A 72,089-nucleotide genomic window follows, 5' to 3' on the forward strand; every position below is an offset into this window, starting at 1 on the left:
ATCATTCATCAACAGTTAGTATATTACTATGACCAGTAAAGAGGAAATCAAACTGTGAAAGCATGCTTGAATGATGACTTGAAGAGGCTGAAGTCTAAACTCATTCAAGCTGTCTTCTTCATCTTCTAATCTTTTTACTTTTTTACCTCTGAAACTCTCGACTCCAAAGTCTATTTGATCAACTATGACACACTTTTAATACACGTATCATATTCGTATTTAATATTATAAGACATTTAATCATTGACAAGGAAACTTTATTCCAATTCATTGAAATTCAATCTGGTCATTAATGTGTTTTTTTTACTATACATAATAGAGTCTATGTACAATTCTTGATTTGAGCATCTCAGAAATTGTCAAGATTTGATTACTGAGTTTCCTGTATGAAACTGGGTTTGGAAGTACAGAGGCGCTACAAAGAAGGAAGGAGCCAAAGATTGAAGAGTGTTGAAGCAAAGGACAGGAACCAAGACAAGAAAGCCATGGCTGCAGAAAATTGATATCGACTACATAACTTCGACCAGCAATATGGCGTCCCAACATTCACCAAGAGACTCGTAACGCTAGCAGTTGAGCAGGCTGCGGCAAGTGAGAGAAATGACAAGGCCTGCAATCAGATAAAACATAAATTTTCCCGTCAAGCTGTGGAAAAAAAGATAACATCATGGTGATGATAACAAAGCAAAGGAAACCTTGCTATATACCCAGTCTCCGACAATGACGATCAGCAGTACTCGTGGTTGTCGCGGTAAGCATTTGATAAACACGGAATATGCATCGATTAATGCCAATGACACACTCCATGGCGTTACCAAGGCCATCACCGTCACAAGGTAGCTGAAAAAAGTTGAAAGAAAAGAGGAAAGTAAGTAATCATCCCCAACATTTAGTCTTAGCAGTACCTTCAGGTACCATTCAACAGCGTAACACAAAAGCTTTACATTGTAGTTTCATCCTTACAACAGCGTAATTGGATGTGAGAAGCTTGGAGTACATAAGTTACCGTACAAGTTCATCTTAAAATTGATATATGAAGAGTTCTGAACATTTACAAAAGTTAAGACGGATGAGATGGACAGTGCTGTACTATCTGGTTTTGTTTATATGAACATGAGAAATCAAGAACCAAAAGTCAAGGAAAAAACATTAGAAGATACAGTACAAGATCCATTAAGGTTCATGATAACTAGTTTTAGAATCAACTTAGAGAAATTTCCATTGAAATAGAAGAAATAACATACAATTCACCCCTTTTTTAAACTCAGAAACAATAAACTATATTATAATCCTTACTGAAGTTTGATAGTTAAGCAAGTGAAAGCATTTGATAATTCCAAAGCCCAGAACCCAAAAGATCACATAAAAGAATTGCATACAGTTCATTTGACTGTATCTTGCTTCCTCAATAAAAATGGAAAAGCAAAGAAATTTTGATCAGTCCTCTTATAAAAATTTTAACTCCTAACATAGTACTAGATTCATCAAGATGATGATCATGACAGTTTTCCCAGAGACTTCCACTTTAACACCAGAAATCAAGAACAATAAATTGAATTCCAACAAAATAACAGAAATAAGGGCATGGGTATTGACAATTAAAGGGTAAAGAGAAAACCAAAATCAAAATTTGACCCAACAAAATAGAAGAAATGAAGCTTTTGGGAATCACCTGAAAGAAGTATAGTTATAGAATTCAACATCCAAACACATGAAAAGAAGTGAAGCAGAGGAGAAAATGGTTTGTCCCAAACGAAGAGCCAAGCTAGCGCTAGTTCCCAATGCCCCTGGCACTTGCTCCATCATCTTTCAAGTCAGCTTATCTCTCCGTTTCTTCATCTTTAAATTCCCAGACAAGAAAGAAGAAAACAGAGTTCCAAAGAAAGTGAAAGAAGTGGTCTCCGGAATTCCGAAAAATTATGCTTGCAAAAATGGTTCTACCTTTGGGTTTTGTTTCTATGATGAAGACCTTGAAGAGAGAAAGAAGAAAAGGAAGAAAGTGTTTTTTTTTTTTTTTTAATTCTGAAAATAGGAGTTATATTGTCTTGACATAGTTTCATTCATGTCATGTTCCTACTGCTACTATTAGTTTTCTTCTTTTTGACGTAAAAATCAACTATTAAATGCGGTTTTTTGGTACGAACAAGGCTTTTAACACCTCAATGCTGAGGTTGAACCCTCATCTTGCTTAAAATACATATATTTTTCGAATTTTTTTATTCCCATCTTTTAGTTTACTTAATTAAAATATTAAAAATAATACAAATTTTTAATTTTTTATAATTGATATAAATTAATATTTAAAATAATGATTTGATATTATGATTTTAGCTTTATTCTTAAAAAAAAGTCATAATATAATTTAAAGATTAAAAGAGAAAAAAAACTATATAAATTATGTTATTAAACATAAAATTACATAAAAAAAAAAGAAAGCTGTATAAAAATATCCTCATTTAAAAAGAAAAAGGAAATATACAAATGGTAACTAAATTACAAGATTAATCTTTCTTAAGAAAGAAATATTTGATATATATTATATATGAAATTCAATTTTCAATAACTAAATGGATATGTAAAAATTTAAATTAACCAACTCCATGTACATATTTATATTTTTTAATATTGAATATATTAAGAAAAAAAGATTAAATTGTAGCATAGGACTAAAATAATTGAATGTGAGATGAATAATTTGAAGCATCCAAACTGATACATTCAAAAAGTTTAATTAATTAGTAATAATGATGTGGAAATTCATGTTAAAAGTATTAAGAAAGAAGAAGGTGGTGCCAGTTTCCATGGATGTCTACAACTTTGATCCTTTTTTAATAGACAACAAATCTTAGCTAAATAAATAACAACCTCAAACCCACTTTTTCTCTCATAGCCCACATTCAACCGGTTGCCGATCACTGCCTTTTATCCTTTCAACCCGCCTTTAACCGTCTCTTCTTTTCCTCTGCATCCTCCTATTTCCGTTACTCAAATTATTAACCATATTGTGTATTTTTTTTTCTAAAAAAAATTAATCTATAAATTAATATTTAAACTATACCCTCTTTTATTTTATTTATATTATTTCTCTCTTTTTGTATTTTTTTATTTTTTCCCTTTTATGATGTTTGGCAGTGTCAACAGTGCTCGAAATTGACCCTCTCAAAGTCAAAACGCTAGAGATTAATTTTGTTTTCGAACTTCATCGTCTACTTGCTCAACTTGACGGGATCGAAAAAGTTCTTTCATTAATCAAAACAATTATTTTCAAAACTGAATCGACCGATTGGACCAAGAACTAATTGGAGTATCAATACAGAGATTAAGGTTGAATAGATTGACTTGCAAACCCATATAAATCCATTGGGCCGAGCTAAAAAAACTCGTTGAATCGATTTTCTCTATTTTTTAATATTTTTATTTTTATAAATTTTTAATAATTTTTTAATATATAAAGAAAATAATATTTTTTGTCTTGCTTTCTTTTCTCTCTTTTTTTTTCTTTTTTTTTTTTGCTATATGGTAATTTTCAATTGGTTATCTCTTTTTTTAATAGACTTGAGGATTTTATTAACAAAAGTACTAACTTGGGGGGGAAAAAGTAGTTTAGGTATCGCTTATGACTGAAAAATATTTAGGTACTAAAATAGAAAAAATGGCAAGGATTTGCAGGTTAAGCCTTCTTTTAAAAAAAATAAACTTAACGATTTGACTAACAAATGTACCAACTGTTGAACCGCAACACCAGCTGATTTGCTTCTTTGTTTAGTTGTTATTGAGTCAAATAATTGCTGAGATATTTTGCTGATTTTTAGTTTTTGAATTGTTCACGTATGAGTCAGTATTAATCCTATTTTTTAGTAGTTAATTAAGTCTTTGTTAGTTGTAATATATGCTTAAAATATGGCAGTATTATTACTTGTGTTTTGATATAAAACGTATTTGGTTCAATAATAAATAAAAATTTCTTCCATTTTTCTATGTTCTCTCTACTTAAAAATATTGTTGTGAATTATGAATTGTGCCATTCATTTCCTATTCTAGTTTACAATTTGGTATCAAAGCTGGTTTGATTAAAAGGCATGCATATTAATTTTCTGATAGTTGCTCTTGTTGTTGGTGAGATGGCTGATCTACAAGTCATTGGTGGAATAAAAAAAGGTGAGCAATTAAAATTATAATTCACGGTCGATATGCATGATGTTGTATTTGCAAGGCCAAGATCTATGGGAGGTAGTTAATGGGAATGAAAGTACACAACCAGAAGAGAACGAAAATGGTGTTCTAAGGAAATGGAAGATTAAGGCAGGTAAAGCCATGTTTGCCTTAAAGACAACAGAGGAAGAAGATGTGTTGGAACACATTCGGAATGCAAAGGCCCTAAAAGAAGCTTGGGATACATTTTTTGATCTATTTTCGAAGAAAAATGAGACAAGACTTCAACTTTTACAGAGTGAATTACTGTAATAGCCTGATTTTTCAGTGGTGTCGGAAATAGTGGTTTGAGGCTACCAAATCTGGCAAGTAAGTTCGTAAATATTATTATTTAATATTTAGGAGTCAAATATGGTTTTAAAAGGGTTTTTGAATTAGTAATTTGTGTTTTATAATGATTTATTGGGTCAAGTGGTTTTAGAAAGTAAGGTATCGGAACTTCGTTTCTATAGTAATTAAGATGATATTAAAGTTTTATTGAAAAATTTTAATGTTTCGATAGTCAATTAATGAAAACGAACTAAATTGAAAAGGTATAAAACTTGTTAAATATAATAATTAAGTGATTAAATGGCTTAATTAATAAATAAAGAAGGACCTAAGTAATAATTGTACCTAAATTTAATGGATGAGGTGGCATAAGAGAATAATAATAAAATAAATCCAATGGCAAAAGTGTAATTTTGGTGAAATTAAAATAAAACAAATTTGAAAGTTTTCTAGACATTTTCTTCTTCAATTTTCGGTTCAAAACATACATAGAAGAGAGCTTAAGCTGGTTATTCAATTTTTGCTTCATGTGAGTTTAATTCTCATCCGTTGCTTGTAATTTTTATGTTTTTGAAATTGTTACAATTAGGTCCAACTAAACATTACCTTAGTTTTTTTTTATTTTATTAAAAATTTTGAATGTTTCCATTGATGAATATATATGATTTTAATTATTAAATGATTAATTTTAGATGTTGGTTGATATTTAAAAGCATTTTGTTATGTAATTTTGATGAATTTTTCGATTAGGGACTAATTTGTTAAATTAATCAAAGTACAAGAATTTAATGTGAAATTGTTGCATAAATGGGACGTTTTGAATATCATGAACATTTTGATAGCTTGGGTTTGTATTAAAAATGGTTAATTTGCATGTTTTGGGCTTAAGAACTAAATTGAATAAAAGTAAAACTTTAGGGGTAATTTTGTAAAAATTTTCAAAAATGACCAAATTGCATGAAATGAATTGTTTTATTGTCTAATTTAATATATGGAATGAAATTATTAATTTAGATCAAGGTCGAGTAAAAAATCAAAGAAAATGAAAAAATTACCAAAATACCCCTAAATCTTGGTATTTCTGCAATTTAACCAGGTAAGTTTGTATGAAGTGTATTCTGTATAATTTTGATTAAAGTGAATGTTAATTGGTGACTGGTATTTTGTTTATATGTTCTATTGTTGGAATTGAATTATTGTTGGAAATATATTATCGAATTTAATACTTAGTTTGGATTGAATGCGGGATTTGAGTACATTCGTAAATTGGTGTATGGTGGTATTGGAGGGAAACATCGGCATATTACCCAAGTAAACCGAGGTTCAGCATATGTTGCGAACTCTCGTGTCTTACTTTCTGTATGGAGTGATTTGGGTGGATCAGCTCTTACGAGCTTTTGTTCAGCTCTCACGAGCTTCTATTAAGCTGTTACAAGCTTCTATTTCGCTCTTATGAGCTTCTGTTTAGCTCTTATGAGTTTCTGTTGGCATGTTCGGGAAGACCAGCTCTTATGAGCTTCTGTTAACGATATACTTTTATTTGTAAGTCGTTCTTCGATTTGGAAAAATCTTGTTAAAGTGATTTATTTAATGAATTTGAAAGTTATCCAATGATATTCTAAATGATGATACATGATATATTGATATATAATGATATATTGAAATGGATGATATATGTATATAAAGAAACGGTAAGAGAATGATATGTATCATGACATGAACATATACGAATATCTTTGATATGTTGATACATGGAAATTATGTAAGTTGAGACGAGTAATAAACTTAAGTGTGACATGTTGAGATAATAAGATTATCGGTGTTGCATTTATATGAAATATGTTCAACTATGCTAACAAGTGTTGTTGTTTGGTGCTTAGGCAAATGCCAAGTTGTTGGTTGAATGGTAATATGTTTAATTATAAGTTGTATTGAAATGGTAAGTGTTCAAATGAAAATATGCTCGAGATCATGAAAGAGTGGTAAGGTTTAAAGTTATTTAAAATATTACTATGCTAGGGATGATATGTATAGATTTCATATTTGAAATGAATTGATATGATTAAAGTTCATACGAGCTAACTAAGCATTCAATGCTTACGTAGTTGTTTTCCTTTACTTTCAGATTATCAGAAGCATGATTGTGTTGGAAGCTTTTCGGAGTTATATGACACTATCCATTAGTTCTATCGGTACTTTTGGATGTTTTAATTTTGGTTATAATGGTATGTATAAGAATTTTTTTTAATGTTGGCCTATATGTAATTTGTTGAGATTAGTCACTTATTTTGGCTTGTTCTAGATGCCTAATTATAGCTTGTTGATATGCATAATGTTGTTGTTAGGTTGACACCAAATTGGGTGAGATATATGGGTTGTAAATTGGCCTATTTCCGTCCACACGGGCAGAGAAACTGGCATGTGTCTCAGTCGTGTGTGACACATGACCAGGTGACACGGTCGTGTGTCCCCTGTGTCTTTTAAAGAGTGCAAGTCAGTATATTCACACGGCCTAGCACACGAGTGTGTGACTTGGCCGTGTGGCTTAAGTCAGAGAGTTAGACAAGCATAGACATAGGCTGAGACACGGTCTTGTGTCCCTATTTCGAATGTCCACACGGCCTGAGACACGGGCATGACTCAAAGCTACCAATGCCCATATTAATAACACTATAATTTTTCCGAAGCATAAGGATGATGATGTATTACTTCAAAATGTCTACCATGTTCCAAGTATGAAGAAGAATTTACTTACGATAGCACAATTAACATCTATGGGTCATTTTGTCTTATTTGGCCCATAAGATATGAAGGTATATCGAGATCTTAAGATTTCAAAAATGTCAATAATTGAGGGGGAGAGATCATAATTAATTTATATGATGTCAACGGAGGCTGCAAATGTAGATAAGACTAGGAAGAACGAGATAGCAAATTTGTGGCACATGCAATTGGGTCATGTAAGCTATTCAAAGCTTGATGTGATGATGAAGAAATCAATGTTGAGGGGTCTTCCACAACTTGAAATTAGAACTGATTCGATTTGCGTTGGCTGTCAATATGGAAAAGCTCATCAATTGCCATATGCAGACTCTAAGTTTCAAGCAAAAGAACCATTAGAGTTGGTGCATTCTGATGTGTTTGGACATGTCAAACAAGCATCAAATGGTGGAATGAAGTATATGGTGACCTTCATTGATGACTTTTCAAGTTATGTGTGGATTTATTTTGTAAAGGAAAAAATCTGACACGTATTTAAAATTTAAGGAGTTCAAAGAGACGACTAAAGCAGAGGTTGAAAAAAAATTCGTTGCTTACGAATAGATAATGGTGGAAAATATAACTCGAATGAATTTTCTCAGTATCTTCGAGATTATCGAATACATCATCAACTTATATATGCCAATACGCCATAACAAAACAGCGTGGCTAAGAGAAAGAACAGACACTTGGCTAAAATTTGTTGGAGTATGCTTCACGCAAAGAATGTACATGGTAGTTATTAGGCAGAAGCAATGAAGACAGCAGCATTTGTTATCAATTGTCTCCTTCAACAAAGGTCATGTTTTCTATCACCTTTTGAAAAATTATGGAATAGAAAACCTTCGGTTAGTTATTTTCAAGTTTTCGGATGTGTGTGCTATGTGTTCATACTTGACCATTTGCGTAGTAAAATGGACAAGAAAGCTATAAAATGTATTTTTGTAAAATATGACAACCAAAGAAAAGGTTAGAAATGTTGCAATCTTGTAAGTGGAAAATGCCACACATCTCGATATGTAGTATTCAATGAGGCTTCTTCTTGATGGACTTTGGAAAATAATGAACTATTGAATTCAGAAATTGTTAATAATGCACAACCTTCCATGCGAACCCACATCGTGCAGTCTCAAAGACGGGTGTGAACACCTTACATGCGAACTGAAAGTGCGAATCATGTAGAGTACGGGTCAATACCCAATCAAATAGTGTGTTGGTAATAGTGAGAATCGTAACAAATATCAAAAAGTCAAGTTACCTAAGCAAATATTTAACAAAAGGTTCTTACGTTTTGAATGGCCCAGATTTTGTTCTTTTTTCTAGGTTGTTTTTCCAGGTTATTGCTTCTTTTTATGTTTCTCATTGGAAAGCTAATGGAAGCTATTGTGGTTTACTATATTGATTCATTATTTATTACCTCAAGTTAGGCAAATTATATAATTGTAAGAAAAAAAACTATTATAGGAGCCTTTGAGTTAAGTTATTTTTGTTAAATAAGCTCCTACAGTTTTGTTGAATAAATTAATCTTATACTTTGATTTGAATTTATTTATTATCCAATATTAGAGGTGAGAGATGGAGGTCACACAGTTTGAACCCGTGTCAATTGGATATCTAACCAAAAATTTAATCGTCACTTCATACAAATCAAGATGCTTAACCAAGATTTGTATTTAATTTAGTTTTTATTTCAAATGAAATATTGATATATGTTAAGAGTTTTAGGTATAAATCAAAGGTTAAGTACTTATTTGAATGGAGTTAATGTAAAAAATAAATGTCGGCAATGACAATATATCGCAAAGAAAATAGAAATAGAAAAATAAAGAACACAGAGATTTTACATGGAAACCCTTTCAAGAAAAAACCACGGGCAGAGGAGAAGAAAATCCACTATGTCGAATTCGAATTTTTTTTACAATAAGAGTAGACTATGTCTATTTATAAGCTTGTAAAACCTTATTCTAATAGGAGTGAAACTCCTTATTCTAATCAATATCAAATAGATGGAGTTTAATAAGATTTAAAAAACTCTATTCTAAAATAAAATAAAAGAAGTATAATTCTATAGGGATTTTACTTTTATTTTATTTTACCACTGTATTTTATTTAAATAAGGATTCAGGTCACTTAATTCTAACAATCTCCACCTTGACACAAATTCTTAATGAACAAGTTTTTCATCGCGAACTCTCAACGAACAAGTTCTCCACCTTTTCCATAAAACCCCTTAAGGGTTTAACTTCAACAATGAACATCAACCAAGTCTAAGCAATGCTCAAACTTGGTTATAGGAAGTAACTTAGTCATCATATCTACAAGATTTTCATGAGTACTAATTTTGCTCACAACAACATCACCACGAGCAATAATATCACGAACAAAATGATACCGAACATCAATGTGTTTTGTTCTCTCATGAAACATTTGATCTTTTGTAAGGAAGATAGCACTCTGACCGTCGCAAAATACTATATTAATTTGAAGGTCTTCATTGAGTTCACTAAAGAGTCCCTTCAACCAAATAGCTTCTTTACAAGCCTCAGTAATCGCCATGTACTCAGCTTCAGTGGTAGACAAAGCAACTATAGTTTGCAAAGTGGCTTTCCAACTGATTGCACAACCTCCGATTGTAAAGACATAATCTGTGAGAGATCTTTTTCTATCAAGGTCTCCAACAAAATCAGCATCAACATATCCAATGACTCCATCTCTAGTTCTTCCAAACTGTAAGGAAACATCAGTAGTACCTCGTAAGTATCTTAAAATTCATTGAACTGCTTTCCAATATTCTTTACCGAGATTCGCCATGTATCTGCTAACTGCACTGACTACATATGATAAATCTAGACGTGAACAAACCATAGCATACATGAGAGATCCCACTGCACTAGAGTATAGAACATGTGACATGTACTCAATCTCATCATCTGATTGTGGAGATAAAGCCGATGAAAGTCTGAAATGGGCTGCTAAAGGAGTACTAACAGGCTTAGCATTTTGCATATTGAATCTGCATACCAAGTATCTTCTTTGCTGGTCCCAAATCTTTCATCTCAAATTCTTCACTTAGTTGGGCTTTGACCTTTCTTATCTCTTATTTATCTTTCGCTGCTATCAACATGTCATCAACATAAAGGAGTAGATACATAGAAGAACCATCACTATTTTTCTTAAAGTAAACACAACTATCAAAGCTACTTCTTTTAAAATCATGAGAAGTCATAAAAGAATCAAACCTTTTGTACCACTGTCTTGGTGACTGTTTCAAACCATAAAAGGACTTTTTTAGCAAGCAAACATAGTCCTCTTTTTCTGAGACTATAAAACCCTCTAGTTGTTGCATGTAAATATCCTCCTCAAGTTCTCCATGCAAAAATGCAATTTTTACATCTAACTGCTCAAGCTCCAAATCATGTATGGCCACAATACCAAGCAAAGCTCGAATCGAACTATGCTTCACAACTGGAGAGAATACATCTGTAAAGTCTACTCTTGGAATTTGACTATAACCCTTTGCAACAAGCCTTGCTTTATATCTGGGTTCTTCAACTCTTTGAGTCCCTTCTTTCTTCTTAAACACCCATTTACAATGAACAACCTTTTTACCTTTAGGAAGTTTCACAAGATCCTATGTTTTATTTTTGTGGAGTGATTTCATCTCCTCTTGCATAGCAAACATCCTCTTTTCTGAATCTTCACAACTAATCGCCTCAGAATAATTAGATGGCTCTTGGTTTGCATCTATATCTTCAGCCACATTTAAAGCATAAGCAACTAGATCAGCCTCGGCATACTTCTTTGGAGGTTTAATTTCTCTTCTAGTTCTGTTTCTGGCGATAGAGTATTGTGGTGAAGAAGCAACTCTATTTTGAATTTTTGTATTGGCTTCAGTAGTCGACTCTGTTGTAGATTCTGTATTAATCTGATGCTCCACCTACTTTTGATTTTCTTTATTGAGAGAGTCTTTAAGAGATAAGTTAGGTAGCATAGCAGTTTCATCAAAAACAACATCTCTGTTAATCATAACTTTTCTATTTTCAGGACACCATAACTTATACCCTTTTACACCAACTTTATAACCAAGAAAAATACATTTAATGGATCTCAGTTCCAATTTTCCATTATCAACATGAGCACACGCAGGACAACCAAAAATCTTTAAATCAGAATAGTCAGCAGGATTACCAGACCATACATCTTGTGGAGTCTTTTTCTCAATGGCAATGGATGGAGATCGGTTGATCAAAAAACATGCAGTAGAGGCTACTTCGGCCCAAAATAACTTCGCCGTTTTGCTGTGGAGTATGATGAACTGTCAAGTGTCTTACAATCCCTTCTGACTTACACAGTTTATTAAATTCATCAGAACAGAACTCTAAGCCATTGACTATGCAGAGGTTTTTTATTTGCTTTCTCGTCTATTTTTCAAGCATGGTTTTCCAAGACTTAAATGCAGAAAATACATCGTTTTTCTACTTCAGGAAGAACGCCCACACTTTTCTAGAAAAATCATCAATAAAAGTTAGCATATAATTAGCTCTACCTTTCGAAGGTACTCTGGATGCCCCCCACAGATCAGAATGAATATACTCCAACGTTCCCTTCGTGTTACGAATTCCTCTAGTGAATCGAACTCTGTTTTGCTTCCCAAAAATACAATGCTCACAGAACTTCTTGCAAATTCCTTACCCATCAAGAAGTCCTCTTTTGCTCAATTTTGTTATGTCATTCTCACTCATATGCCCTAGGCACATATGCCAAAGTTTAGTAATATCATCATCTGACAGGGAAGAGGATGCGACAGCTGCATCACCAGTAATAGTAGAACCCTGCAAAACATATAACTTAGCAGTCTTTCTCTACCCTTTCATCACAATGAGGGAACCTTTAGAAATATTCAAAACACCATTTTCAGCTGTGTATTTGTACCCTTTTGAATCAAGAGTACTCAATGAAATTAAATTTCTCTTCAATTCTAGAACATGCCGTACGTCACTAAGTGTTCTGACAATTCCATTAAACATCTTAACTTTAATTGTTCCAACACCTGCAATTCTACATGAAGCATTATTTCTCATCAAAACAACACCTTCAGACACTGTTTCGTAAGTTATAAACCAATCCCTATTTGGACTCATGTGGAAGGTGCAGCCCAAGTCAAGTATCCACTTATCGCTCACTTTAAAATTGTTGACAGAAGCGACTAGAAGTTCACCATCGCTGTAGTCTTCTACAACATCAGCCTTACTAGAATTTTCTGGTTGTTTTCCATTTTGATTCGCAGTCTTCCTTTTGATCTTGTTTTGTAGCTTATAGCACTCAGATTTAATGTGCCATTTCTTCTTGCAGAAGTTACAAGTTTTACCTCTGTTTGAAGACTTTGATCTACCTTTAGATTTACCGCAAGGATTCAGTTTATGTGTCCTTCCACGATCATTATCAGCATCCCGATCTTGTCTCACACAAATAATAAGACCCTCTTCTTGAGAGTCAGTTTTAACCACAAGATGCTTCATCTTATCATACGAGGTTAAAGAATCATAAACCTCATCAACTGTGAGAGACTCGCAGTTATATAAAATTGTATCTCTAAAGGTCGAATAAGATGGGGGCAACGAACAAAGTAGAATCAACCCTAGATTTTCCTTATCATACTGAACCTTCATGGCCTCCAAATTTGAGAGAATTTCTTTAAACACTGTCAAGTGTTCGTGCACAGGCGCACTTTCCTTCAAACGATGAGTATAAAGACGTTGTTTCATATGTAGCTTACTAGTTAGAGTTTTTGACATACATATTTGTTCCAGCCTCTTCCATAATCCAGCGGCGGTCGTCCCCTTCATCACATCTTGTAAAATTTCGTTAGACAAATGCAGATGTAACTGTGTTAACGCCTTTCGATCCTTGTGCTTCTTCTCTTCCTCCGTTAATGTTGAAGGCATCTTATCTACCCCTAGCAGGGCTTCCTCTAAGTCCATCTGTGCAAGAACTGCCTGCATCTTTATCTGCCACAACGCAAATCTGGTGTTGCGATCCAACAGCGGAATTTCGTACTTCAAAGATGTCATTACCGTGATTGAGATGAACAACCCGGAAGCTCGGATACCAATTTGTAAAAAATAAATGTCGGTAATGACAATATATCGCAAAGAAAAGAGAAATAGAAAAATAAAGAACACAGATATTTTACATGGAAACCCTTTTGGGGGGAAACCACGGGCAGAGAAGAAGAAAATCTACTATGTCGAATTCGAATTTTTTTTACAATAGGAGTAGACTATGTCTATTTATAAGCTTGTAAAACCTTATTCTAATCAATATCAAATAGATGGAGTTTAATAAGATTTTTAAAAAACCTTATTCTAAAATAAAATAAAAGAAGTATAATTCTATAGGGATTTTACTTTTATTTTATTTTACCACTGTATTTTATTTAAATAAGGATTCGGGTCACTTAATTCTAACAGTTAAAGATTAAGTACTTATTCAAATATGGAAAAAAAACAGGGTTTGCCTTCGGTTCCATCATTCATGTATTGTTTGTGAAGAAAGAAAATCAATGGTTTAGCAAATTTTCACATGGAATTTTGATCACTTTCACAAGTTGGTTCTTCAACTCTAGTTATTACTTGATAAAAGATGACTATAAGTTTAGTAATTTGGTGAGCAACCCACTCTGCTTTGGAGTATGAAGCAAGGGGATAGAATCTATACTTAGCTATGAAGCACGGACACTTCCGACATAAGGGTAGTATTCAAATATTGAACAAGTCTCCGATAAGGATATGAATATAAAGATGTGTATGTGTTTAATAATTTGGCGAGTAATCCAATTTTGGAATTGGGGCTGCTCAGCTATGGAGCAAGAATACTTGTATTAAGAGAGTGTTAATGTAACACCCCTTACCCGAGACCGTCAACGGAATCGAGTACGAGATGTCATCCAATTTAACTTACCAATTCGAAGCATAAAAATTTGCTTTTAAAATTAAATTCACTGTTCACAACAAAACTGTCCACATGCGTGACTGTCACTAATTTAACTATAACTTGAGTTACGAGACTCAAAATTTAAATCTGTAAATTTTCCCTGAAACTGAACTCATATTCATACTTACCATAAAATTTTCAGAATTTTTTACTTATCCAATTAGTACATTTTATTCATTAAAGTATCCCCTGTTTCACAGCTCGACATTGGTGCTAAAAATAAATTATCTCATTGCACAGGATTCATATAAGGTTATTGTTTGTTTCTTTTGAAAATATACTCACTAAGAAATCTATACATATAAATTATGACCCATAATTATTTCTGTACAATTTATAATGATTTTCCAAAGTCAGAATAGGGGACTTCAAAAACCATTCTGACCCTCTCTAACTAAATTTCAAATATCTCAAAATACAGAATTCCTTTGCCTACACCGTTTCTTTCATATAAAAATAGACTTGATAATATTTAATTCCATATATAATTCACTCTCTAATTCCATTTCTACTATTTATGGTGATTTTTCACATTCACGTCACTGCTGCTGTCAAAGAAACTGCTTCTTTGTATTAGCTACCATTTACACATACATAATGCCAAAACATAATCTTTACTAACCATTTCAATAGCTAATCTTAGCCATATCATATGAACATACTCAAAATGATTAAGACTCTATACATGCCATAGTTTAAACATTTTGAAAAGCACATAATACCGAGATGATTATGATAGTGTGATACGAGCTCCGACGATCCCCAATTCGACCAAGTTCAAATCACTATAAAACAAAGGAAAAGAAGAAAATGTGTAAGCTACAAATAGCTTAGTAAGTTACATGAAAATAATAAGTACTCATTTAATAATTAACACTTTTAACATATAACTAATCAAAACATTTCTTAGCAATTTCAATCACTTACAAATGCACAATCTTACCAATTCACTTGCATATACATTTTCACACTTAACTTTTATCACATATACTCATTCTTTCAATTGTACCTGCATACACACTTCATTTCATATTCACTTTAACTCATTATTAATCCCGTTGAACACTCGGAATATACACAGATACGTAGAGATTTAGCACATAAGTGCAACACTGATATGTAGCCGAAGCTACCACTATTATGTAGCCGAAGCTACCACTGAAATGTAGCTGAAGCTACCACTGTTATGTAGCCGAAGCTACCACTGATCAATAACACTGGAAATGTCCACGGGCCTGCTCACACAAGCTGTCAGGTGTCTGCAACACATGTTAGATCACCCAGCACCCGGGACTCACTGTAACACTGTAACACTGGTCTCTAGTGACATGTCACTTGTATCCAATTCTATTCCTAAGTTCAACCGGGAATTTATACTTAACACTTTATTTTCAACACTTTATCACTTGAATAATTCATGAACAACTTTCCTTCCACATTCAATATTAATTCACATATCAAATATAATTCACAATTTATACAAATATAACTATTATTTACATATAACTTACCTCGGATGCAAAACAACTATTTTTGTAATTTAGTCGATAACTTTCTCTTTTCCCCGATCACTTGCACTATTTCTTCTTTCTTGATCTATATTAACACAATTTAATACATTTTATCAATATTCCATTCAAATACAATTCATACACAATATTTTGGCAAATTTACATTTTTCCCATAACTTTTCAAAAATTCCACTTTTGTCCCAAAGCTCGTGAAAATAAAATTCACTAAATTTTTAAATTTCAAACTTCACTAAATCATATTTCATACTCATAACAGCCATCAATTTCACAAAATCACAACTTTATGCACACTTTACCATCTTTCACAATTTAGCCCTTTTTCAACATTTTCATCAAAATTCATCTAGTAAAACTTGTAATTAACACTTCAAACATTCATTATCTAACATCACTAATCAATTTACAATTATATCATGAATGGGTCAATTTTTAAACTTTAATTTCATTTAAATTAAATAGTAGAAACATGAATTCAAGCTTCAATAAGCATAAAAATACGAAAATAATTAAAAAGGGGCAAGAAATCACTTACAATTGAGCTTAGAAAAATCAAAAACCCTAACTATTGAAGCATGAAAGTTTCGGCAGCAAGCTCTTCAATTTTGAAGAAGGTGGACACTTATTTTCACTTTATTTTGTCTTTTTCTCAATTTGGATAAAAATGCCCTTGACCCATTAATTAGATATTTTTCTAGAATTACCCTTTTGTGTTCATATCACTAATTTATGGTCTAATTGCCACATAAACACTTCCAATTTCATGCAATAATTCAATTAAGTCATTTAATCACTAATTAGACACACTTTGCATTTTTCTCAATTTAGTCCTAAAAATTCAATTAGGCACTAAATCATTAAAATTTTCTATTCATATTTTCACACAATATTTCAATCAATCAGTAACTAATAAAAATTTATAAAATTAAACTATTTCACTTCGGATTTGTGGTTAGGAAACCACTATTCCGATTAGGCCCTATTTCGGGCTATCACAGTTAAAGTGTTGGACATATGTTCAATATAGACACGATTTTTACAAGGTAAAAATACTCGTCGGACATGCAAAGGCAGGTCGAACAACATTATTAATACAGAAGATAATGATCTCAGTGTGCTTATCATTGGATTAAAAGAAATTTTAGCAACATGCGGCCTTAAATTACAAAGAATAATCACTCTATAAGTCAAGTTGAGCATACCAGATACCAATGATCTTCACATCCTTAGGAGTTTTGGCATCCAAGTCAATGTCAGATGGCTGAAGGCTCTCAAACACACCGATCACTTCACCAGTCTCAGGCTTGCTTTTTGTAACACTCAATGTGATTTTCCCCGATGAACTGATGGCACTCTTGTTGTTTTACTTGGCCAATTCTTCCTCATCGCCTCTTCTACCAGCAGGCAAGGCCACTGCATTGTCGTAACCAGTCGAACCACCTTTTCCTTTTGGGTCCAAGAAAGATGAACCATGGTAGGACAGTACTAAAAAGAAAAATGAAACTTTTAAAATATATATTTTTTATTTTTAAAAGAGTTAATATATTTTAAATTTAAGTTTATTATTTATTTGTACCAAAAAATATTTTTAAAAAATATTTTAAATTTGTTGAATTATGAATTGTTATATAATTAGTTTTGAAACTCATACCACCAATATTTAAAAAAAAAATTACCACATTAATCAAAATTCTATTTTTTACAAAGATCACATGTTTATGATACACCGAAACTGAACTGAACAGAATACAAATCACATTAATCAAATTAGAGTAGGTAAATTCATCCCAAGAAAAATAAAAAATGGTAATATTTTATTTGATTTAAACTTAGCTTTAATTAGCTGACATTAATCTTAACTCAAATTTTGGTGAAAGTTGGAGTGGATGAATATGTTTTATATAATATATTAATCAAATAATGTGTTGTTTTATTATATTTTTATTTTAATGTTTGCATGAATATCCTCACATCCACAATGTATTTAGGCTATACATCTTTTTATACAGGCAGCCCATAAACTATGTCTTTTTTTTTCACATTTTTGTACTAGTCAACTATATTATTTTCTTTACGAGGTTGATATCTTTTATTAATTAAAAGAGTTAAATTTATTTTTTTTAAATAAACAATTTAAAAATAACCTATATCAATATCAATTTTTAAACTAGTCAAACCACAAATTTTTAATTTAATCGATCAAATAAATTATTAAAAAATTCATAAAAGTAAAAATATGTATTTAAAAAATAGAAAACCCTGGTTCAACCATTTATATCAAGTCAACACCCCGATTGGACTTTTGCTATTAAATAATATTAAAAAAAATAAAATTAATCCTTACTATTTGCATTTTGGTCGGCGGAGATATTTATCATCGAGATAAATTAATTGTCGGATTATTGCTAACATGATCAAATTTTTTAGAAAATATATAAAAAAAATTCAAACAAAAATAAAAAATTTAGAGAGAAATTTAGAAAAATAATAAAATTTGATGTGAAAAATGGATTGGGAGTTTATACTTTTTCTTTTTTCTGACCGATGGGACTTTAACGGTCAAATTTTTAAACGATCGTTGGAGGTGACCGTTGGGAGAAAACACGATTAAAAGTGCGTCCTCGTCAGCACTTTTTAGTAAAACGTTTCTTCATCAGCGCACTTTTACCAAATACAAAGAAAAAAAGATGACACAGAAACGTTTTTCTAGATTATTCTCTAAAAACACGTCCATATTAACACATTTTTAAATTTTCAGTCTATACCTATTATTATTTTTAAAAACTACCTATTTTCGTAAATAATTTCAGAAATAAACTTTTCATTGATACTAAACTCGACAAAAACACTTTTATTAATCAAAACCAAAAACAAGAAAATTTAACTTTTGCTCAACAATATTTTTTAATCTAAAAACCAAAAGTACATGTTACAAATTACAATTAATTCAAAAATTAACCCAATTAATTTTATTTCTCCTCGAAAATGTTAATTTAAACTTATTAAAAATTTAATAAGTAAATGAAAAATCTCAACTTATTGACTATTTTATCTATAAAAGCCCATTTTTAACTTTATTTACGAAAATAAGCTAATTTTTTTTATTATTTACAGGATAGGGCCAAAAATGACAAAACACATCCACGTAGGAGTATTTTTGGGTGAAATTTCAGCAAAACACACCCTTGGGGAGCAATTTTGTCATGTCAGCACAAAATGCGCTGACATGAAAGCGTTTTACCCCATGTCAGTAAAAACGCGCTAACGTGGGCGCACTTTTACTCGTTCTCAGATTAAATTTTCAAAAAAGGTCAGTTTTTAAAATAATTATAAAAATAAACCAATTTTTTTAAAAATTTATGAGAATAAACCTTAATAAAGACTCAAAGTAGCAACACCAATTTTTTTTATTTTAAAGTATCACCAATTTTTATATAGATCCAAAATTTCATTTCCTGTTCTTTAAATAGTTTGAGATATGAGACATGCGCATATATAGATTCATGAAGAAGTTTACAGCTAATTCCTAAACAATGTGTGATTCCTTCTTCTTTTAATTAACAAGATAAGATTAAATGTTACATTATATTTTATAATAATATGGGATTCCTTTCTCTTTAAAAAATGATGTTGCCACATCAGTATATTTTTACTGACACGGGATAAATCGCTTCCCCGTTAGCACGTTTTGTGTTCACATGAAAAAATTGCTTCTAAAAACATTTTACTAAAATTTCATTCAAAAATTGATCAATTTACATCAATAAAGTTGAAAACAGGCCTTTATAGGGAAAGTAGTCCAACTTATTCCTTCAAAAAATTAAGATAAAAATTACACACCCCTAAAGTAGATCAAAGGTAAGACAAAGATTCACAGGTAATCCTCATCAAACCTTTCTGTTTCTTTATAAAAAATCTTTACCCAATATAAAACCGTTGTACTGGCATTCAGAATGAGTAGGAGGTGATTGATCATCACAAAAGGTCAGATTTTTTGTTACTTCTTCCTCATTATGCCTCGCACAAAAAAAACAATCATTTTTATTTTTTTGAATTTAAGAAAAAGAATATGGATTTCTCTCAGACAAATGCCTCGATTTGTCGTCACGATTTGAAAGAATGGAAGTCGGACTCGTCATCGTATTCCGTCATCACCGAGAAACCCTTTCTATTCCACCACTTGCAATCTTCCATGGTTAAAAATAATAAAAACAAGAGGAAGGGGGGGAGGAGGGGAGGGGAAGCCTATTTCGTTTCAGATTCCTGAGGAAAAGGAGGCTTTGACATGGAAGCGCTTCTGGATTTATTATATAAGAGAGAAGTGAGTTAGGGTTAGGGTTTCCACTTCTTTGAAGTTTTTCATACCCATTGGGCTTATTTCTTGCCCTGATGTAGGCTGTGAGGCACTGGCCCAATCCAAGTTCATTAGTCAAAGAAAAATATATGTTGTTAGGTATTGTACTTTGACAAAATTCGAGATTTATTGCGTCCTCCAACTGTTTTGAGTTAAACGCCGTAGTCTAAGCATTAAAATTACAAGTAATTTGGCATGTTGGTGTGTTATATAAAAGTACAAAAAATAATTGACCTTTCAAAATTATTTTTACTATAATAAAATAATAATATTAATCCAAAATAATTTTTAATTGCTAAATAGATTCCAGCAGCCCTTTCCAGGACGAGTTTAACAATCATCTTTTGTTGTCGAGTGGCACGATTTTAACTTAAATCATTTTAAACATATTTATTATTTGAGTTTAACATTTTTTCAATATGAAATTTTTGTTTAAAGTGGTACGTATATTTGGTAAATGTTGCAGTAGTTTTAATTTTTTAGTGTTTAATTTAGATTTTAGGTAAATTTGGTGATAGTTTATAACTAATATTATTATATTTGAATTTTTCATGATTTTGTTAATAGATTAAATTTAGTGTTAATTGTAAATTTGTTTAATTTATCAAATACAGTCTCATTGAAGTGTTTTAATTCCTAACATTGTTAGCTAATTATAAATTTTCATCAAATCAACTCTAAAACCCAAATTAAACATTAAGGGGCATTTGGTGCTTTCCTAAGTTAAGATTTCAATGGAATGTGCTAAAAAAGTTATTTTACAACGTTTGGTATACATCAAAAAAATACAAATTAAAATCTTGAAAAAGTTAAACAAACATGTTTGGTACATTCAATACTTTCTAGAATCTTTTTATTTTGGTTTTTGCTTAATTTTTTTGTTTATTGTGTTTTATTTACTTTATGGGTTTTCTTTTAGGCTGTGTTTTGTTATTTTTGAATCTTTACCTGTATTGTTAAGTTTTGTTTGGTTTTTGGATTAATGAGAAAGCAAAAAGCACAATTTGTTTATAAAAAAAAAACAAAATAATAATATTAATGTATTTTAATATTTTTCAAAAAAATTATTATTAATAAATATTTGAGTTAAATATTTAATAATAAATTTCAATAATATTTATTATTAACAAATATTTAAACTAATCCACAATTTTTTCACGTTTTGATCTAATCCAAGATTGCATATTAATTCAAGATTGTGAATATGTACAATTTGTAATTTTTCCTCATTACATTGTAGGTGTAAATTGAAGTATATTCATATATTACTTGCTCATGGGCCGGGCCGGGTCGGGTTTGGGTCAGATTCAAGTAAATATTTAGGCCCATTTAATAGGCCCGGGCTCAGCTCGACCCTAAAAATGAGTCTAAAATTTTGCCCAAGCCCAACCCGGATAAAAATGCTAAAACTCGAGCCCGCCCGTATTAATTTTTTATATTTTTATATAATTTTTAAATATATATATAATACATCAAAAATACTAAAAATATCAAAATAAATATTTCTCAACAAATTAAAAATAAATTTTAAAAAATATGTAGACTTAAATAACACTAAGATAAATGCAACTTAACAAACAAATGCCTCTAAAATAATAATAAAATTAACAAATGCCTAGAGGTGCTAACCCAGCTCGGCCCAAAATATGGGCCTGAAATTTTGTCTAGGCCCGGCCCGAGAAAAAATCCCTAAGCCCGAGCCCGGCCCCGCCCGGCTCATTTTTTAATAAACACTAAAAAATTATTTTAAAAATAAAAAAGTATTTTAAAATTATTTTAAAATAAAAAAATAAAAAATATATATTTATTATATATTCGGGCCGGGCCAAAAAAGTGGTGCCCGAGGCCCCGCCCATTTTCTAAACAGGACTTATTTTTTTGCCCAAACCCAATTTCGGGCCTATATTTTTACCCGAACCCTCCCATATTTCGGGCGGGCAGTCGGGGCTCATGAGCACCTCTATCAAATGCCTTTAAAATAATAACAAAATTAACAATAAAATGAGTTTTACACAATATCCAAACAATAACAACAAAATAGTAGCAACATAATAGTAAAATGATAGCAAAATAGGGAGAAAACAACAAGAAAATAACATTAAAAAAAAAGTAGATTTTTTTGTCCTTTAGTGAATTCGGGCCGGGCTCGGGTAAAAAATGTCTTACCCGAGGCCCGACCCGTTTTTAAACCGAGCCTTATTTTTTTGTCCTAGCCCATTTTTCGGGCCTATATTTTTACCCAAACCCTCCCACATTTCAGGTAGACTTTCGGGCCGGCCCGGGTGACCCGACCCATGATCAAGTCTAATTATTTATATGGACTGAAATTATCTTGATAATAAAATTTTAAATTATTGGTTTGATTGATGTATGACATTTTTTTAATAACATTTAAATTTTTCATTTTTAACACAGGAATTTTTATATAAATTTTGTTAGGATCTTCCTTATGAAAAAATTGGGCAAAGAATTTATTTAAAGATTTAATTTTAGAGTCGATGATGTCAATGTGGTTACTGGCGCAATATGATATCATATATGAATAGGATTGTTTTTTTTTACAAAATTAGTTAATCGTACAAGCTGTCTTCAGCTTTTTGTGCTAGAAAATGTAATTTACTTGTAAGAAAATAAAATGTAGATTTTTATCTACTAATTAAAATTATAATAATGAATCCAAGCTATAGAAACTAAAATACGACAAAACAAGCAACACAACATTTTTCTTTTTTCTTTGGAATAAATTTTGGTTGGTTGCATGGTAGTTGATACCATTTTAGTACTGCCCGTATCGGCCAGAGCGTTCCATTTCTTTAGTAAATTGGAATAACAAATGTTGAGTTTCATTCCCGTGCAAAATTTGGTCGGTATTGCTTGTACTAGTTGATACAAAAAAATTAAAGGTAAATTACACTAAAAGTCACTCAACTTTGGGATAGCTAACAAAACAATCACATTGGTTTCATTTGAATCACTCAACTTTAGAAAAATGACAAAACAATCCTTTTTAGTGTTTTCAGTTACAGACGTAACGGCAAAGTGACATGGTAGATTACGCCTTGCTTGGTGTCATTAATCGTCCAGCTAACCGATTAGCACTAATTTAAACAACCCTATCAGTAGCAATTTAGGGTTTATGCAGAAGAAGATGAGGAGGATAAACAGCCCTATCAACACCAATGTAAACCTTTTATTCTTTCTCTCAATCTCTTTAAATTCATTTCCAACCTTAAAATTTTGTAAACACTCTCCACCTCCTCTCTTACCTCTCTCATTTGCTTATCTTCATAACTTTTTTTCCAAATCCTTTTACTTTCTTAGTTCTCTACCATGTCTTCTCAAGGGCACGTTTGGTTCGCTGTATTGGATTAGAGGTGTAATGGAATAGAGGTGTAATAGCAAATCAACTGTTTGGTTGAATGTAATGGAATAGAGGCGTAATAGTAATTGTGTTTGGTTGAATGGAATAGAGGTGTAATAGCATAATGGAAAAAAACTAAAATGACTAGAATACCCTTAGCATAAATTTATAATGGTAAATGATTATTGTTATTGTTATTTAAATTTTAATAAGATTATTATTATCAATAATAAATAATTTAATCATATTTAAACATAATTATTATTAAATATATTATAATTAAAATATATAATTTAATAAAATTCTTAATAATCAATATTCTTATATGAATTTACTCAAATCATAATATATGATACTATAAAAGATAATTTGAAATGATTAATATTAAATATATTTTAATTAAAATATATGATTTAATAAAATTTAAAATAATTATAACTAATAAATTATCTTATATGAATTTGTATAATTTAAAATAATTATTATTACATATAATTTAATAATAATATATAATTTCATAAAATTATAGATAATAATTTTTCTTATATGAATTTATACAATTTAAAATAATTAATATTAAATATAATTTAATAATGATATATAATTTTATAAAATTCTTAATAATAAAATGTTCTTATATGAATTTACTAAAATCAAAATATAACTTGAGAATTATATTCTGCATAAACATAATTAACTTATATTAAGAAAAGGTTAGATGAAAATGAAATTCTACATCATAATCCATATGTTATATAGTTTTACAACATCAAAAAGTTTGAACATTGATTTTTAATGGTGAGAAAGAAATCTTCTGACCCATTCTAATCGCGCAACAGAAGGTAAACTAAAGAAAACGATCATTTGAGTTGGATGATCTGGAATTTTACTCAAAGCTTCATACCGCTGATCGTCGGATAAACCTTCAATTTCTCATAAGGTTGAATATAAATTTGAAACTTTCTCTTCCATCTTTTGATATTCTTCTGACTTCTGTTGAACTACCACCTCGGAGGCAATACTCCTACTGATTTGATTGCCAACGGCCTTGATGTTTTCGGCCAACAAAGTGGCAGCCTCATCAAATGAAGAATACACATTATCACGAGCATCAGATTTCTTCTTTCTCTTGTTTGAAGATGAGGAACCCCTTTGGTCTCTATCTCCTCGCGGATCCGTACTAGAAACATTCATGTTGTCTAAAGAGACGTCAGCTTCGCAGTTATAGAATGTGTTTCTCTCTTCATTCATATCTGTAGTAGGTACATCCTCAGCATGTATTTCTTCAAGAACATCAGCAGCTGTTTGAGCGTCTTTCCCAGTCGCTCGATCTCTTGCGTATATGGCAGTAAGCTGGTTGTAGTAAGGGAAAGAACGATGTCTGAACTGAGCGGCTTCTTTGTGACTCTAAAAAAATGAGGAAATCATATTAGATATAAGTTTTGTAAAAAAACAAATAAATACTTGAAATACATTTTACCTTTACATAGGATTCCCAAACTGCATCTTCAGCAACAACGAGCTGCCTATGCTCGTCCCAACCAAAACCGCTATTGTTTTGGCCATTAAGCATGTCATAGACGATTGACCATTCCCTTTTTAGGCACCTAATCCGAGATTCAATATTTGGTTTCGCCTTCAACATTGCTCTTGGTAAAGCCTTTTCTAGCATTTTTTCCAACTCGTTCAAATAACCGGCTTTGAACCCAGTATCAGCATTAAATGTTCCTACATTGTGCAAATCCACCATGCAAGAAACCAAGGCTGCATCTTCTTCTGGAACCCATTTTCTTTTGCTTCCTTGAGAAGTTTGAGAAGAAGCATGTGATTGTGGAACACTTGACATAATTATCTTAAGAAAAAAAAACAAATTAACATTATTTACTATTTTTAATATCATGAATCAAAAGGTGAATAGTTTATAATATTATATCGTTAGTTCAATATCATGAATCAAAAGCTCAATACTAAATTTAAAATTATAACACATGCTGAATGAAAAGATAATTAAATTATAATTCAACAAAGTTTAGTACAATACAGAATTTTAATCAAACACCACCAAAGTTTCATAAACTAGATACATAAAATAACATCAACAAATCAATTCAAACTCAATTTGTCCCTAAACCTAACTAATTTCTAGATGCTTGCCATTCATCGAACATTTGGTTGGCTAGTTCCATCCTCCAAGTAGCCCAAGCATCCGATGGATGAATATTTGTGATATTCGGTTCATCATTATCCACCACATTAGTAGGTAATCCTTTTCCCACCTCCGCTTCAATGGGATCAATACTTATATGGGTTTGAATAAAATTATGGAGCAAACAACATGCAATAATAATTCTATTGTGCACCCTTACAGGATAAAACGATGGACTCCTAAGTATTCCCCATCTAAGTTTTAATAAGCCAAAGCATCTTTCAATAATATTACGTGCTGAGACATGTTTCATATTAAAAAACTCTTGCGGAGAACTTGGCTGATAACCCTAACGCCATCCGTTCAGATGATATCGCTGTCTTTTAAATGGTGCAAGAAATCCCTCACAATTTGTGTATCCAACATCAACTAGATAATAACAACCTATAAAATAATTTTTTTAAATGATTAATTCAGCACACAAAGTTTGATCTTAATGAATAATTCAAATTCCTCTAACTATACACTTTACCATGAGGAACTTTTACTCCATGTCTTCTACTAATGGCATCTCGAAGCACCCATCCATCGGCAACTGAACCTTCCCAACTAGGAAGAACATAAACAAATTGCATCTCAGGTGTACAAACACCTAGCATATTTGTTGCTATGTCACCTTTTCGCGTTCGATATCTAGGTTTATCAACTGTTGGCACCCTAATCTTGATGTGGGTTCCATCAAGAGCACCTAAGCAATTCTATATCACATGATATAAAACCTTGAGTTAGAATACTAATTTAAATCTAAGTCAACTAAATGTTGTACAAGCTATATATAAAACTCAGTCTAATACCTTAAACCATTTCCACCTTGTGTCAGAAGAATCGGCTGTAATTGGCTCCGGCTTTTTAAATAACACATCTTGTAAGCGTATGACAGCATTTAAAACACTATGAAATGCTCTGCTAACAGTTTCCCGGACCTTCTAAAGTGATGCTTGATAACTCGATTTTTCAGGTGATGGGATATGATATGTAAAAACATTGCTACTTGCTCATCAACAAGCATGTTTCTTGACTACTTCAATCCCCCTATCGATTCTAACATCTCACATAGTTTAAAAAAGGCAGTTCTATTCATCCTAACTTGTTCAATACAAGTCTCATCACTAGCATATACAAGCCTTTTCACATAATCCCGTTTTGCATAAAAATCTAAGGTATAGGACCTAATCCTTGGTCTATAAGTCTGTAGGCTAAGGCTGGCACCCATTCTAAATAAGAACCGAATCGCAATTCTACAGATTTCCAACCATAGTGTCAATGCAATACCAATTCTTTTACGCCTCTCACGTTGTGCAATTAAAGGCAGATTGGCCATTACTACAACATATTAAAATTAGAAGACACTATCAAAGAATTGAAGTTGCAATTACACATTATCAAATAAAAATTAATTGTTACAAATTTTTATTCAAGGGAAGCTAGATCCCTGCTTGCCCTCCCTTATATTAACAAAATCAATCCCCTAAATGACATAATTTCCTCAGTAAATTTCTAAAAATGAAACTAAAAAAAGAAAAAGGAAACACTAGAACTAAAATTACTAAAACTACAATCAATAAAACATCGACACTTGAAAACAAACTGAACCATTATTAGTGCCACTGCTATCAAAGAAAGTAGAACCAATTTTATTTATAAACATGCTTTCGCTTAATAGTACTTTACAAAATTAGTTGATTGTATCAATCATACATATTTATTTATATTTTATATTTTTATTTAAAAATAATTTATAATTTTCTATGAGGGAAAATTATAAGAAGTTTGTGTAATCCAAGCAATAAACTATGATCTTGCGGAACGTACGAGAAAGAATACAACTTTTGCATATAGCCCAGATGGTGACGATGATATGTTAGTATCGTAATATATTTGACTCATTAAATGCTAAAAGTTTAGGCCATATGCAACAGTGGAGTGCATATGAATTCAGCAAGTTAAATAATAAACAAAAGTCATCACTTTCACAAGGCATAAGCAATTGCTTACTTGCAGTTGCGGGTTGAGTCCTAGGGCGAGTTCGAGAGCGACTGCCGTTTGTATTACTTAGAGAGGAAAGTTCCTCAAGCAATTCTCGCTCCTTAGCATTGCATGCAAGGAAGAATTACAGTATGAAGTTATTAGAAATAACTAATATCCGAGACATTGAAGGAACGGGTTGGTCAATAACAGGTCAGGTCAGGCAAGGCCATACCATTATAAAATAGTCTAATTTACCAAACTGAAGATAACTCATATGGTCTAGAAAGAAAATATAAAAGAGAATCAAATGATATATTTAATTCAGAATGCAGTTCAGCTATCCTATTTCCACATAATTAAATGCTAATAAAATTTATCTTATACCTAATTATATTCGGTATGTTAACTTTGATTGTGAATAAATGGTCACCACGTATAGATGGTTTGTTCAGCTTTGGTGCGCCTTTCCTTGCAAGTACTAATACATCCCCTGGTTGAGTCATTGGTGGGATCTGTAGGTCAGTCACCCCTTCCATTGTTTTAACCTGTTTAAGTGAAAGGAATCAAATACTTGATGAAGTACGAGATGTTGGTTAAGGGAAAATAAGAATAAAGTTACACCAAGTATGTTCCTGGGACTCAAGTGTGTCAGATACAGGCATGTCTCCGACATGGGTATGTTTAAAATTTTTAAAAAATTTACATGTATTTGGCGGGTCATAAAATGCCATATGGTTGTCTCGTTGATTGAACATAAGACACCAAAAATACAAATTTGTATCTTTATTTGGATCATGTTAAAAAACAGAAAAGTAGTAGATATAGCTCAGAAAACACTTCACGGTGCAGGGCAGTGATCCGCAAAAACTCTCTGGCATAAAATGGCATATGGCTGTGATGCGGAACCTAGATGAGTTACTTGAGCATGCATCAGGCTGTCTCCCTGATTGAAGCTATGTGCAGTGCATTTTAGGATGACACCTTGAGAATGTGATTTCATAAGGGAGATATGAATGGGCTTACAAGTAATGTAATAAAATGCACATGCTTTTTCATTCAAACTTTATGCATTTCTTAAATTTATAAGAATTAATATGAAAACTAAAGCATAAAAAATTTAATGCATGAATGTAAGATAACACAAAAAATAGTGAAGAACTACCTTGACAACAGACCCTAATATGGCATCAAGGTAACTAATGGAAACTGTTGACAAAAGATTTATGCCATCTCTTTGAATTCCTGGGACTTCTTGAACATCTAGATATGCATAGAGATCTCCTGGAGGGCCCCTGTTAAAACCAGAGCATTTTCTATACTCAACAACAAGAAAATATCTAAGACCTAAGACTACAGCCTCCTTTATCCTACTTCTGCAGCTAAAAGTTCCTAGTTACTCAACAGTAAGTTCTGGGTATGTTTGTTGACTTTATCACTCCTTTAGTTCTGGGGTTCTTGATTTTTATTTTTGTATGTGAACTCCTTGACTTTTAATTATACAGTAATTACTGACTTTTTACTTTGGGATTGATTTAAATCTTCTAATTTCAATTTTGAAGTGTTTATAATTGAACCAACTGCCAAACTTGCTAAGCCTTTTATGGGAAACCAGGAGGGTTATGTACTGGTTAGGTTCTGAAACATATTGGAAAATAAGTATAGATAGAAGAAGGTAGGGTTTTTATGTGCAATAGTGCGTTCACTGAATTGATTTTATTTGTGTCAAGTTGACAATGTTTTTCTACCCTGAACTGTTGTAAGGTTGAAGAGTAATGTTTTTATGCTTGTTTATCTCTATAGGGCTCATTATTTGTTATTTGTTTCATTCTCCTTTTATTCATACGCTTTTATGGTTATAATATTGATCACACACAACACGAAAGAGCTTATATTTGCACTCTTTTGATTTTCAAAAGGAATTTCCAGTAATAATAATAATAAAGAAAAACTAATCAATTGAAAAAAAATCTCCAATGCTCTTCAACAGAAAGGAGACTATCAATTTTCTCAACTTTAAAAAGAATTAAAAGAAACAATTCCTCACCCAAAAACAAAATAACTATGGAAAACTAACCTGTAAATGACCAAATCCGGGCACAGTGCGATGAAGAATAACCTGTAATCAGAAAAGGGGAAACCGATTAGATGTAGAATCAGCAGAGTGAAACAAATCTGAAGGGGATTAACTTACCAACAAGGAAAAACTACTCAGTTATGCCAATAATATCATAAAAGAAGAAAACTTGAAGAACCCATTAACTTACCAACAAGGAAATCAGAAAGTACAGTTCGAAAGCTTGAAGAAGCTGCAGCTAAGGCTTCAGCAACAAGGAAATCTGAAGGGGATTAACTTACCAACAAGGAAATCGGCAGAGGCTAGAAGGAACAGAAGAGAAACAAAGGGGAAGCCGATGTGAGGGTATAACAGGGATGGTAAATCGATGCGGCGCCTAATCTGGGCAAAATGGACGGATTACAAATCGGTGAAATCCACCGATTAAATCAGTAATGGATTACAATGGTATTAGCAATACCATGAACCAAACATAGGAATGAGGGGGGATTGGGTGGGGCCAACCAAACATAGTGTAAGTCAAGGAAATCTCTTCTCCTCACCTATTTTTGTAAAAATTTCAATAAAAGAAAGATAATTTTTTCTCTTTGTTTTGGGTTTCAAATTAAAATACGAAAAAGTCGAACACCAAAAAAAGGTTTATTTTGATCTTGAATGTAATAGGTTTTTGTGTTTGTGCACTGTTAAGAGTTTGGATTTCCTTGCTTTTGTTTGGCCTACGTTTTTGGTTTTAATATGTGTGCTCCCCTTTTTCCTTTCTTGTTTGCAGGATTTGGTTCTGTGTTCTTTTTTTTTTAATGTTGAAACCATTTTCTGGTTTTTTCCCCTTTCTGTTTCCATCACTCTCGATCCCATTTGGCTTTTAGAGATTGAGCAAGAGATTGAATAGTTTCCATTTTCCCTTCTTCTCCATTTCTTTTATTCTTCTTTTTACCTTTAACCAATCATCTTTTTTTTATTGATAACATGTTAAATTTGCATGCTTTTTGTGTTTAAATCGGTTAATTCTTGAATTGATCCCTGCAGGATTAATGATTTTATGTTTTAATCTTGTTAGGGATGCAATTGGGATGCTATGAGTTAAAAACAAGTAGAAAATGACTAATTTACAGCACCATCAATAAAGTGGGGCCAAATAAAAAATGTGAAAATAGCCAATGACTCATCATATTATGTTGACTTTGTAAAAGCTAAAATTAGAAAAAAATCTGATTTTATTTTTTTTATTAAATTTTAATTATGTATTAAGTGGTTAAGCCAAATTTAGTAAATAATATGTATATAAATAGGACTTTTAAGGTAGCTTGAAAAACACTTGACACTTGATTTCATTTGGAGTAAATAAGAATTAATTTATTTTCCTTTCCAAATTCTTGCATCAATGGCTACTGCAATTCCATTTTCATTTACTTGTTCTTTGCAAAATTTGTTTAATTGTTTTTCAAGTCCTTTCCTTTCCTAATTCCCACCATTTTCATTTTCATTCAAATGTACTCCATAGCCAACCAAAGTATGATTAATTTCATACTTCACTAAATACCAACTTAGTTTTGGGCCGATATTCTTTTCAGTTAAGAACCATGAGATACGTATCCATACTAAAAATCTTTCCAATCGGTATTCACATTTTTCATAAGTATTGGGATTGACAATTCATCCCTTAAAGTTAACGTAATTTCAAGTCAAAAAGCGCGTTGGGTTGAAGTCATGTTTGCGGACAGTTGGGGAAACGAGTTGGCTGTGCTGTATTCGAATCTCCGAGAACAAATTGAGGAAAAAGTGATCAGGTTTAAATGACCTACGCGGTTGAGGTCGTTAATCCGAGTTGGGTTCTTTAGAATGCAATGCTACTGGAATCTTGAATCAGGAATGCGTGTATCTCAATTAGATAACCGGTAATGGTTGGTTTGCAGGTCGTACCAGGCCAACTACGAGAGGAAGAATTGGTGGTTAGGACGTTCTTAACTGCTATAACCAGCTTATTGTTTGGAGGAGAAAATTAATTTTCGAGGATCGATTCAAAATCTGGAATCCACCGAGTCTAGGGCTAAGGCTTATTATCTCTGATTACAAAATTTGAATTTAATTTCCAATTTAATTTAATTTTCAATTTATTTAATTAATTATTTATGTTGTTTCAATTATTTAATATTTAAACATTTCAAAACTCCTTAATTTATTTGTTTATTTTTCAGCAGGTCCGTTTGGAGTCGTGGACACGGCTATTGCCACGATTATCGACACGACAAAAATTCTGATAATAAGTCAAACGCGAAAGTTGATTATAATACCAATTCCTATGGACTCGACCCTACTACCACTCTTTATTACTATCTAGAGTCATTTTACTTGTAGGAATTATTTTTAGTGGTTTCGACGCTCATCATTGACCCTTTGGCTACTTGTCCAATGTGGCAAGTTAACTAACCACATCAGCTAGTTAACTTATCACATCAGCGATTTCGTTAAGAAAGTAACATAAAATGTTAATTAGTGATTGATTTGTCACTTTTTAACAACATTAGTGACAGTTTTGTCATTTTTCTAAAGTTTAGTGACTGAAAGGAAATCAAGGTGATTGTTTTGTTAGTTATCTCAAAATTGAGTTACTGTTAGTGTAATTTACCCAAAAATTAATATTAAAATATATTATAAATTTAAAATTAAACTTTTATTATTTAATTTGAATTTATTGAATTATAAATTGATAGGTACATAGATGAGATGATCTAATTGTTTAATTTATGTAATAATTTTTTTACTTGTTTATTTTGAGATTGTTTAACAACATTTTATATAATTAATGAGCTTTTTTCTTTTTGGTATCTTAAATTGTATACTCTATCATTTGTCTGACTTGTTTTAAACATATTTTGATTAAGAAAATATTCATAAATTGGTACTTAAATTTCATCTTGGTGTTTTTTTTATCACAAGTGATACTAAAAATATATATTTTTAAGTTACCAATGTTTTTTTCTTCACTTTTTTTATAATATATATGAAAATGAATGGTTGAATTAGACATTAATTTGATTTACATTACTTACTGGGAAACTTAAAAACAAAGTTAATCACAAACATCTTAACTTCTTTCGGGAGAGTAGTTTTGAACAAAAGAAGAAGAATTATAAAAATAAAAAGAAATGGAATGAATTAAAAATATTTTTTAAAGTGAAATTTGGATACCAAAATAGGTAAATGGGAAAAAAGAATACAATTTCTATGTTAAGCCCACCATTATATGCCTTGGCATTGGCTGATACACACATCCTCATCCTCTGCATGTTCACTCATTCTTTAAAAAAATCTTTACCCAAAATAAAATCGTTGTATGAATATTTTTTAGCGGCATTCAGAATGAGTAGGAGGTGATTGATCATCACAATAAGTCAGATTTTTTGTTACTTCTTCCTCATTATGCCTCGCACACAAAAAAAAATCATTCTTATTTTTTAGAATTAAAAAAGAGAGAGGTAAAAACACAAAGAATATGGATTTCTCTCAGACAAATGCCTCGATTTGTCGTCACGATTTGAAAGAATGGAAATCGGACTCGTCATCGCATTCCATCATCACCGAGAAACCCTTCCTGTTCCACCACTTGCAATCTTTCACGGTTAAAAATAATAAAAACAAGAGGAAGGGAAGGGAGGGGAAACCTATTTCGTGTCAGATTTAAAGAGGAAAAGAATGAGGCTGGATTTATTATATAGGGGAGAAGTGATTTAGGGTTAGGGTTTCCACTTCCCTAAAGTATTTCATAACCATTGGGCTCAATGGCCCAATCCAGTGAGAAATATTTTTAAAAAAGATTGACAAAATTTGAGATTTAGTCCTTATATTTTTAAAAATTAAAACTTAAGTCCTTCAACTGTATTGATTTAAACATCGTAGTCTAATCATTAAAACCATAATTTGTCAAAATTTATTAATGACGTGACGATTTTGTCCAATTCAATCGGCTACGTGTATACTTTGATGACTTAATTTCAAAGCAAAAAGTTTAATTTCCCCTCTTAATATTGAAAAGAAAAAAAATAAGAAAATAAGATTTAAGGGTTTTGTAGCCTAAAACATGAGGATCAGAACACTCCCATTCCCCTCTCTCCCAACTGATTTTTTTAATTGATGACCCATGAATCTGTTTCAACATTTTAGAGAGTCTAAGGCCTTGTCAGTCTGTCAGAGAATCAAAACTCATTATAATCAAAGCAAAAGTAATCACTTTACCAATTGCTATAAACAATTCCTGATTTCAACTCTGCTTGCAAGACGGGAAAAAAGTATCGATAAGAATGATAAGGAGCACTACATATGAGGCCTCATTCTCGCTGAGATGCATTACCCAACAAGCTGTTTGCTGAAGGTGAACTTTCTCCACTTAACCAATACTCTTGGACTGAAACAGGGGAACTATGATCTTCTTCCCTTTGCTTCGCAACCAATCTCTGGCTTCCCATCTTTGTACTTAAACATTTTTCACTCTCATTATCTGACGATGAATAAGAGGAAGTCGATGGTGACATGCTGGAAACCCAAGCGCTAAGCCGGATGTGTTCTACCTCTTCGGCCACTTCCGACATGCTAGGCCTCATGTCACCATGAAAAGCAAGGCATCTGAATGCTAGCTCAGCCACATTATGGATTGATGACATTGTCCAAGCATCCTTGTGTGGGTCAAGATAGGGATCGATTATCTCATCGATGCAGCCCTTTCCTATCCGATCACTCGCAAGTGCAGCCAGGTTTACCTCGCTATGCTGCCGGGCGAAATCGACCACTTTCAATGCAGTTATTATCTCCACGAGAACAACCCCGAAACTATAAACATCACTTTTATCCGAAAGATGGAAGTACTGATGGTATTGCGGATCGAGATAACCTGGTGTTCCTTGGGGAGCAGTCGAGATGTGGGATGATTCTGTCATCCCCAGCCTTGAAAGACCAAAATCAGCCACCTTTGATCTATAGTTATAATCCAATAGTATGTTGCTAGACTTTATATCTCTATGAAAAATTGGGGGATTCACAGAGTGAAGATATGCAATAGCTTTGGCAGTTTCAGCAGCAATGGTAAGTCTTACTGTCCATGGAAGTCCTTCACCCCTCTCTCGTTGCAGATGCTGCAATAAAGTTCCATTTGGCATAAATTCATAAACCAGGATCGGTTCGCCTTCCTCAATGCAGCAACCTAAGAGACGAACAAGATTCGGGTGACTGACCGATGAAAGGAGCTTGATCTCATTCATTACTTGATCAATGCTAGCAGGGTCTCTAAACCTGAACCTTTTTATGGCAACCCAATCAACATTTTGGAGTTTCCCTGAATAAACTGCACCATAGGCTCCAATCCCTAGTCTTTGTTTATCAGAGAAACCATTTGTAGCTTTTTCAATTTCTCTATAGGCATAGAAAGGAACACTAGAATTGCCGGCTGCTTCACATATAAGCCGCTTTGCATTCATCCGTTTGTTTATCGAATTAGTTCGCCTTCGAACACAGCAACATAAAAGAGCCACCCCACCCATCAACGAAGCCCCAACCGCGAGCCCTAACAACACAAACACAGCAACAGGGTTCATATGTTACTCGAATATGGCGCAAGTATTTGGAAAGCCCTTAAAAGGATTTAATCGAAAATCCTTGTCCAGGTATGTATAGGATATAAATGTCATACATAGATGCTTAATAACATTGACAGAAACTATAAGAATGATGATAACAGTACTTGTTACTCGATTACCTCCAATAAGAACAACAACTCTTGCAGCTCCCCCGCATTTGCCAGACATGTATTTTGAAGCATTGCATTTAAAAACTGTTAAATTGTAGCATTCGGAAAAAAGGGAGTTACTGAGTTTATCCAATTACAATTATTGAATATAATCAAAGCAAAAGACCATGCGTTTAAGCATTTCATATGCTATTGTTCTCACAGTAATTACATCACATTTATGGTTTAAACTATAGGCTAATATATAATTGTCTTGATATGAATATTCAATAATTATTTAATTTTTTTATCTTGATAGTTAATAAACTGATATTCATGAAAAATACGTGTCGGACGTTGGACAATGTTGTGAATTACTTGGGAATGAGTGCATAAAACTTGTCTCGAGACCACAAATTTACATGCCAAAATCTAGTTTAAAGATAATTTGTATAATATGTCCCGACCCCAAAATTAAATTGTAAGTAAAAATATAATTTTATCATTTTAATAGTTTATATATTTATAATTTTTATCATTTTTAGGGGTCAATGTGTAATTTTATTTTTATTAATTTAAAATTTTAAAAGATTTAAATAAAAAATTTTCTATTTTAGGGAGGTCGCCCTCCTGCCAGCCCCTAACTACGTTCCTGTGTCATGGGTTGCACAAATCTAAGTATGTGACACCAAAAGATTTTATAATTTCTCTTTAAATTTTATGAATGATAAATGTTTTGAACCAAAAGTAAATAACATTAATAATAAAATATGAATAAATTTCATTACTTTTTATTACTGGTAAGGCATACACAAATATAATTTTTTATTATTTTTAGTAAATATTAGTTCACTACTCCGATTCATTTCCCATAAGTATATAATCAATTATATTAGTTAAATTAATTAAAATTAATTTTATTTATAAAAATATCAATAGGACATGTGGCAAAATTTTAATTTTGTTTGTGGAGTTAAAAATTTTCACCGCCTATATCAAATAATTACCCTTGTATTAAATAAAATGACAAATGGTTGTGTTAGGGATAAATTATTTTAGATCAAATTATGATTATGGTATTTCTATTATGCTTAAATTTAGATTTTTAGTATCTATTCCTTAATTTGATATAATTTGGTTACTCTGTATAATGTCATTAGTTAGTTGAAATAGTTGATACCCTTAATTATTTGATCAAAATGTTGAGGTCAATTTTTTTCTTAAAAATACCCATTCTGTGATTTTAGAAGAAATTCACGTAATTATTTTAATCGATATAGCTAAAGATCTTAATTATTTGGGCTAACTAATGTCTTTAATCAAACTATGCCGAATTAAAATATAAATACTAAATCTCAAATGTGAGCATAATAGAGATATAAAATACTACAGTTTGACCATTATTTTATAATGACTAAAAAAAGAGTCATATTATTAGTTAGTCCAAATATAACACTCTTAATAATTTTAATAGTTGATACAAGTATTTTTAATGACACTTATTCCAATTCATTATGCGAAAATAAATTGTTTTGATAGAACACTATTTTAAAAAAACGACTAAAAAATTAATTATTAGTTCAACAATCTAATATCACCGTAAAAAGAGAGAATTAAACTAAAATATAAAGATTAAATTTTAAATGTAAGTATAAACGAGGGACCAGAACTGAAAATTTACCATTATAGTTATAATAGCAAAAAAGAAAATGTAAGTTCCTTCTACGATATATTAATATTTTTATAGAGGAGGATATTGTAATTTTTTTAATAGCAGTAAAGTTTAAAATTTTATCCCCCGTAGAATATTGCCAAAAAATAATAAATAAGAAGAAAAAAAATGATTGACCCGGTTGGGTTGACTTACCTCTCCGGCTGCCATCGCCAGCTCGGAAGCCATCTCCTTCAAACCCGCCTTTGCAAAAGCACTTAAACCCCACCGTCGTATTACCCGTCTTGACAGGCTCATAATTAGCATTTCTATCACAATCAGGCTGCCCTTTCATCCACCATTCCAAGTTAACTCGATCGAGTTCCAAAGAAATCGATGAGTTCCTCGCCGAGTCAACCACAAATGAAGTCGAGGAAAGCACGAAACGGCACTGCGTTCCATTAACTTCCTCGAAACTCAACAACTTCTCACCAGGATTGCCGGCGAAGCAACTTATGTTGCCGCCCTTAGAAACACAAGGGTTGAGATTGAATGATGGTTCTAAAAACTTGGGCCTTATTTCACATGGAGCTTCTATGGGTTTTGAACAGCTTTGGAGCCGAAGATTGTTGGAAGTTGAAACGGCGTAGTTTTCGCCGAACAAAGCATTGATCGAAGAAACCTGTCGGTCGCATTTGGTGGGCAGGCCGACGATGATGTATGTGGAAGTCACGTTGAGGACATGAAAGCCTCCGATCATAACACCGCTTCGGGTGCATCTGAGTCGGATGGGGCAACCCGGTGAGAATCCGAATGGATACGGCAAGGGTGTTGTGAAATTGTTGGTTACGCAAGAGCCATGGCACTTATTCTTCTCTGAATGAACAGATTTTGCTCGGGAGCTAAGAAAAAGAACTATTACTGTTATTGAAAACCATAATTTTGCTGGACACAATATCATTTGGTTTCTCCAAGAAGAAAACAGAGCAATCATCAGCTACCAGAAGACGAAGAAGAAGATAAGCAAAAGAAACAAGAATTAAAAAAAAAACAGAGCTTGATTAAAAGAAACAGAGTAGAAAGAAGTAAATATAGGGTAGCTGGAAAAATTTTAAGTAGAATTAGGAAAACAGAGTAATCAAAGGCGTTGGGGAGGCATCGAATCTCAATAAATGCGACATAGAAAGAAAGGTCAATGCATTGGTTAATTGGGGAAGGAACATCTTTATTAGAATTTCTTAATGGGCGTGAATTAGGGTGAGTTCGGATGGGTGGTGCGTTTAGTTGTGGTTAGTGTAAAAATAGTGATAGCATAGTAGTGAGATTAGATATTGTAGCGATACTGTAGGGTGAGACAAAAAATAAGCTAAACGCACCAAACCTAATCGCCCATCCAAATCTGCCCTTAATTGAGAATATTTATGAGCTTTACCTCTGAATTCTTTTCCTTGTTCTTGCTGTTCTTCAATGGTTGCAGGCATCCATAGACTCGGCTCTTTTCATGTTTTTATTTTTTATTTTATTATATTTGGGATTGAATAGATAGATTCCCACTCATTTATTTGACTAAAGTTATTAATAAAATATACAATAAATTGAACTTTACAAATTTTAATTGAATAAATGTATCATAAAATTTGATCGTGGAATACAAGTTGTAAGTTTTTTTTATAAATAATTTGAGAATTCATTTATCTATAAATGTGTAGTGTTGTGGTCTGGAACACACGTGGAAGGAGAGATTTTGGTATGTCGTAAAAGAAAATGTAATAAATAAATACGTTAAATATTGTATAATAATCAAATCAACATTTTTATTAATTTATAAAAGGGTAAATTACCCCAACAGTTAACTTTGGGGTAGCTGACAAAACAATCATTCAGGTTTTAATTCAGTCACTCAATTTTTAAAAAATAATAAAACAATCGCTACTAACCATTTTTCGTTATAGACATGACGGAGCTACCATTTTCCATTACAAACTTAACGGAGCTGCCATTTTCCATCCCCAATCACTGCTCTCCCATCCTTCTCCCTCTTCCCCACCCTCCCTCCCTCCCCCTACTCTAATTCTCTCTCCCTCTCCCCCTCTTCCCTCCCATCCCTCATTCTACTCTGATTCTTTCCCTCTCCCCATCGTCCTTTTGCTAACCCTCTTTCCCTACTCTGATTCTTTCCCTTTTTTCCATTTTACAACCTTTCAAATATGTTTGGAGCACACGTTTTTAGTATAATCCTTTTTTATTTCTTGCCCATTCGTTTTGTTGTTCTTGTCATTAGGGATATAAATCTCGGTGATCTCTTATTTGTTCTTCAAATTACTGGTTTTTAAGAAAGCTAATTAATATAACATCCCTACTACTTTTGGTTGAACCTCGTAACAATTGAAGCTCTGTTAAAGATGAACAGGAAGAAGGTAATGCAAAGCTTAGCTTCAGCTATGCTTTTTATAGTTTGTCTATAAACCAAAAGGTGAGCCTAAATTAACTATTGTGCAGCAACCAGTGTTTAAGTTGTCTAAACCAATTCATATGTTGCATGATAAGACCAACCCTTGCAGACTAAACTTGTTGTGCATAGAAACATTTAGAGATATATCAAAAGCATCACAAATTAGAAAAGAACAAATGCAACTCAAAAACATTACTTGCATCAATAAAAATCCATACTTGATGATTTAAAACCCTCAAGCAACAACCTTCGAATCAAATCCTTAAAACATACAAACAAAACTCACTTATGCCTATCTATCTCTATATTTGATGATCAAAACAAAAGGATGAGCCAATTTGACCCATTTTAAAACTCTTTTTGTCAAAACCATATCAGTCACTTTTTTTTTTCTAAAAGAGCATCCCTTAGTGAGTGTAACACACCTAACCCCTCTCCCTCGTTAGATTAGGGTCACGTGCATTACTAACAAATTAAAACAAATAATCAATCATAATTAAACATGCAAGCTAACCATTAACATTATAATATACAAGGGCAGGTCACGACAATCTAATACTTTCATACTAGAATCTTATAAAATCGAATAACGAATCATTCTATGCAATGCTTAACTTGGTTTTCCACTATTTACACTCTTATCACTATTTATCCCTTCTTAAATCCTAAAAGTTGGTTACATAACAAGACTATTCCAATTATTAGCACCAGAGTATTGGTCTATACTCCGACTATTTTTTTTACCTTCAATGATGTTAGTAGAATGCACTTAATTAAGGTTTGCTAATTCATTCCAATTCAGAGTAAAAGTTACTCTTACAACCCCTATTTCGAGTCTATGGGACCCTAAAAATAGTTTAAATGCAGGCATGGACTAATTTGAAACAATTCTAAAAGTTTAGGGCCATTTTTGAAAATTTTTAAAAATAGGGGACACATGGTCGTGTGGCCAAGCCGTGTGGAATGCCCCAGGCTGTGTGGCTTTCGAAGTTGGGACACATAGCTGTGTCCCAACCTGTGTTTCTGCCCGTGTAACACACTGAACTTGGGTCACACGGTCGTGTCCCAGGCCGTGTGTTAGCCTGTGTGGAAACTACATCTATACTATTTTTCAACACAGCTGTGTGTTACTTGTGTGTGGCACACGACCGTGTGGCAGACCGTGTGCACCAAAATGTACCTTAAAACTTAAGTTTACCATTTCCTAGTTGCTTGGCCAATAAGCAACTCAATTACCAATCATTTAACCTATTCAAAACTAAATTAAACATGTTCAAAACAACTATCTTAAGTGTCTAACCAATGTACCCTCATTGGTACCACAATTTATATCATCAAACACACTAGCAAAGCAATCAACCATTCAAGTTTTCCTTCATGCCAAATTTCACCATAATTGGACTAACACTTAGCTACTTAAGCTACTAAACTTTAAACTAACACATACCAAAATATTGAGCTAAGCTATTATACCAACATAGCCTCATTCACTACCATATTTACATATGATCATCATTTCACTAGAAACCAAAATAACATCACATTAACAACCCAACTATCAACCAAAGACTTCCTAGGTGCAAGTCATTACAAAATATAACATCATCACACTTGAGCTCGAAATTCGTTGTTGGATGCTGAGTCGGCGATAAGTTGGAAAGTACCTAGCCTGCACACGGAAACAAAATCGAACGCCGAGTATATCTCAGTGGCATTTCTATAATCTGAACAATTTAACTTAATATGAGTAATCAAAATGTGAGAATGCAACAAGAATATTATGCATTTATGTTTCAAATCAATAATACAAATTTTATCATTCTTTATTACATCTTCTAAAGTCCACATGTTCAAGTATATATATCAAGGCATTTCATATAACATTTGAATAATTCAACTCATGCAATGGCATGTTTCATCTTTTTGATCAATACTTGAATTCATTTCAAGTATCACATTTCATATTACATTTCTCATCTCATATTCACTTCTCATCTTTTCCATTTCAATATTTTCTCATCTCATATTCATTTCTCATCTTTTCCATTTCAATATCAATCATAAAGTTTTTTTTATTTAATTTCCTTCTATTAACACGACTCGGACTCAGATGAATACACAGATCCAACCAACACACCAGTTTGGTACCCAGTGCCTCATCAAATAAATCCGAAGTAAACAAATGTGCCTAGTGCTATATAATTTGACACCCAGTGTCTCATTAGTTAAACCGAAGAAAATTGGCACCCAGTGCCTCATCGACTCGAGGTTGAATAAATCCCTGAACTCTTTCTATCCTGTGGCATGCCATCTATATCCAAATCAACCCGATACAGTTAATAAGGTTTCATTTCACTTTTCAATACAACCAATGTCTCAATTTCACATATATATATACACATTATTACATATAAACATATATTCAATTCAATATTCATATATTCAAAAATTCATAATATACCAAATCAATCCATTTCAATCGACTATGAATTCAATTCAATTTCAAAGTACAAAAGCACTCACCTCAAATGCTTACCGTATGCAACAATTCAAAATGCAATAATTTATAACTTAGTTCAGATTACAAAAACACAAACCGTGAATTTCGAGCTATTTAACGTCGATTTTATCCTTTCCCTTTTTACTTGAGGATTCCGGTACGACGTTAGCTACGGAATAAAACAATTAAAATACATTAATATTACACAATTCAATTTCACATTAAATTTCAATTTTCACACTATATTTTGCTTATTCTTCAATTTAGTCCTTAAATCGAGACTAGTTTTTAACCTTCACATTTAATTTTATATTTTTATACTAATTTCACTCTAAACTAAATTTAGCTTCCTCTTCTCCAATTTGACCGCTTAATTTTAAATTTTTCTCAATTTAGTCCCTATTGCTCAAAATCAACAATTTATTTCCATAATTTAGTCCTTTTCTATTTCTAAGGCTGTGTTCTTTATTGCTTTTCAGATGAGCTTTTGCATGTAAAAGTACTTTTCCCTGAAAAGAAATAAAGAACAAACTTTAATGGTGAAATTTTTTAATTTATTTTAAGTGCTTTTTCACAGATGAAAAATTAAAAATTTTTAGCTTTTTCAGTCCAAAAGTGCTTTTGGGCTGGTATTTTACTTTTTGGCCAAAAAAAGTGCTGAAATCATTCTTTGTTCCTCTTCTCCACTGAAGAAGTCTCTGGTTCTTTGTTCCTCTTCTCCACCACTGGTGAGTTTATCTTTTTCTTCTCTTCTTCTGTATATTTTTGTTTGTCTTTCTTATGGGATTGATTTTTATCATTATTTCTTCTATATACTTTCTCCTCTTCTCCATTCTCAAATGATCAGCTTTTTTAGTACCCTGAAACTTAGGGTACACTGTAATGAACTTTGAAAAAGCATCATTGAAGCTTGGAATTAAATCTCGTGAACAAAAAATACGGTCTACAACAAGAAAAGTAGCATTCAAGAACTCATTTTGAGCACGAAGTCTAGCTAATGATCTTGACCGTCCATTGGAACCATCTTGATTTAATGATGATGGATCAATGTTTTGTGATTTTGAAAGTGACCCATCTTCAGATGCTTCTTCAAGTGCTTCTTTAACCTTATTTTCTTGTAATTGACGAATGACTGAAAAACTGGAACCACCACCATTGTTTCTTCTTTTGGTCTTCTTCTTCTTCTTCTTCTTCTTCTTCTTCTTCTTCTTCTCTGCTATTAAAGCTGCATAATGAGATATTGGTTTCCGTAGTGAAAATGCATGAATGGTTGCTTCTTTTTTTTCACAAGAACCAAACTTTTCTTAGGCAGTTTAATTCAAAGATCCAAACATTCAAATGGGGTTTATGTTTTTTGGTTTTCAAGATTAAAGCTTTAACTTTTTTTAAAGCCCTTTACTTTATTGCCTAAAAACATTCAAAAAAACAAAGATTGTTGAACACACAGAGCTTTAATAAGATCAAAAGGAATAAAAAGTAAATATAAGAATTAAACAAATAAAAAAAAGCTTTAGCTTTCATCAAAAAATTAATCTTTAGAATAAGAACCCTTAACTTTCAATTCAAATTCAACTTAACCCCCCCAAAGATACAAAACCCAGATTCGAAGACATCAAAGGAGAAAACACAATGAAGAAGAATGAGAAGAAAATGGGGTTTTTTCTTTTTCAATAAAATTTTTTATAAAGGAAAAAGGTGAATCCTTTGAGACCAATCAATTCCTACATTTACTAATGGCAATTAATACAAACATGTGTGCATTGAATGTTGTTTGCAGCTACCTTTCTTCCTTTGCCCACCATTATTATTACAACCTTGTTTTTTGTGTGTACCATATAGATTTATCCTTAAGTTGTTTCCATGCACTGCCCTGCTTTGTTTCCTTTCTACCAATTGATTTCATGATATAAATGTAATATATAAATTAGTATATCTGAGTGAACTCATTTGATTTATTTATTTGGTGTTTTCAATTTTCCATAAATATCACTAGTTGCATTTGTCTCCAAGTACACTTTAGGTTTTTTCAATTATAAATTCTTTATTCTATGGATGAGAATGAATTTTTGAGTGAATTTATTGATAAAATCAGTAGTTAGTACAATATCTTTTGTAAATGATTGATTTGGTTTAATTTATTTCCCCTTGACCTTTTTGTGATTCAAGTGACAACTTTGCTCCTGCAGTTCTGTCTTTGGTTTTAAGGTTTCATTTGTGAATGTTATTTGAATCAATTTAATATAGTAGTATGGTATTTTTGTGTTCTGTTGCAAGTTCTTTTCACCTACAATAAACTACTTGACTTCAAAAGGGCACAATCTTTACCTACCTTTGGTTCTTGGACTTGACAAAGTAAATCCCAGGTTTGTGAGCTTATTACGTTTCTTTCATTGCTTCTGTGTTGGATTCTAAATATCATAATATAAAATGCTACATAAACTTAGTACCCACTGCGAAGAAGGGGTCGAGTTTGGATCTTGGAAAGAGATTTATAAAAAAACAATATTATTGGTTGTTGGAACCAAGATGGAATGGTTGGTTGGATCAATTAGATTAAGAACAAATGATTAGTATCTCAATCCGATCAAAGATGAACTGGTTTTGAATTGACTTTTGAGGGAATCACTCAGAATTGATTAAATTGAGTTAAAAATTTGATTGAGACAGTGATTGAATTAATTTTTTTAAATTTTTGTGAAATTTTATGAACTTATTTAATTAAAATTAGACTAATAGATATAATCGGTCAAACCGAGAATAATATTGTAATAAGAACTTTTAATACTAAAAGTTATCAAAAGATTAGGGAACAAACCAACATTCTTTTGTAAAAAAACTTTTCAAAAAAATAATTTAAAAAATTAGTGAAACACATTCAAAAAAGCCTTTCCAAACAAAAATTATGACGAAAATTAAATATCAACGAAAATTCGTTGGAATTAATTATCTGTTTGATATTAAAGTCAAAATTAAATAATAAAAATATCCTTGTAATATAGTAATACTATTGCCTAATAATTTTATTATTTATTATCTAATTCTAATTTTAGTCCCTTATGGTTTTCTTTTAAGAATTTAAATTATGATCATATTGATTAACATATAGAATAATTACAGGTAAAATTAAACACTACAAAACACAAATCGGACATAATTTGCCTAAATTAGAATACTTCGAATGAGACCCATGTATATAGAGATTTAATGTGGCAAGATTGAAATCAGAATAAATTTAAACAATATCTACACATAATTTACATAAGGTGACACTCGAACTTGAACACTAAAAATTCGAAATCTTAATTTTTGTTTACTGTAACAAGGCATCATTAACTTTATTCTCCTTTTGTTAAAATTTTAGAATTCCACATGGATTAATCTACTTCTATAATATATTTTAAATAGTTAATTGATACAAAAATAGATGTTTCCTTTAGAATAATAACATACATATCTTTTACTGTTATTTGTTCATGTATATAATTAGAATTATGTTGAGTTTACATATTATCTTGAGGTGCTTATGGTTGGGTTGAGGGTTAAACATGATATTAACATACTTTATGTTTGTTTAAGTTCGGCTTGACTCGAAATATGGATTTAAAATTTTGATGCACATGTATACAAATATACTTATGTGACATTTGATTTTCTTGATTGCTTTACTGGCTGAAACGAATCTGTTTGTATACACAATAGATGAGTACTTCGGCGGTTGAAGTTAGTGGTGAAAAAGTGAAAGCAATGTGGGATAAGAGGTTGACAGAAATATTTTGTGATATTTGTATTAAAGATATATTGAAAGGCAATAGGCCAGTACTCATTTCATAAAAGATGGATGGTTGAAAATAATGACCAACTTTGATAAAGAAACGGGCAAGGGTTTTTCACAAAGACAACTTAAAATAGGTGGGATGCCTTAAAAAAAGAATGGAAAGCTTGGAAGAAACTTAAAGGCAAAGATACTGGTCTAGGGTGGAATCCTATAAAAAGAACCGTTGATGCACCGGATGATTGGTGGGAGAGTAGACTATATGTACATTCATAGTTCTGAATACTTTTTGTTTTTTTTCTTATTTATGAGGTTATTGATAATTACTGTTATTAAACTATCATTTTATATGTAGGTTGTGCCTGAAGCTCAAAAATTTAGAACATCGGGCATTGATCCTGAATTCGAAGGGAAGTTGGACCAAATATTCATGGGGATAGTTGCAACAGGTGATAAAGTATGGGCACATTCTTCTGGTATACTCCGTAGTGATTTTTTTGAGGATGTTAACAACGAAATACCTGAAGAGAATGAAGAAGATATGAGAAATGATGTTCACATTTTAAATGATGTTCACATTTCAAATGATGTTCAGATTGATGGAAACAGTCAAAAAAGAAAAAACCCTAAGATATCGAGTTCACATTTTAAAATTGAAAGAAAGAAATCCTCAAAGCAAATTGGAGGGGCTGCAAGATTGTCCAGTCAAATAGACAAATTATGCAATGCAACATCTAGTTTGACTCCTGTTATGGATCCATATGGTATTCCACAAGCAGTCAAAGTGCTTGACAGCATGTTGGAAGAAGTTCCAGAAACTAGTCTGCTATACTTTTTCGCACTTAAATTATTGCTCAATAAGGACAAGCGAATTATGTTTTTATCAATTAATCCCAATATTAGATCTTTGTGGCTTAAGGCGGAAATAGAGGATAGTTGAAAATTTTCTGATCTTCTAGGGTTTAGAGATATCTATTATGTGACTAAACAAACAATGCTAAACTAGTTTTATCAATAGTTATTTATGTTTGGTTTTTGGATATTGAATTTATGTTTTACTTATTTATGTGTAATCTAGTTTTATCAATGGTTGTTTATGTTTGGTTTTTGGATATTGAATTTATGTTCTACTTATTTATGTGTAATCTAGTTTTATTAATAGTTGTTTATGTTTAGTCTTTGGATATTGAATTTATGTTCTACTTATTTATACTAAATTAGTTTTTATCAATAGTTGTTTATATATGATTTTGGATATAAAATTTATTCATAGGTGATGAGTATAGTTGAGGATTAAAGCAGTGATGAAAGGGAAAAGAAAGAGATTTTACAACGCATGGAATGTTTTAATCGATTATTTGTTGTTGCATCTTCTTCCGTGCAATTATATTACGAGAAGTATATATTGAGGCAACCATGCATAGATTCTAAACAGTCAGGTGAGACATGGATCCGAGAGATTCTTAACGGTCAGGAATCACGTTGTATGATTAATTTTAAGATGTCTAAAATGGTATTCACAAGTTTATTGAGAGTTTTGGAGATAAGATACAACTTGTAAACTTCAAGAAACATATCTTCTAGTGACATGTTTGGAATTTTTTATACATCTTGGGCACCGGTGCAAAAGTTTCCCAATGTCGAGAAAGATTTCAAAGGTCTGGATCAACAATAAGTCGACACTGTGCAATTGTGCTTGAGAAAGTTTCAAGGATGGCCACTGATCTAATTGCACCCGAAGATCCTTTTTTTAGCTCAATACTCGAACAAATACGTGATGATTCTAGATATATGCCGCATTTTAAGGTTAAAATATAATTTTATATTATTATATTTTAATATATTTGGTCAACTAAAAATATGCACGAGAGTAATATGATTATTTGTTCAGGATTGCATAGGTGCAATTGATGGTACTCACATTGCCGCTATTCTTCCACTAAATGAACAAATTCCCTATATTGGAAGAAAAGGTATCCCGACTCAAAATGTTATGGCAGTATGTGATTTTAATATGTGTTTCACCTTTGTCATGGCTGGATGAGAAGGATCAACACATGACATTAGAATTTTTCTTGATGCAATTCGAGATCCAAAATACAAATTTCAACACCCACCAAATGGTTAGATATTTTATTTATATGTGATTTTTTAAATAATAAAGTATAAGTTCTTTAATTGATAATTTTTATAAAAAAAATTCTTGAATTAATTGTTTGTTATATTATGACTTTTAGGAAAATATTAACTTGTTGATTCTGGATATCCTCAAATGAAAGGTTATCTTAGACCATATAGAGGTCAGCGATATCATTTACCTAACTTTCGTAGAGGTAGACCGGTATCTAGTAAAGAAGAGATATTCAATCATTCACATTCATCATTACGTAGTGTGATTGAACGAACTTTTGGTATTTAAAAAAAAAGGGCCATTTTAAAGGATATGCCAAGTTATAGTTTTGAAAAGCAAACGATGATCGTTGTTGCTACAATGACGATACACAATTTTATCCGAAAACATGTCGGTCGAAATGATGCAGATTTTATGGAATACGAAGATATTAACTAGGTATATGAGAATATTATTGATTCAGAAAATGCACATGGTCGAGAAAGTGATGATGATGACGACGACGACGATGATGATGGTGAATCAAACAATTCAAGTGGTTTTGAAATGGAATTAACAAGAGATGCTATAGCTTCTAGTTTAATGAATTCACTTTAAATTGTAAATGTTATTGTAAAATTTTTAGTATTTATATTTAGTATATAAATATTATCTCTTTTTAAAACTTTAATCCAAATATATGTAATATTTTAATTTGTTAGGTTTATATTTTCTATGTTATATATGTTAATATCTAATATGAGTTATATATTCAAATACATTTTAAAATAAAATAATACAAATGTGTTAAAAGCATTAATTAAAAATAAAAAATAATTTTTATAATAGTACAATTGTGTCAATATCTAATTACAAATATTTAAATATAGTTTATATATTCTAATTAAATTTAATAAATAAATAATATTAATTACTTAGAAATATTTAAAATTAATATTATATATTAAAATATTAACAATAAGTTATAATAAATTATTTTTTATATTTTTGCTAAAATATCATAATATTAACTAATTTGAACATTATTTAAATACATATTTGTTACTTTATAATATCATGTTTAAAATAGACATTTTATTCTTTAAAAGTAATTTTTGACAGCAATACCAAACACTCAGATTTTTCAAAAGCACTTTTTCACAGCACTTTTCAAAAGCAATGAAGAACTGGTCCTAACTTAAAAATCTATATATTTAATCCCTAATACTTAAACTATTCAACAATATCAACATCTAAAATCTTGAACAATACTAAAATTTACAACATGAGTCGAATAGCTCTAAATATCGAAATTCTAAAAATATAAAAATTATAAAAAAAAAAGACTAAATTAACTAACCAATTGAAATTTGAAATTTAGAAACCGGAGACGTAGGCCTCTTTTGTTTATTTCTCTCTTTTCTTTTCTTTCAATTTGCATGCATTTGTTTCATCTTTTTCCACATTCTTTATTGTTTCTTTTTATTATGTTTTCATTTTATTTATTATTATTATTAACTTTATAATATAACATATATTAAATATATATACATGCATTACACTTAATCATAACCGGCCATCTATACACAACCATTTATTAAATGGTTTAATTTATACTTTAGCCCCTTTATTTTAGTTCAATCTATAATTAAACTTTTAATTCATATGCAATTTAGTCCTTATACCTTAACAACTCTTAATTTCACGAAATTTACTAATCCAAAAATTAATTCACTACTAAACTAGTCTCGTAAACATCTAATAAAAATATTTAATAAAAATATTTATGAGTCCGATTTACGGGTACGGAGTCCCGAGAATACACTTTCCGACACCCCTGACTATCGGGTCATTACAGTGAGTCTAGCTTTACTTCCTATAGGTTGGCAAAGAATAGTTTGGCAATTGCCACACACCACTACAATTTGAGAGTGGCTAAACACAATTGTTTTGTCCCCAAACCACAAACACAAGTATGTCGAAATCATCAAATGGATACCATACATAGCTCAATAGATAAAACGTAAATTTAGAGACCCAAAGACAACTTACATGTTGAAGCAGCCTTAACATTTCACATCCTTCACCAAACAAAAACCAACGCCCAAGGAAAAAAAAGTTAATCCCAACACATACATATATCTAAATATGTATAGAGAAATGGGTTTTTTTCTTTTTTTGAAAATTACCATAAAGAAGGAATTGGGAGTCTGAACTAGATATTTGAGTTTGTGCTTCTTCTTCTCAAGTTCTGCTGGAGGATTGAGCAAATCGATGTCGTTTTGGAAAGCCTAATAATTTCCAAGTTATTAACAAAACTCAAATATATTAGGTTCAATAATGAAAAAAAAATGACATAAAAAGAAAACAATAACAAACAGAACAAAGAGCAACTTCAACGCACCATTTTCAGTTTGGCAGCTTGGGTATTTGAACAGTAACTTATAAACCCTCAAAATCTTGAAAGGCGATAGAGGGTTAGCAAAGGGACGGTGGGGGAGAGGGAAAGAATCGGATCGTAGGAGGGATGGCGGGGAAGAGGGAGAGAGAATCAGAGTAGGGGGAGGGATGGGAGAGCAATGATAGGGGGATAGAAAATGGTAGCTTCGTTAAGTTTGTAACGGAAAATGGTAGCTGTGTTACGTCTGTAACGAAAAATGGTTAGTGGTGACTGTTTTGTTATATTTTGAAAGTTGAGTGACTGAATTGAAACCTGAGTGATTGTTTTTTCAGCTGCCCCCAAATTGAGTGACTGTTGGTATAATTTACCCTTTATAAAAAGATAAAAATACGTTGGTGAAAGAACAAAATTACTATTAATACATTCATTGCATTTAAAATCAAATTATAGAGGAAAAAAAATGATAAATTGATAAGAATTTAAAGTAGAATAAATTTGAAAAAAATGGACATATTATACCAAAACAAAATTTAAATTGAGAATTCCCATATACATAAATATTAACATATTATGGAGATAATGGAGGAAGCCGGCACAGGTTTCATTTGCAAACTTTTTTACTTTTTGCATTACATTAATCCCAAAAAAAGGTTGTTAAGCTTTCAAAAGAATCTTTTTCTTTTTTAAAAGTAATGCTGACATGGAAATTCATAAATTCTTTTGTTATTCACAACAAAAATCCGAATGTTTATTTTGTAAATTTTATTTCTTGAATATTAAAATGAAAGTGACAACAATAAATAATTGCCAAAGTAATTGACTGAGTATGATCTTTGGTGTCTGCACTTTTTTCCTTGTTCAACAGTTGACTTCAATGCTAATTTTTTATAACTTAAGTTTACGGAAAATTATTGTTGAAGTCCTCGTTTTATAGAAAATTATAAAGCATAAACCAAATTTGACAAAATATGCCTATCGCCTCACCTTTTTCCTTTATTTTAAACATTAACTTTGAAAGTAGGTGTGAATTTTTTTATGGTTAAAAATCAATTAATTATTTAAATAGATATGTCCAAAAGTTTTCTAAAATATGTTTCTTTTACCAAAGTTACTATTTTCAACAATAATAATAACTTAACAGTAACTTCAAAAATATTTAAGAATTTACTATCAGTCAAGAGTGAATCTAGAATTTTTTTAATAGGGGCTGGAATTTAATTATAATAAATTCTTTTAATAAGGCCATAATTTAATTATAATTTTTTTCATAGATCAAAATATAAGTTTATTATGAATTAATTTATAGTTTCATTATTTTTAAGGGACTAAATAGAAAGAATTTCATTTTTATGGGGGCTTGTACAAGCCCAATAATGCCCGGGCCAAAGCAAACAAATATGCCCGGGCCCAAATAAATATACAAAACCCAACAACCCATATGGCCCAATAAAAATTAACCCTAGCCTAATAGCCAAACCAGCCCAAAACTAAAAAACAAGAAACAGAAACCCTAATCTTCAGCCTTAGCCGCCGCACAGCAGCCTTGCGCACTGCCCCCTCCGCAACAGTAGCCGCCATTCGCGCGAGTTGAGCCTCCACGCGTCGCGCGGACTCAACAGCCCCCACACCTGCGAAAAAGAAGCATATGGCGCAGCAATAGCAGAGTAGTAGCAAAGATCGCAACTAATATTGAAGGGAGATATGATTTTGTTGCTTACTTTATTGTTATTTTCGGGCTATATAAAGCCGCTTGATTTTGTAAAAGGAGGGGGATTACAGTTTAGACATAGGAAAAGCAGAGAGAAAGCAGAGATTTACTTATTGATTTTCGAATACAAAAGGTGGTTTTTTTGGAGTTCTTAATTCCTAGTTTTGTTTCTTTTTACTCTGTTTTCATTTTATTTTTTTATTTTTATTTTTCGCTTAATAAAAAAGAAAAAAGGGAGAGAAGAAAACTTACCCGGTCTTGTTACGGTGTTCCCTTTTCCGTCGCTATCGAAAATTGGGGGCATCGACGGAGGCCGTAGGGTCGGCCTTGAATGGCGGCGGCAGAGAGGATGAAACCCTAGCAGAGGGTTTCTCTGCTGTTTAGTGTTGAAAGAGGAAAGAAAATGGTTTTTTGTTAGAAAATTTTGGTTTGGTAACGACTGTAAAACGGCGTCGTTTAGGGCCTGATACAGTGGCCTCAAAACGGCGCCGTATAGGGCCACACCCGTGCGCATGACCCGATCCGGTCCTAGGATCCGCGCCTCTCTTTAAAATGGGCTATTTTCACATTTGGTCCTCTGTTTTATGAGGGGTGTTTGAATCGGTCTTTTATTTCTTTAAAATTTGGTCGTATGTTTTATTACTGTTTTAATTTGGTCCATGTTGCTGCGCAACGTTTGGGAAATTGGGTAAATTACCCTTTCGATCCTCCAACTGTTGCGCGCGTCTTAATTTGGTTTTTTTTATTTTTCATCTTTAAATTTAGCTTCAAAAATTCGTTTATTTTCAATTTAATCCTTAATTTGTTGTTTTAGTTTTTTTATTAATTATGTTATATTTATTATTATTATACTCTTATTACGCATATGTACAATGTATATATATACTTTACACGTTTTAAATACATATATATATTATATTTTTTTTACTTTATTCTATTTTCATATTTTTATATATACATATATATATACCCATAATTTATTAATGTATTATACTTATTTTTTATTTATATTTTATATTTTATTTTCATGAATTTTGTACACACATCTATACATATATTTACATTTTATAATTCAAAATACACATTTTTATACTATATATATACATTTTTTGATATTGCCGAGTTATTATAAACATTTTTTATTATTCTATGTATACTCTATTATTTATATACATATTATACATATATATAAGTGTTTCAATATTCATATACGTATTTTTACAATTTACCATGTACATATACCTATACATTTTATTTTTTTTATTTTGTAAATATATATTCATATATGCTTTAAGTTAAAGTTTTTGTCTCATATTATACACTAACTTTTAACTTACCTTTTGGGAATTACATTATGGTTTTGACAATACATCAAAATTATTTTCTTGATTTAAAAGGTTTTTTTTTTAATAAAAGCAATATTCAAGGTTGGGAATTTTCGAGGAAATTGAGCCCTAACGTATTGGGTTCCGATTTTCTTTGCTAATTCTAGATAACCGAGGATATTCTTTATTCAAAATGCATGAGTATAAAAATCATTTTTGGGAACTTAACTTGTCGTGTCCTAACGTATTGGGTGTGGCATGTTACTTTCTCAAAATGAAGATTTTCGCATAAAATAAAGTGATATTCAAAGTTCGGGAATTATGAGGAATTGTACCCTAACGTATTGGGACTCGATTTCTTTACATGACTTGAACAATTGATTATCCTTTTTCAAATTTCATCATTTGAGTTGATTTTAAAATCTTTTTAACATTCGACACTAAGACATCAAATAATCAATTTGGTACCGATTTTGGGCGTTACGAGTGTGCTAACCCTTCCTCGTGCGTAACTGACTCCCGAACTCGTTTTCTCAAAATTCGTAGGCCAAAATATTTTTTTAGGTGGGCCGATCACACCTTAATAAAGGATCGGTGGCGGCTCCATTTTTATTTTTAAAAGTCGACAACTAAATTTTTGTTTTAAAAAAAACGGTTTCGACAGCTTGGCGACTCCACTGGGGACTTTAGAGAGTCAAGCCGTAAACTAATTATGTTTGTCTTTGTGTCGGAAATCAAAAGTTTTTTAAAAAATTCATGAGTTCCCTTCATACTCATTGATTTTTTTTCTTTCCCATCATGGTGTTAGCAACTTTGTATTTGCATTTACATTTTGCATTACATGGTCAGTTTTACCCTTTAAGTGGGAGCGAGAAACTAGTCCTTCGTGAGGTCTTCACCTCCGTGCAGGGTAGTGGACCGCTTTCGGGATACATCCGTACCTATGTCTTCGTGAGATTTTCATCTCCGTGCAGCCATAGGGAAATGTATCCCCCTGAACTGAACTCGATCCACATGAGCCTATAATGGGTGAGGATCGAGGAATCTGCTGGTTCGGGTACCTTTACTCTAGAAACTAAGCCTCATATAGTGAGCTTTAGGAACTTGCCCTAGGTAGAGCTATACCAAACCCTAGGGGGTTCTTGAATAAATGCTCTTGCTATTTCATGTTTGTATTGGATTATATCTTTTTGGTGTGATGCCGACTTGGGTTTATTTTGTTTTGATTGCATGACATCATGATTGCATTGCATTTTCATCATAAAAAAAGGTGTTGATTCATGTTCGGTTGTTAAATAGAGAGCTTATCATAAGGAAATGAGTTTCTTGATAAAGTGGAAAATAATACGGTTGCCATAATTGTTTTGAGAAAACAAAACAAGAGAAATATAATAGTTTAATGAAGGACTACACAACCATTGCTCCGTTGCCCGAAGACTCAAGCTGACGAAGATTATTCGAGAGCCACTGAACTTTTTTTAAAGGGAAGCCAACGAGCATCACGACAATAAAGGAGCAACGAGTCACGGCTCGAATCAAGTAAAAAGGAGATAGAAGAGACATCCCTTTTGAAGAGTTCGTGAGATTCATCTTAATGATTGAATGAAGTAGAGGATCGAATGACTCTGCCTATAAGGGCAAAATCGTATATATATCTGCTTTATGTAAAGAGATTTGTTTTCTAGTAAAGTTGTTCTAATAGAATTGAACCAAGAATCAACGTCTTTTTTTACATTCACTTCATGCATTTGCATTACACAACATTACGTGCATTAAGAACCATTAAAAGATCCTAATTGAGTAAATTTATTTCAGCTAAAAAACCAACATTCCTGCGGTACCCAAACAGAAACTAAAAGAATGGATCAAAGGTTGGAGAGATTAGAGCTGATGCAAATACATATGCTAGAGCAATTGGCCAAATTTCAACAAGATATGAAGGATCAGATGCTAGAAATCCAAAGAAATTTGATGAGCCAGTTAACCCAGTTATTGGATATGAGGTTAGGAAAAGGAAAAAACCCAGTGGTCCACTTTGGGAATGATAATGAAGGCCCTGCATATCTTCCAGACTTTACCCCAAGGAACATCCAAGCACAACCAAACACATATCCACAAAGGGTAATTGTTAACATTCGACCACAGTACCAAACCAATACCTCGACACCGGTGAATTTCGCGACAGGCTCAGGTTCCAATCTTAGGGGCAATCTAACTAATCCTGTTGTCCTCGATGATCTAGCAGAAACAAAACAGGCGAAAGTAAAGTTTTCAAAACAATTTGAAGATCATTGCAAACGGAATGGGCAAGAGTGGAACTCCCAAGACAATACTTCAAAAGTCTCGAGGAAGAGGGAAAATGAGGTGAATAATGTGGGTAGGTATAACGAGAGTTATTCAAAGCCGATTACCGCAAACTAGCCAAAGACGGTTACTATTGGCCATCAGATCCCCCCAAGACAAGAATCTGGCACAAAGGAAAACATTAAGAAGTCTCAATTTGCACCAATCCCAATGTCGTACCAAGAGCTGTATCAAAGTTTATTTGACGCACATGTTGTCTCCCCTTTCTACTTGAAGCCTTTACAACCTCCGTACCCCAAATGGTACGACACAAATGTGCAATGTGACTATCATGCGGGAATTACGGGGCATTCTATAGAAAATTGCACTGCCTTTAGAAAGCTGGTCGAAAGGTTTATCAATATGGGCATTGTCAAATTTGAGGATTCATTCAGTACAGAAAACCCGCTACTCAATCATACGGATAATGAAGGGACTGCGATGAATGAAGAGATGTTGGGAAACGTTCACATCAGTGCCGAACACGAAGAAACAACTGGAGAAGAGATCTTGTTAGATGTTCGCCCTTTATAAACCTGGAAATGTTCTAAATAGTTGGACTGCAGAGGAAACCATGTAGTATTTAGAGTCTGTTAGAGTAATGTTCAGAACACACTTGTTGCTTTCAGCCTAGAAGCAATAAGAATTTCTTTGTGAGATAGGCTCACGTCTAAACATTATTATTTTAATGAAATACATTATTGCAATCATCTTTGAGCAAATGTTCTTTCATTCTTTACGTTTTTTTTCCATTCTTTCAAATTTTTTTTCTGCCAAATTATTCATTCATTTATTCATATTACTCATACATTCTTTTCTATATTCTTCGGTACCCACTATGGGTCCCCAAATATCAATAACATGAGTGATGCTACAACACACCCAGAATCTCCTTTTGAGTGAGACATGTGTTTAGAGAGATCTCACAACTTTGAAGATGACATGGATTGTAGTTTATTTCTGGACTTATTAAGGATGGTAGAGCAGGAAGGAAATTTTACCTCATGAGGAGACAATAGAAACTGTGACCTTGAGGGAACATGCATGATCGAAAAAACAAAGCAAGACGTTGCTGAGTTACTTCAAGCATTCAAAGATGCCTTCGCATGGTCATACCAGGATGTACCCAGTTTAAGCGCTGTCATTGCAATCTGAACAACAGCACGATACCAAAAATTTACAGTATGGTCAAGGTGAATATCATGAATGGTGCAATGAAAACTCTACCGGGGCAATGCCACTCTTTCCAATTTATCACGTTTTTTCATTAAAGTTGAAATTCTTTCTCTTCGAGTTTTGGCTGAGCTGAAGTAGGATGAAGATCCAATCCTGATACGATTAGTTGAACTTAGTTGAAGAAAAAGGCTAGAAACTATTCATCATGGTCAGATGTACCAAGAAATGAATGATGTGAGCCTATAGCAAAAGGTTTGTCCCGGAGAATTCCACGATGGCGTCCTAATGCTGAAGAAGATCCTTACTCTACAAAAAATATAACGGATGCCAAATTGGGATGAACCTTATGATTATAGAGAAGGTTTTTTTTCCTCAAAGGAGCTTTGATTTTGAGCGAGATGGATGATAAACCTGCAAGCTGCGATGTCTGGGGCACCTAATCCTTATACCATTTTTGCTATTCTTGGAACACTTCATTCATTTCCAAGATATGCGTTCCTAAATCAATTTATTTGTTATCCATCTTTATTATCTTTAACAACTTATTCATTTCGAGCTATGCTTAGAACCAACTCAATTCTTATCCATGATCTTTTTTTTTTGCAAGCATGTTGCATTAGAATAATGATTAATGGACTAATAAAACTTTCACAAGGGAAGTTTTGTATATTACTCTAGAAGTTTCTGAATAATATAGGAACCTCAAACAGGACTATTGTTTAGAACGCACCAGGTTGGAAATATGATAAAGAAGAGTTTAAATTAAGACTATCCCTTTGAATTTTCTTGTCTTAATTGAACAAAATGGCAAGATGTTGTGTTGGTGACAAAGCTTAAATAAATAAGCAAGCAATGATCATTGAATAATAAGAAGAAGTTGTTCTTGGAGAAGAATATTATTCATTTGTGCATGAGCATTTGGTATGACTCCCTAGAAATGGTGAAAATGACAAAAGAGCTTCAGATTCTACATCCTTGAATTGTGATAGTGGAGAATTGAGAAAAGACCAAATTTTTTACTCTTGGGTTACAACGGGAGAAAGATGGTACAAATTTTGCATCCCAGTGGATCAAACTTGAAGGTTTACAGTGAGGGGCAATCTGGTCAAGTGTTTCTTTAGAGACACTAGCCGAGCAAAAGGTGTTATAGCACATTAGTGATGAAACCTTAATAAACTTGGAGTAATAATAACTCAAGTGTTAAAATATCATTTTCATGACATTCTGCATTTATTCAAATGTCATTCATACATGTCTAGTTAGGAGCATTTGATTCATTCTGATCATGACCTCCTAATCACTAGGCATAATTAGGTTCATAAAGTTCATTATACAGGTCATGTTCCCAGAGAACAGATCAGTGATGATAATAGATCTTGCCTTCCTGCATCGACAATGAAGCAGATCGAGGACACCAACCTCGTCTCCCTCGGAGATAGTGGAGCAGGTTGAAGATAGCAGATCTTGCCTTCCTGCATAGACAGCGGAGCAGATCAAAGATGGTGAATTTTACCTCCCTGTGGTTACAGTGGAGTACATTGAAGCCATTAATTCTACTTCCTTGGGCTGCAGTGGAATAGATTGAAGATTTCAGATCTTGCCTCCCTAAGCAGTAGTGGAGCAGGTCAAAGATGGCGGATTTTACCTCCCTATGGTTACAGTAGAGTACATTGAAGCCAATAATTCTACTTCCCTAAGCAGTAGTGGAATAGATTGAAGATTTTAGATCTTGCCTTCCTGCATAGACAGCGAAGCAGGTCGAAGACGGCAGATTTTACCTCCCTGTGCTTACAGTGGAGTACATTGAAGCCAGTAATTCTATCTCCCTGGACAGCAGTGGAATAGATTGAAGATTTTAGATCTTGCCTTCCTGCATAGACAGCGAAGAAGATCGAAGACGACAGATTTTACCTCCCTATGGTTACAGTGGAGTACATTGAAGCCAGTAATTCTATCTCCCTGAGCAGCAGTGGAATAGACTAAAGATTTTAGATCTTGCCTTCCTACATAGACAACAAAGCAGGTCGAAGACGGTAGATTTTACCTCCCTGTGGTTACAGTGGAGTACATTGAAGCCAGTAATTCTATCTCCCTGGGCAGCAGTGAAATAGACTGAAGATTTTAGATCTTGCCTTCCTGCATAGGCAACGAAGAAGATCGAAGACGACAGATTTTACCTCACTGTGGTTACAGTGGAGTACATTGAAGCCAGTAATTCTATCTCCCTGGGTAGCAGTGGAATAGACTGAAGATTTTATATCTTGCCTTCCTGCATAGACAGCGAAGTAGGTTGAAGACGGCAGATTTTACCTCTCTGTGGTTATAGTGGAGTACATTGAAGCCAGTAATTCTATCTCCCTAGGTAGCAGTGGAATAGATTGAAGATTTCATATATTGTCTTCCTAAGCATTAGTGGAGCAGATCAAAGATGACAGATTTTACCTCCTTGAGGTTGCAGTGGAGTATATTGAAGCCAGTAATTCTATCTCCCTAGGTAGCAGTGGAATAGATTGAAGATTACAGATATTATCTCCCTAAGCAATAGTGGAGCAGATCAAAGATGGTGGATTTTACCTCCCTGAGGTTGCAGTAGAGTACATTGAAGCCAGTAATTCTATCTCCCTGGGCAACAGTGGAATAGATTAAAGATTACAGATCTTATCTCCCTAAGCAATAGTGGAGCAGATCAAAGATGGTAGATTTTACCTCCCTGAGGTTACAGTGGAGTACATTGAAGCCAGTAATTCTATCTCCCGGAGCAACAGTGGAATAGACAGAAGAAATCAATCCTATCTCCCTGAAGTTGCAGTGGAGTGGATTAAAATCGTAGATCTCATCTCTTTGAAGTTGCAGTAGAGCAGATCGCATCAGATTTATTTTTAAGTTGTAGCAGGACAAGTTGAAGCTATAAGTCTTATCTCCCTGAAGTTGCAGTGGAGCAGATTAAAGATAGCAATTTTTGTTATTTTGAGAAGCTACGACGTATGAATCCTTTCTCCCCGACATTAGAGTGGGGCAGATTGGAGCAGCAGTTCCTATACCTCTGAAGATGCAGTAGGAAGGAATGATGCTACATGAAGAAATGAAGCATTGAAGAAGTCGAGGCTCAGTAAGACCGGGCACAATTGGGCTTTTAGTCTTTGCTCTATTCCCGTTACACGACAATGAGCAAAGAGGGGCAGCTGTACAAGCCCAATAATTCCCGGGCCCAAGCAAACAAATATGCCCGGGCCCAAATAAATATACAAAACCCAACAACCCGTATGGCCCAATAAAAATTAACCCTAGCCTAATAGCCAAACCAGCCCAAAACTAAAAAACAAGAAACAGAAACCCTAATCTTCAGCCTTAGCCGCCGCACAGCAGCCTTGCGCACTGCCCCTTCCGCAACAGTAGCCGCCATTCGCGCGAGTTGCGCCTCCACGCGTCGCGCGCACTCAACAGCCCCCACACCTGCGAAAAAGAAGCATATGGCGCAGCAATAGTAGAGTAATAGCAAAGATCGCAACTAATATTGAAGGGAGATATGATTTTGTTGCTTACTTTATTGTTATTTTCGGGCTATATAAAGCCGCTTGATTTTGTAAAAGGAGGGGGATTACAGTTTAGACATAGGAAAAGCAGAGAGAAAGCAGAGATTTACTTATTGATTTTCGAATACAAAAGGTGGTTTTTTTGGAGTTCTTAATTCCTAGTTTTGTTTCTTTTTACTCTGTTTTCATTTTATTTTTTTATTTTTATTTTTCGCTTAATAAAAAAGAAAAAAGGGAGAGAAGAAAACTTACCCGGTCTTGTTGCGGTGTTCCCTTTTCCGTCACTACCGAAAATTGGGGGCATCGACGGAGGCCGTAGGGTCGGCCTTGAATGGCGGCGGCAGAGAGGATGAAACCCTAACAGAGGGTTTCTCTGCTGTTTAGTGTTGAAAGAGGAAAGAAAATGGTTTTTTGTTAGAAAATTTTGGTTTGGTAACGACTGTAAAACGGCGTCGTTTAGGGCCTGATACAGTGGCCTCAAAACGGCGCCGTATAGGGCCACACCAGTGCGCATGACCCGATCCGGTCCTAGGATCCGCGCCTCTCTTTAGAATGGGCTATTTTCACATTTGGTCCTCTGTTTTATGAGGGGTGTTTGAATCGGTCTTTTATTTCTTTAAAATTTGGTCGTATGTTTTATTACTGTTTTAATTTGGTCCATGTTGCTGCGCAACGTTTGGGAAATTGGGTAAATTACCCTTTCGATCCTCCAACTGTTGCGCGCGTCTTAATTTGGTTTTTTTTATTTTTCATCTTTAAATTTAGCTTCAAAAATTCGTTTATTTTCAATTTAATCCTTAATTTGTTGTTTTAGTTTTTTTCTTAATTATGTTATATTTATTATTATTATACTCTTATTACGCATATGTACAATGTATATATATACTTTACACGTTTTAAATACACATATATATTATATTTTTTTTACTTTATTCTATTTTCATATTTTTATATATACATATATATATACCCATAATTTATTAATGTATTATACTTATTTTTTATTTATATTTTATATTTTATTTTCATGACTTTTGTACACACATCTATACATATATTTACATTTTATAATTCAAAATACACATTTTTATACTATATATATACATTTTTTGATATTGCCGAGTTATTATAAACATTTTTTATTATTCTATGTATACTCTATTATTTATATACATATTATACATATATATAAGTGTTTCAATATTCATATACGTATTTTTACAATTTACCATGTACATATACCTATACATTTTTTTTTTATTTTGTAAATATATATTCATATATGCTTTAAGTTAAAGTTTTTGTCTCATATTATACACTAACTTTTAACTTACCTTTCGGGAAATACATTTTGGTTTTGACAATACATCAAAATTATTTTCTTGATTTAAAAGGTTTTTTTTGAATAAAAGCAATATTCAAGGTTGGGAATTTTCGAGGAAATTGAGCCCTAACGTATTGGGTTCCGATTTTCTTTGCTAATTCTAGATAACCGAGGATATTCTTTATTCAAAATGCATGAGTATAAAAATCATTTTTGGGAACTTAACTTGTCGTGTCCTAACGTATTGGGTGTGGCATGTTACTTTCTCAAAATGAAGATTTTCGTATAAAATAAAGTGATATTCAAAGTTCGGGAATTATGAGGAATTGTACCCTAACGTATTGGGACTCGATTTCTTTACATGACTTGAACAATTGATTATCCTTTTTCAAATTTCATCATTTGAGTTGATTTTAAAATCTTTTTAACATTCGACACTAAGACATCAAATAATCAATTTGGTACCGATTTTGGGCGTTACGAGGGTGCTAACCCTTCCTCGTGCGTAACTGACTCCCGAACTCGTTTTCTCAAAATTCGTAGGCCAAAATATTTTTTTAGGTGGGCCGATCACACCTTAATAAAGGATCGGTGGCGACTCCAGTTTTATTTTTATAAGTCGACAACTAAATTTTTGTTTTAAAAAAAAAAACGGTTTCGACAGGGCTAAAGTGTAATCTTTCTTATTTATAAGAGTACTGAATTGAAATTTTTTTTATTTTGGGGGCTAAAGTATAGTTTCTCTATATATTAAATTATAATTTCTCTTTTTATTTATAATCTCACTATATGAATCTCAAAATGCCTAAAATTTTACATCGATAGGAGTTGAGTCTCTGTTCCATTACGGTAAATCCTTATTTGTAATAATAAAGTAAAAATTTTTGAAGAAAATATTTAAAAGTACACTTATAGATGTCGAGTTCAGTGGCGAATTTAAAAGGGGGTTGGCATGGGCCCGACCACCCCTAAAATGTAAAATTGCTATTTAAACCTTAAATTTTTTTAAAAAATTTAAATTAGTAAAGGTAAAATTACACTTTGGCCCCCCTTAAAAATATAAAAATTCAATTTAATCCTTTAAAATTGATAAAGAAATAGACTATAAAAAGTTAAAATTTCATTCGCCCCTAAAAGATTGTTCTGACTTCGCCCCTGGTTGAGTCCATGATAATATTTTTTTTCATCATTAGTAAATGATTTGACATTAAATTTTGCATATATTATTCAAGACTTACATCAAACTCCATAACTATGGGTGTGGAGATAATTCTCCTCAAAACTACATATTCTGAAAATTACCCTTTCAACCTATCTATCATTTGGATAAATAATTAAAATTTTAACGATATCCAAATGAAAAAAAAATGTATTTATGAAATCATATTGTGTTGTATTTATATATTTTTAGTATTATAACATGTCTAAATTATTTGATGAAACATCAACAAGGTTAAATTAAGCTTAGCTACCTATATGAAGTATCCTAATTTTGACTTTGAATATTATTTTTCATTATGGACTTCGATATTTAATATATATACATTGTTCAAACTAATTAATTAACTTTTTCTTTTTTATATTTTCTTAAAATATTCAATATTCTTCGAAAACTAAGTCTTTCTTCTTTATTGCGTGCTCGGGTTCCAAAATTCTTGAAGATCATCAAATCAAGAATTACGTAAGAGTGAAACCGTTTGTATTCCTATTAATTTCTGTATTAAATTTTTTATTAGGTATAAATTAGGATTTAGTTTCTATATCTTAATTAGTTAAATTTTAATTTTTATATACTTTTTAAAATATGAAATTTTAGTCCTGACTTAAATTATGCGTAAAGTTTTATTAATAATTCTATTAACTAAAATGACGTGTTTTTTTTGTATTATATGAAAATAATAGGTTGACGTGATATTATACATGTGATAATACGTTTGTCACATAAAATTTTGAAAATAACATAATTTAATGGCTTGTGTTCGGTTATGAACGAAATTTTAGAATCCAAAAAGTAAAAGTAACAAAAATTACCAAATTAAAATATAAATACTAGATCCACAACTTGCACATAATATAAAAATTAATAAACAATTTTGACTTCTTATTTGTAACTTTGAGTTATACCTAAAAGCGATTTAAATTTAAATAACAAAATAAGTCCAACCTAATTCAAGTTAAATAAAATTAAATGGATTTATATTAAAAAAAAGTATTCTACATTAACTAACTCAATCATTCAATTTTTTTTTTGGTATTTTAAATAATGAGAATTTTGGGATTGCAATATCAAATTCTAACCTAGTGATTACATTAGGAAAATAAGAGTCAAATTTTAAGCTTGTGGTATATGGTGAGTTGGAGAATGGCCTAAGGAAAACGCCAAAGGTTGTGAAATATTCCAACACATAATTTGGTGTTTAGGAATAATCCAAATGGATGAAATTAAACCAGGAGACAGTATGGTGACTGCCTTTATTCTTTCCTTTGCCAAACTTGTGAATGCCATCATCTCTTTTGGGTCTTGGCTCATTTAATTTAATAATCTCCACTCCATTCATTAATGTATTACTGCTGAACTTAAGCCAGGAATTTACCCCTCTTGAGTTCCTCCCCCCAAAAAACAATATAGCACATTCATTTTACAATAATTTAAAACATTATATGAGACATCTTCACTTGTAAAATTAAAAAAAAGCCATAAAAAAGTGTGTAGCCCTTGTATTATAAGGACTGCATCAAATTAGTCCGTCTATTATTAAATGGATCAATTTAGTCACTATATTGTTAAAATCTTCAAATTTATTCTTTTCAATTGTTGTTAAATTTCAAACTTTAAAAATATTAACTCCGTTAGATACAAAATGTTAACTCTATTCCAATTTAGTTTCATTAAATTCTGTTTAATAAAATATAGACTAAATTGATTCATTTAATAATAATAAAAACTAATTTAATTTAATCCCATAGTGATAAACCTAAAACACTAGCATACTAGTCCATTCTTACCTAAACATATTTGAACATTTAACTCAATGATATAAAAGCTAATTGGTTTTTGTATATGCATTAATAGGATTTTCTAAAATTTGTTTAAATTGTGTTACTCTCATCGCATTCAAATTGAATATATATTACTAAAAAGTATATCCTACGCCCCACCCATTTCACACACACAAAGGAAAGGAGAAGCATGAGCCACAGATGAAAGGGATAGTTATTTGTTTGGTTAAAGTAAACAATTTGAAAAGAGCAGCAATGTTTGACCAGCACGGTGGCTTTTAAGGTCTTTGATTTACATGTATCATACTCAAAATCTTTCATGACGGGAGTCATGCATATATAAATATATTTCCAGATGGTTTTTTTGTATATATATTGCTCTTTTCTTATAAAATTCAAAGACTTCCTTTTCAGTTATCTACTTTTGTTAACTTTTCAAAGACGACCATCTTTAGAGTTTTGGCAAATTAAAGTAGATTTACTATGCTTTTTCACACCAATTTTTCAAACTTTTTTCCACCATCTTTTTCCAGAACCAAGCATATGCAGCAGCAGAAAAGATGTATGGAAATTAACCTAACTGCATGACTAAAATATATGCATATATGTGTACTTGAAATCTGTAATTCTAAAACCTTAACATATTCATTTTAATTGCAAGGAAATAGATCCCTAAATTTTTTATTTTTAGGCTTTTCATAGTATTAGGTAAGGTTAAAGTTCTAAAACTTTGAGCATTTAAGTTCGACTTTGCACCATGTGCAAATATCATACATAGTTGTTCTTTGCATTATTATGTGTTTAATTCCCACAATGTGTGAACCTTATTCATATATATATATTTCAATTTTCAATCCCTTAATTTTTGTCTTGAATTTACTCTAATTTTAGTTTATCAAACATATACCACGTATAAAAAATAACATTATTAAAGTAATAGTTAATAAATGTAGTTAAATATTGTGGTAAGAGAGGGGTATTTTCCACCGCAACAATCTTCCATCATGCTATTAAGAATCCATTTAAGGTATTTGAAACACAAAACGGCACCTTCCGGGACCTAAATAAATAGTATCTGGATGAGTAATGACCCAATAATTAAACATAACCAAACACATAGTTTGTTAAATTTGCAATAAGCTTTGGAGAATCAAACTAAAAAGATGGCATGGAATGCAGGGATTGGCATATGCCAATAGATGGCTAGATAAAATGAAAATGAAAATATTCATTTTATATTAGTCCCCACACGTAATAGAAACCATTTGTACATGTTTCGCATGCAATTCCTTGGGGCAAAGGACAACTCCCCAAAACGTGCAACTTGCGGTGTACTAAGGTTTTTATTTGACTGACAGAGTCATGCATGTGGAAAGACAAAGTTTGAAACGTGGGCTTGAGAAGTTTTTTTATTTTAATTGGATTGGGGTTGACTGGAATTTCCAAAAACTGCACTTTACTCTTTAAAAGAAATTGAATCAGGTAATCTAAATTCACAAAAACCCAAAGCTTATATAATTATTTGTATCTCCTTTTAATATTAATTAATTATAATTTTAATGTGTTATTTCATGAGGTGCAATATAAAAAGGAATTTTGATTTTTTTTAAAAATAAATGTTAAAAGATTAAAATCTTACATGTATGTCAAGCTTTGGTTAAAGTAATAGTCAAAAGCTTTGACCAAATATATAAAGTAATAAATGAAGTTTAATTTTGGTTCAATTATACACATTTAAAAAAAATAAATTTATTTATTTTTATGTTTAATAAATATAATTATTTATGTATGTAATATGTAAACTAAGATGGTGTTATATTAATAACGGTGTTAATAATTTCTGAAAATTAAATCAAATAAAGATATTATGTATACAATTGTACAAAATCAATGTTCATATATTACTTTACATATTAAACCAAATTTTATATATAGTTTTGGTATTTATATATCATATTTATTATAGGATTAATTCATTTTTTGGATCCTGAACTTGGTAAAAATTCCCACATTAGGGTCTGAACTTTTTTTTTGTCAAACTATTAGGGGCTAATTTGGACAAAAAAAATTCAGGTCATAATATGGAAATAATTGCAAGATTTAAGGATTAATTTGAAAAAAAAAATCATACCCGAGAATAAATGTGAAGTTCCGAAATAGTTTATTAACCCTTCATTGTGTAATTAAACTTGGATTTCCTCTTCAGGCAACATGTTTAATAATGTTGGAACAAAAAAGCCCAATTTGTCTTTGTAATATTATAGAAACATGGGTCTATATATATTCTTGTCTCTTTTGGTTCAATTTTCTTCGAAGTGGATGGCATACCAAATATGACATTTAGATTAATTAACATCGTTTCAACTGTAGGTAGTTCAAATCCATCCTTATCAAATTTATAATGATAATAGTAAAAGGAACGTACATGGATAAAAAAAAATTAGTAAAATACCATATTCAACGTTGGGTCTTTTCTTTCTCTTTTCAAGTGGGCTTTATATTTATATATATTCATCACTCTTCCTAAAACTATAGAACCAATTTTCGAGTTTTAAAGAGAGAACTGGAAATCTTAATGAACAAGGCAAGGTTGATGACACAGCCGGTTTTGTAGTAATATGATGATGATGCTAAAGTTAAGTCCTATAGCGAAAGCTAAATATTTATCTGCTTTCTAATACTGAGAATGAGACAAAGGAGTATATGTGTGGCAGTTGTTCCTATGTCAGGGAGTTGTGGGGGATTATTTTGCATACTAGTGCCAAGAAAAGTTTATTAAGACCTCAAAAGAGGTAAGATGAGTAGCCACTAGCCACCCAATACACCAGAAAACATTACAAAAACCTCCCATATAAAACTCATAGGACAAACACCCATATCACGAAGATAATTTAAGAAGATACAAACACTCCTCCAATAACCCCTCCCCCCCAAAAGAAAAATAACACCTAAAGAAAGCCCATATAAAAATAATTAATATAAAGTACAATTGGGCAACAAAACTCCAAAGCTTCTTCAATCACTAACTGCTCTCAATAATCAACGAGACCATAACTTTCTCCTATAATCCCACCTTGCAAAGGCAATCTATTCCTGAATCTCTTCAACAACAACATCACCGTTAACTACTTCATCTCTCTTGAAAAGGCTTTGATCCTACTAAGTAGTTGGCAAAAACATCTCCCTTGCAACATTATCTTAATTGCACAACTTCCATTTTCCCATCATCCCATCTTTCATTTCACTATTCAAACCCCCCAAGTCCACTTCTTAATACTCACAACTTCATTAACCTTAAACCCTATTTTGCATACTAGTGGTTCGAACTTGGACAGCTGACGGTAGGATATTATGAGAGAATGGATTTATATGGTAAAGGAAAAAGCCTTCTTTCAACCATCATCAACTTGCTTGGAACACTTTCATTTATGAAATTTAGCATGGCAGTAGCCCACGGTTGATCTAAGTGATCTTTAATCATGTTAAATGGATTGTACAAGCTAGATTAAGTAATAGTAAAGGTGTTGTTAATCATTCTGTGGAATTGTTAAGGGATGGGGCTTAGCTACTGAAATTTCTTCTCTCTTTTATTTTTTATAGAAATAAAATGCCTACTTATCCAGTATATATATTTGTGGTTACTGACAAGTATTTTAATGGTGAAGTATGGGAATTGAGATTGGCCAATTTTGAGTTACCCACCTGTGCTTTATGATTTTACCAGCCTCCCCATTTTTAACCATGTAACCCGTAACTCTTCAATTTGAAAAATTTTGTAAAGTACTTTGTACTTGATACTCTATTCTACACGTATTGAAAGAACATTGAATTTATTAGGAATTTGTCTTTTCTTCGTCACCAGATAAATAATACTTATATATACGTATATCTTGGGATGCGTACCATCTGTATGAATATCGGATTTAAAATATGTATTACATTAAGAGTATATGGCAAACATGAATATACTCGAAGCATAGTCATTTTTTTATTCCCATATATGAGAAGGTATAAGAAAGGTCAAAACTGCAATAATGATACACAGTGCTTCTCTTGGAGTCAAAAAGACAATAATATACACTATCAAGTTCCCATTGGACCATAGACGATAAGCCTCTTCAACGAGAGAACTTGAAGCACTCTTCTTCATTGTGAAGCATGGTGATTAGGTTTGAGTTCAGGGGCAGGTGAAAGCATCACCCATTTCCATCCACTTTTCTTGAGCTTGTCCGGAGCTGCCAACCAAAGCCTGTAAAACACTTTGGACTTTGCTTTTGCATTTGTGATAACGAATACGCCTAAGAACAGCTTGCTTGTCCAGGCCTTCAGGGGAAGATCCAGCGATCTGAAGCTGGCTGCTCACTACTCCATTACCATTAGTCATTGTTTGAGTATCGTTTCCTTCTGGGCTATTCACATATCGCTGAGCTTTGGAAACCATGAAATCCATTTTCCTTTAAGAAGAAAAAGCTTTAAAAAAAGTGATATATGAAGATAACAGGTTACAGATGGGGGCTGTAGTATTTATAGACATTAACAATTCGGTGATGTTTGGTCATTTAGTGGTTTTGTTTTCTTCTATTATCATGGACTTTTTACGAGGCTGTGTTCCAAACCAGTGGCGAATGGAGAGAGCTACTTAATATGAGATTGGCCGACTGAAAGCAACCATAATCAGGGATTTAAATAGCGGTCCGTTACCGAAATAGCGGCCGTTATATAGCGGTAGCGGCAACGTCCGAAACCGCTACTGCCGAAACCCGCTATACCAGCAATACACAATAAGTAATGTAAAATTCACGACCGCGATACCTGCAATGACCGCAATAGCATCCGTTATGTCCGCAACCGCGATAAACGCAATGCGACCGAAAACGCGACCGCGACCGCAATTTAAATCCCTGACCATAATATATACCGTGGCTGGAGGCATGGGTGGGGTTGTGAAACCGGGTGCTATGACGGCTGACTGCTGTTGAGGATAAAGTTGGCCACGCAATGTTGATTGGTTGACACCTGACAAGTTTAGTCTAGTGTTTCTAGTGGCGTTTAGAAGGAAAATGCCATAAATATTATATATTAGTGGCGTTAACGAAAAAACGCCAGTATAGATGAAACAGAAACGGTGTTTGTGAGAAAAAATGCCATAAAAGGTCAAGCAGTAACGGCGTTTATTAGAACTGATATTTAATTAGTTCTCAATCCGATAGGCTGATCTAGTCCAATTCTAACCGGAGAAGTTAGAGAAAATAAAAAACAATACAATGTTAATACAAAATACTAACATGTATAACAGGATATAAGTTTAAATGTGAATTAAGTTAAAAAAAATATTATCAAAATAATTACAAATAAACAAATTGAAAGAAGGAAATATATATTCATCTTTGGTTAATTGAATATAAAAACACTTCGAATTCCAAGTTTTAAAAATAACTTTTTATTTTATTATCCAGATTTTTTTACCCTTTCCACACATGCCATAAATGTATGTTTTATATTCATTTCACTTGGTTGCAGTAATTTTGAGCGGTTGTTTTAGTTTCTCCTCTGAACGCTTAGATAATAATATAGCCTAAACTTATTTAGATTTCTGAAAGTGGACAACCTAATTATGAAATAATTTGGCAGAAGTAAACATGCTCTGTTCAGAACTGGATTTATCTCGGTTGGTTTCAACGCCTACAACCTTTGGTTTTTATCTTTAAACCGCGATCGACAGATTGTTTCCACATAAAAAATAGATGTTGATTACAATTTTAATCATCAGATTTGGAAATGCATACGTTTAACAAGCCATGGTTCAGTGCATCTAGCTCATACACACATATATCTCCTTCTCTCAGAAAGTTTTCCCTTGCAAATTCGATCCAACCGTTGGTAAATCTAGCTTGCCGATTCTGCGGGTTGCTTGCTATCTTTACAGGCCACGATCTGTCTTCAACCTTAAGTATCACCGTCTCCATATCTGGCTTTAAATATTGCTCCACAAATCCGAATGGTATACCCTGCACAAAATCACTTCCCATAATATTGTTCCTATTGTTAAAGCCATTTAAATTGGAGTGAAACGAATGCCTACCGCACGTTTTTCCTTTAGGTGCAATGGCAGCACAACACTTCTGAAGAATGGAGGCGTTGAGGTCATTTCAGTAGCAGCTTTAAGGGACTGTGAAGTCAAGCCTAAAGGTTTCTGACTAACTCCTGCACCAAAACCATTTCCATATCATATCAGTTAATTGGATACCTTTGCACCCGAGGTGGAATCAATTAGCTTTAACACACCTTCTAAAGGGTGGGAATTTGCATCTGTAATAGTCTTGAAAATGATTACTTTGAAGGAGATTTTAGTGTCATGATTTCTCATCTCTAAGACACAAACATCACCAGGTTGTAAATTATTGTCATTCACAAATGCCTTCCAACCATGACAGATTTTACCATTTGGATTGCCAATGCTTCGTTGATGATACTTAGCCGGCCATGATTTCCCATTTGAAAGACAAAGGTTTACATCAACGCTGGTGAGGGCACTCTCAAAATGTTTCCTGGCAAAATGGTTTGATATACACTGGTACACAACACAAATGCATAGCGATTCTTAATTCAATTACCAGGTTAGATACATACAATCAATTTTGGGGTTGAAAAAACTAACCAATGCATGCGTTCGGATATATGATGGTCGTAACACAACAACAAGAAAAGGATTTTCAGAAGTGAATGCCAGTGCTTTTTCAAGAGCTGTTTCACGGGCCTTCAATGGCTGAGTATACGAGGTTCCCCTTTCCCTTTTTGCAGAAAAGTAACCATCAGTGGAAGGTGGTCGTCCATGGAAACCTGACTTCTTACCTTTCAAAATGGAAACTTTGAATGAGATTTCTTTGCAATTGATTAACTCAAAGGCGCAAACATCGCCGACTTGTAAGTTTTTATCTCGTACGAAAGCACCCCATCCATTGCAGAGTCTCACATATGGTCGTTGGTTACTTCCGAGAGATGTTGCGTACTTAGCCGCCCAACTTTTCCCATTAGAATCACACAGAACTACATTCCCATTTTGTTTCAAAAATAACCTGGAAAACTCTCTTGGTATTCCCTGCACGAAATAATAATCTAGCTAACACATAACGAACATCACACACCCGAGTTCAAGCAATGTAGAAATCAAACGTAGTTTCTCATCTTACCAGGATACAGCTATGTTTGGGATTATGAGATACATAAGTTGGTTGCATTAGAACCAAAAAGAATGGATTTGTGGACTGGAAAGCACTGGCAACTCTTTGTAAAACCATGAATTTTTCGTCAGATGTCACCTTGGAAGCAGTCGTTGATTCCATTTCACCTC

The 72,089-nt window shown here is 32.4% G+C and overlaps 4 protein-coding genes, 1 long non-coding RNA gene and 4 other non-coding genes across 10 annotated transcripts in view; 2 read left to right on the plus strand and 7 right to left on the minus strand.

The window, feature by feature from the left end:
* Positions 1–243: 243 nt before the first annotated feature.
* On the minus strand, positions 244–2,120 carry LOC107914432 (CASP-like protein ARALYDRAFT_485429). 2 transcript variants are annotated; one of them, XM_041103133.1, is made up of 3 exons: positions 1,673–2,120; positions 696–840; positions 244–610 (listed from the first exon to the last, which is right to left on the minus strand). In XM_041103133.1, exons 1-3 carry the CDS (start codon positions 1,804–1,806, stop codon positions 416–418), a joined length of 474 nt encoding a protein of 157 aa, XP_040959067.1. In that variant the 5' UTR covers positions 1,807–2,120; the 3' UTR covers positions 244–415. The 2 variants fall into 2 exon arrangements, with proteins under 2 accessions (XP_040959067.1, XP_016698836.1); XM_016843347.2 differs by having other exon boundaries at positions 708–840; positions 1,673–2,109.
* Positions 2,121–3,948: 1,828 nt separating this feature from the next.
* LOC121222403 (uncharacterized) lies at positions 3,949–6,839 on the plus strand. The gene is made up of 2 exons (XR_005919686.1): positions 3,949–4,521; positions 6,608–6,839. It is a non-coding gene; the product is annotated as an uncharacterized lncRNA (long non-coding RNA).
* A 12,873-nt stretch (positions 6,840–19,712) lies between these two features.
* LOC121222927 (small nucleolar RNA Z105) lies at positions 19,713–19,784 on the minus strand. Its single transcript, XR_005920297.1, has one exon. It is a non-coding gene; the product is annotated as a small nucleolar RNA Z105 (small nucleolar RNA).
* Positions 19,785–19,839: 55 nt separating this feature from the next.
* On the minus strand, positions 19,840–19,924 carry LOC121222959 (small nucleolar RNA SNOR75). Its single transcript, XR_005920329.1, has one exon. It is a non-coding gene; the product is annotated as a small nucleolar RNA SNOR75 (small nucleolar RNA).
* Positions 19,925–33,082: 13,158 nt separating this feature from the next.
* LOC121222926 (small nucleolar RNA Z105) lies at positions 33,083–33,154 on the minus strand. Its single transcript, XR_005920296.1, has one exon. It is a non-coding gene; the product is annotated as a small nucleolar RNA Z105 (small nucleolar RNA).
* A 70-nt stretch (positions 33,155–33,224) lies between these two features.
* Positions 33,225–38,577, minus strand: LOC107914301 (wall-associated receptor kinase-like 14). The gene is made up of 3 exons (XM_041103134.1): positions 37,311–38,577; positions 35,474–35,548; positions 33,225–35,281 (listed from the first exon to the last, which is right to left on the minus strand). The coding sequence occupies exons 1-3, from the start codon at positions 38,086–38,088 to the stop codon at positions 34,053–34,055; spliced, it is 2,082 nt and encodes a 693-aa protein (XP_040959068.1). The 5' UTR covers positions 38,089–38,577; the 3' UTR covers positions 33,225–34,052.
* Positions 33,227–33,311, minus strand: LOC121222958 (small nucleolar RNA SNOR75). Its single transcript, XR_005920328.1, has one exon. It is a non-coding gene; the product is annotated as a small nucleolar RNA SNOR75 (small nucleolar RNA).
* A 4,049-nt stretch (positions 38,578–42,626) lies between the features above and the next one.
* On the plus strand, positions 42,627–46,858 carry LOC107914302 (uncharacterized). The gene is made up of 2 exons (XM_041103135.1): positions 42,627–42,774; positions 46,174–46,858. The coding sequence occupies exon 2, from the start codon at positions 46,249–46,251 to the stop codon at positions 46,756–46,758; it is 510 nt and encodes a 169-aa protein (XP_040959069.1). The 5' UTR covers positions 42,627–42,774; positions 46,174–46,248; the 3' UTR covers positions 46,759–46,858.
* A 23,503-nt stretch (positions 46,859–70,361) lies between these two features.
* The window catches only part of LOC107915730 (B3 domain-containing protein LOC_Os12g40080), a 2,842-nt gene continuing 1,114 nt past the window's right edge, over positions 70,362–72,089 (minus strand). Inside the window, exons 2-6 of the mRNA XM_016844867.2 lie at positions 71,929–72,089; positions 71,397–71,837; positions 71,024–71,309; positions 70,821–70,942; positions 70,362–70,746 (exon numbers count right to left, since the gene is read on the minus strand). The exon at positions 71,929–72,089 is cut by the window's right edge and continues 448 nt beyond it. Coding sequence (XP_016700356.2) covers positions 70,498–70,746; positions 70,821–70,942; positions 71,024–71,309; positions 71,397–71,837; positions 71,929–72,089 — 1,259 coding nt within the window. The 3' untranslated portion in view covers positions 70,362–70,497. The remainder of the gene's footprint in view (positions 70,747–70,820; positions 70,943–71,023; positions 71,310–71,396; positions 71,838–71,928) is intronic.

The sequence above is a fragment of the Gossypium hirsutum genome, chromosome D10 (genome assembly GCF_007990345.1).
Source record: "Gossypium hirsutum isolate 1008001.06 chromosome D10, Gossypium_hirsutum_v2.1, whole genome shotgun sequence".
Lineage (NCBI taxonomy): Eukaryota > Viridiplantae > Streptophyta > Magnoliopsida > Malvales > Malvaceae > Gossypium > Gossypium hirsutum.

Excerpts from the sequence above, each read along its gene's own strand:
- LOC107914432 (XM_041103133.1), bottom strand. The coding sequence starts at position 1,806 with ATGATGGAGCAAGTGCCAGGGGCATTGGGAACTAGCGCTAGCTTGGCT. Across the intron at positions 841-1,672 it reads TATAACTATACTTCTTTCAG|CTACCTTGTGACGGTGATGG; the intron begins GTGATTCCCAAA and ends AACTTTTTTCAG. Across the intron at positions 611-695 it reads GAGACTGGGTATATAGCAAG|GCCTTGTCATTTCTCTCACT; the intron begins GTTTCCTTTGCT and ends ATCTGATTGCAG.
- LOC107914301 (XM_041103134.1), bottom strand. The coding sequence starts at position 38,088 with ATGATTGCTCTGTTTTCTTCTTGGAGAAACCAAATGATATTGTGTCCA. Across the intron at positions 35,549-37,310 it reads TGGCGATGGCAGCCGGAGAG|TTTTTAAATGCAATGCTTCA; the intron begins GTAAGTCAACCC and ends ACAATTTAACAG. Across the intron at positions 35,282-35,473 it reads AGTTGTTGTTCTTATTGGAG|GGCTCGCGGTTGGGGCTTCG; the intron begins GTAATCGAGTAA and ends TTGTGTTGTTAG.
- LOC107914302 (XM_041103135.1), top strand. The coding sequence starts at position 46,249 with ATGGGGATAGTTGCAACAGGTGATAAAGTATGGGCACATTCTTCTGGT.